The 72,089-nt window shown below is 39.0% G+C and overlaps 1 protein-coding gene across 4 annotated transcripts; it reads left to right on the forward strand.

The window, feature by feature from the left end:
* The first annotated feature begins 3,749 nt into the window (after nt 1-3,749).
* On the forward strand, nt 3,750-11,028 carry CUNH11orf87 (chromosome unknown C11orf87 homolog). Of its 4 annotated transcripts, XM_063255717.1 has the most exons (3): nt 4,062-4,080; nt 4,308-4,448; nt 5,479-11,028. In XM_063255717.1, the coding sequence occupies exon 3, from the start codon at nt 5,711-5,713 to the stop codon at nt 6,305-6,307; it is 597 nt and encodes a 198-aa protein (XP_063111787.1). In that variant the 5' UTR covers nt 4,062-4,080; nt 4,308-4,448; nt 5,479-5,710; the 3' UTR covers nt 6,308-11,028. The 4 variants fall into 4 exon arrangements, with proteins under 4 accessions (XP_063111790.1, XP_063111787.1, XP_005008762.2 ...); XM_063255720.1 differs by lacking the exon at nt 4,308-4,448 and having other exon boundaries at nt 3,750-4,080; XM_005008705.4 differs by lacking the exon at nt 4,062-4,080 and having other exon boundaries at nt 4,273-4,448.
* The last annotated feature ends 61,061 nt before the right edge of the window (nt 11,029-72,089 follow it).

Here is a 72,089-nt window from a genome sequence, read left to right on the forward strand (position 1 = left end):
TCTTTGGTAAAAGAGGAGGAATAAAAGGAAAGGTGGTAAAGGATATATTCTAACATCAGACACACACATTTTGGGAAAAAGTATATATAAAGACAGGGAAATGGGAAAATAGTTCTCTCAAAACTACATTTTCAATACATATTCCCACACTCCTCCCTGGGAATGTTTAAAATATATTCTCAAGGATATGATTTCTCCAGTTTGAGAATGTTGGTATAGATGGTGACCTCATACATGGTTAGAAAGGTCTGTTTCACTATGCTTTAATTCTTTCTTGAGTGCTTAAAGTTGAATAAATTAATCTTCTGTTGATGGTGCCGTAAGCATTGGAAGATGCTGTAAGGTACTGCCAAATTCTATCTCTAGGGTTAATATTATCACTCTATAATTTATCATTATCCATACTTTTTAAAATATTTCCTCACCCTTCTAGTCATGTTCATATAAAGAACATGAAAACTTAGCAAATTTTCCTTAACATTGATGCCCAAAACAATACAATGTTTATATTGCCAAGGATAAAACATAAATCTTAGTAATTTCCCTTACAATATAAAAGCTGCTGCTCCTTATTCAATGTTTGTTATACATTCCATACTTACACCACCACTCCAAAGAAGATATTGTTACCATCATTACTGTCATTCCAATGTTAGAAACAAGGACATTGAACTGGAAAAGAATTAAATACTAAGCAAAGTCACTTCATTCAAAGTCCTGTTTAGTGGCTGGCAGGCAGGCACAGTGGTTGATTTTACAGTAACATGACAATGTGTTGGCATTGTTGTAGGTGGGTAGGGACCAACAGTAGAGGAGATAATAAAATTAGGAAAAATATTAGAACAGCTGCTTATTCTCTGGAAAAGTCCCTCTACCTCTCAGAGGGGCCTGATATAGATCAGGCTGCATTGTGATCCATAACGTGCTGCCCAAATGACTCGGTACAGTGGTTTCCAAACTAGCATTTTCTCAGTCCAAAACAGAGTGGAAGTTCTATTGGCTGTTGTAGGGAAGAGATGAGGAAACCCTTTTCTGCTTCAGACACCTCTGACTTTCTTTACTTATCCTTTAATACTGCAATCAAAAGAAGATACAATTATTGATAAAAATGGAAATAGAGTTAACACATACATACAGACAGAAAGACACAGAGGCAGACACTACTAGTCACAAAAAGAATACTAACACTGGAATTAATTTGCCTGGATTTGTGCCTAGTAATGCAGTTAGTAATATTCTATTATTGGGTGACTTGGGCATGAGTTTTTAAGAATTCTGAGCTTTAGTTTTCTTACGTACAGCAGGCACTCAAAGCCTTTCTTTGAACAAATAAGTGAATGAATAAGTTGATGAATGAATTATTGTGTATTTTGGCCACAATAACATTGTGGGGTTTTAGTGAGAATCAATGCTAATATAAAGAATTCGATAAAGCCTGGCAGTTAGTGGGTGTTTTATAATAATGGTAAGAGCTAGCATTGTTACTAGTACTGTTGATTCAGTAATTTTTTGGTGGGAGAATCGATACACATGTGCCTATCTGGCACTTCTTTCTAAGGTAGACAGAGATCCTTCACAAAGCTTGCAAACAAGTATTGTCCTTGGTTGAATACTGGGAACATGCCTGATTCCAAAAAGGCTTTTCTATCACAAGAAAAGTCTCAGAAGCTTCTTCATTTTCTACTCTTAAATAGTGTGGCCTGAAAATTTTGATGGCTGAAATAGTGGCCACCTATTGTATAGAAGAAATCTTGCCATTATGCCAATGTGCCCAAAGTGTATAACAACTCAGTGGGACCAAGATCCTGCAGCCACTGTGTGCACAGTCTTCCCTGTTGCTTAGCTTGGAATCATGCTGCTCAGTGACATCCAAGTCTGTGTATTCACCATACTTGTCTTCTGTATAAGCACAAATTACAGATCTATAGCTTCTTCTTTACGAAAAGGAAAGGAGGTATATTGGGCTTTGAATCTGAAACTCTATGTCTTCAATATATCTAAATAATTTTCGGTTAAATACCATTATCTTCTGAATCACATACAACTGCTGTGGGTTTTAAATTCTCGGGTGTAAGACCTTGTCTTTTCATAGGTTGTATAAAATGGCACAGACATTTTTAGCATCCCTGATATAACAGATGGTTCTCGTTTGTCACAAAAGAATAAGAACAGTGGCAGCCTCCTGACATGTCCTAAAAGCATGGTATGTAAGAAGTATCTCATTATATACATACAATACTATTACAATATATTTTAAAGCAATATTTTCCTCTAGAAAATATGTTAATGCCACTGAATCTGAAACACAGACCACTGAGAGTTAACTCTAATTATGTAAAGATTCTTTGTTTTACAAAATAGCTTTCTTTTTTTCTGCTAAAGCATCTCTTTAAATAGCTAGATCTCTTTCTGGGATATTTAAAATTGGGTTTGCTTTACAAAATGTTGATTAGACTCAACTTTTCAAGAGCAAACTCTATGTGCAAAAACGATGCATTCCCTGTCAGGTGTCACTAGAGAAGTCTCAGTGTCCACAGCAAAACGAACAGAAAGGCTCCTGGCTCCCTTAACCCACCAAAGTCAGAATATGCAAATGTGGAAGTAGACTTTTACCAGGATCAGGTGACCTCATGATAGGCAAGAAGGCTACCCTAGCATAGGGGTCACTGACCATCACTAATTGTGATTTGGGCAGGCAAGGGCATCAATTTGTGCTCTGGAGCAATTATGCATTATTCGTATTCAGTTATTTCGCTTAAATAGTGATATTTTTTATTGACTTGGTTTAAAGACAAAGCTGGTGACTTTGGGGTGGTAGTGGTGGTGCTGGGAACCGGGGGCCTTGCACATGCTAGGACACTGACCTCTACTCCCAGTTCAGATGACTTGTATTCAAATAAATGAAAACAGAATTTTGGGGAGATATGGTATATATTTCCTTCCATATGCAAGACATGAGCAAAAAGAAAAAAAAAAGGAAGAAGGGAAAAATTTGAAGTAGAACTAGATAGAAACACAAGCAAGGTCAGAAAGAGGGCTTATTGCCCCATATTACAGATAACCTTTTTCTCTGCATATCAGACAGTTTTTCTCACAGATACAGCAAATAGGAGCAGATAAGTGGGCATCACTCATTCTTTTCATTTCTAATGAGTTACAGGAAAAGGCAGCAATGTATACTGCATTGTTTAATTTACCAACAGGTATTGTACAGGCTCCTGTGCTAGACTCAAAGACAGAAAGAATAGAAGACAGAAAGAGGCAAAAATGCACATTTAATGACATCTAAGTGCCTCTCAGCACTTTATAATGCCTTTTATGTAGTGTTCCAAGCTGCCTTTTCCAACTAAAAAAAATGCTACTATAATCAAATGCAGTACACCTACTTTTTTGGTGGGTCTTAAACCAATAGCTTATTACTTCAAAACAAGATTTGGGCAGGCTTCTGAGAGTCCTCTAGAAATTCTGTCCATTTTTGCCGAAATATTGCTTTAGTATTGTAATATTACAATACTACAAACAAGGCAGAAGCACTAAACACTTTAACAAAAATTAGGGTCAATGAGGGAGTACTTTGTAGAGATCCAGTCAGAATTTTCGTGGGCCACTCATTTCTGCATTCTAAGAAATTCTGGTGCGTACTGCGTATGCTCACGAGCGTCAGCCTAGAAGGGTGTTTAACGCCTTGCAGGGTCTCGGCCTGTAAGGAGTGTGAGCGACAGAAGGGTCCTGAGGCAGGCAGCATGACAGATAAAAACTTGTGCGATAAAAATGTTTCATTTAGCTCCCTTGGTTCGTACTGAGGTTTGTGTTTCAGGTTTTGCCACATTCCTGTTGACAAATGCCCCTGCTATAATGCAGGCAGTTTATGTTGAGAACAAGGGGCAGCACAAACAAGATTTGGGGGTCCAGGAAGCCTCCTTAGCCATCTGGGAGAAAGTCTGATCAGTCCACCTCAGAAGGAGCTTGTCTAGGGTGCAAAAATGCGTTCCGGGACCACCTGAGAAAGGGCTGCCTTTGAGAACTGAGACCTGAGGCGGAGCGGAGGCTGCAGCCTTTCCTAGCAAAGCAGCCCGGAAGGTGGGTCGCTGGGCGCGTGGGGTGGGCGCGGGTGGGGTGGGGGTGGCGGTAGGAGTTGTTCCTTGTCGCCTCCGGGCTGGAGACAGAAGAGCAGGCGCCCGGGAACATGCGAAGCCGAGGGCATTGTGCCAGGATAAGGTGTCGGGTGCGAGGGTGGGTGGGGGCCCGCGGGGTGGCTCGGAGCCCTGGCGGTGGCTGCCTGACGTCATCGGCCTCTCTGGCAATAGGCTGGCAGCTGAGCTCCCGGAGCAGCGGCGAAGCGGCGGCGCGAGCGCGGCTGGTCTCCGGCCCTTCGCACGGCGCCTTCTGCAGCCGCCTCTGCAGCCGCGCGGCGGGGCTCGGTCCCTGCAGCCCGCTGGCGGCTCCAGGTAAGAGGCGCCGAGCGGCGGACGGTCGGCGGGCTGGGCGGCGGGGGCAGTCGGGAGCCGGAGGCCAGCTCGCAGGCCTGCGCGGGCGGGCACCCTGCCCCGGGCTCGGGCCCCGGCCGCTGCGCGCCGCCCCGCAGCTCCGCAGTGCAACAGTTTGCAGCCGCCTCCTGGGAGCGGCGAGGAGGCTGTGTGCGTGCGGCGCTCCGCCGGCTCCGTCCCCAGAAACAGCCTCGGGCCCCTCTGGCCGAGGCTGGAAGGCCGGAGAGAGGGTTTGTCCCCAAACTTTGCAGGCGGGGACCCTCCCCTGCCAGTTCTAGGCCCTTTGCAAAGAAGCAGGTTACCTTCAGCTGGAGGAGGGGTGCAGGCGACCCGGGGGAGAAGGGGGCGTTTGCAGGAATGCGCTTCAGCGGGAAAAGGTGGTTCAGCTGCTGGGTTTTTCGGTTGGGGGAGGTGCCGGGAAGCTGAAGAAAGGCCGGGCACGATCCTGCGCGTCAGCTTCGGCGGCGGGGAGGGCTGTGGAGCCAGGAGGGACCTCCTGGGAACGGGACCTGAGCGGCCTGACGCGTCTGGGGAGGAAGAGTCTGCAGGGAAGGGGAGGAAAGGAGACCTGCGGACCCGGAGTCGGATCGGAGGCTGGGAATGGGCGCTGGAGAGGGTAGGCGGAGGCTGGGGGACAGGAGACTCGGTACTCGGGGATGCAGGGATCGTCAGCGAGGCAGCTCCGTGTCAGTAGCAATTAGAAAGTTGCTAAGGGCGCCGGGAGGCTCCCTATCTGCTGAGTAATCTGCACCTCCGCGGTGCTGGCGGTGCTGGCGTGGACCCCTCTGCAGAGCGCGGCGGGAGCCGGCAGTCGCCGCCCTGGCGCGCCGGAGGACGGTGGGGCTGGGGTCCGCGGACTGCGCAGGAGACCGACAGCGCCCAGCTGAGGCGGCGCGCCCAGGGCCGCGCTGCGGTGGTGGCCGACTCTCCCTGTCCTCCGCGCTCGCCTTGGCAGCGACCGGGACCCTAATCAAACCTGTTCTCTTTGCAGCCCTGTGCGCAGGAAAGGGGCTCCTGGAGACTGACTCGAGGCGAGAAAGAAGCTCCCCCAGCGGCACGCGCTCCCGGGCAGTGGCTTCCTCGGTCCCCGGCTCGCGTGCGCACTCCCTCCCGTGCGGGGAGTAGTTTTGGGTGGCGTGGGCTCTGTCCTCTCCTCGGCTGGTGGGAACGGTGTGGCAGACAGCGGAAGCCTGGTGGGCCCGGCCCCTCCCAGCCCAGCGCCCATGAGTGCCCGGGCACCGAAGGAGCTGAGGCTGGCGCTGCCGCCGTGTCTCCTCAACCGGACCTTTGCTTCCCCCAACGACAGCGGCAGCGGCCACGCGGGCGCCCGCAGCCCCGGCGCAGGCGGAGGCGGCGGCGGCACCTGCATCACGCAGGTGGGACAGCAGCTCTTCCAGTCCTTCTCCTCCACGCTGGTGCTGATCGTCCTCGTCACTCTGATCTTCTGCCTCATCGTGCTGTCTCTGTCCACCTTCCACATCCACAAGCGGCGGATGAAGAAGAGGAAGATGCAGAGGGCGCAGGAGGAATACGAGAGGGATCATTGCAGCGGCAGCCGCGGCGGAGGGGGGATGCCCCGGGCTGGTGGTCAGGTCCCAACTCCAGGAAAAGAGACCCGGCTGGAGAGGCAGCCCAGGGACTCGGCCTTCAGCGCGCCCTCCAACGCCACTTTCTCCTGCTCTTCATCCCCTGGGCTTCCTCGCCAGGGTCCCTGCGCGCCTCCGCCTCCACCGCCAGCCCCCAGTCCACGCGGGGCGCAGGCGACCTCCTCCTCGGACACAGCTGGCGAGGGCCTTTTGCAAGCGGTGGTACTTTCCTGATGGTGTAGCCCTCTCCTCACCCGTCTCATTTCCAGCATCCTGGCTTTCTTCCTCCTTCCTTCCTTTTCCATTTTCCTCTGACCCTCTTTTTCCTCCTCCTCCTCCTTCCCCATCTCCCCACGCCCCTCCTGTTTCTCCTCCACCGAGGCACTGTGCGGTATTGTAAATATTGGGCAAGGAAAGTCTCGGAAGAAGAAATAGTGCTGATAATACTTTATTAATATTTATAGTAATTATTATGATACTAATAACACAATCCAAGCGCATGACAAATCACATACTTTCTCATTGTCAGTGAAGGATGCATCTTCCCTCGTCACCATGTATCCCCCTCAGTACGGAGGAGAAACTGCACAAGCTACCAAACCCACAAAAGGCACCGACACTGGGGCAAAGGGAGGGAGGGGCCCAGTAGTGTTGTACATAGCTGTCAGGTCAAGGTAACTTCCCTCCCCTCCGCCAGCGTTCACTTTTCCTTTAGCTTCCCTCTCCGCCCCTTTTTCACTCTCAGCTGGGCTCAGGCGTATTATGTTGTGAAGAAAACTCTGCGTTAAGCATCAGGACTACAAGAGGCCACAGAGCAAGTCCCAGAAAAATGTTTAGGAGAGGAACAGGTACTCCCCTCGGTCAGCCATCTTCTCACTCCTTGGTTAACCATTACTTTTTCCAGGACTGAGCATTTTAGCTAATACATGTCTCTCGCTGGCCGAGCACAATAAATACATTCAGATCTATAAATGAGTGAAAACAAAAACAAAAGCAACCCTTACCGCTTTCTGCTCCCAGCACTCGGAGGAACGCCTTTGACTGGGCGTTTTCAGCACGAGGGCCGGGGAGCTGTCCAGCACGGCCCGGTGCTGAAATCGCCTCACAGTAATGGTTACTTTCTGGATTGTGATGGCGGAGGAGGGGCTGTTCTGGAAAGTGACTACGCTAGCTTTTGGTTGGTCTTTTCTTCTTTTTCTACAGTCAGGTTCGCGTGTACTATTGGTTTTCTTATTCTAAATGTTGCATAAGTTACCTTTTTTTGTAAAAAAAAAAAAGTTACCGTGCAGTACTGAAAGTGCAGTATCTAACCTACCAGAATGTTTGTTTTATTTTTAGAATGAATGCACCTTTGTTATACACTTATTATATTGGTACCAAATACAGAAGAAAACTATAGTTCTGTACGAAGTCCTCCAAACTGTATATTCTTGTTCTTACTTTCCAGCTGTTGATATAATGGTTACCACTGGACGAGGAGCTCAGTGGGGCAGGCCTGGCTTCTGCTGTTTCCAGAAGTGTTCTTTTGTACCTTACTCTGTAGTAGACTGTTATAAAAGATGACACACATGTTTCCTTCTTCTTTTGTGAATAACAGAACCACCACCACAACAGAAGACAAACTAATAATGGATGTGCTGGAATGCCGTCTATTAAGATGTGATTACTCTTTAACCAGTGCCTGTAGTTCTCCTGCATGAAGTTAAGTTCCAGCTGGAGGTAGTGGTGTGCGGACTTGCTTGTAGTGTATGTGTTTGGGGCAAAACTGGTGGGGTGTTGGGCAATTTGGATGACAGGACATGCAAATTTCAAGAGACCAAAATCAGCAGAAACTTTTAGGATAAAATTGTTTACATCTTGTTTAGTTAAAAATATGTGCTTGTGTCAGAGGCACAGCACAGGTGGGCTCTCCTTTATTAGTGGGACTTGGCTAATTTTACTGAATATATAAAAACTTAATGAGGAGAAAAATATCTTATTCTGTCTTCTGATGCCAGATGAGCCCATCTCTTTTAGAAATGGAATTTGCCTATGACTATTTACCACTTTGTTTTCCTTGGACTGATGATAGAGGAGGCCAGAAACATTAAAATCTCAAATATATGCAGTGGCATCCCTTCTTGGGAAATCTTTGACAGCTATTGAAATATTTGTAAAATGTATGAATGAGAATGATTTACATAAAGCTTAAAGAGGATTTACCATGTTGCTGAGTGCAATTCAAGAGTATCCCTAAAGTGCATCCCTCTCCCAAGTAACTAGTTGTTCTAGACTCTCTGTCTTGGTTCCAGGCATATATGTTCTTATCCAGAGACAATATTAACTGTGCTATTTTTGGTCATCTATTAAATTTCCCAGATCAGAATAGTGTAATAAGTTTAATTTTACACTGATTAGTTACTAATGCACTTTCCTGAAGCAAAGATCATCATTTAAACACCCCAGGTTGTAATATCAAGAAGGTGTAGTCTTTGGATACAAAGTATTAAGCAATGAACCAGATTCTCTCCGGTGCCTTCATCACTTCCTAATAAGTAAAAGAGTCATTAACTTCCTCAAGTTGCTAGGGAATCCATTTGTGCATTAGAGCTCTACACTCTACATCAAGAATGACGAAGGCACTGTGAAGAGGAAAGTTCATTAATTTTTCTCGTTTACCCACAAACAGCTGTAGCCCTTTAATTTGGACTTGGATGTAGAATAGAATCAAGAATCCAAAGGGAGCATCCTTATTTCTAATGAGCTCTACTAAAATTCATAGATATTCCCCCCAATTTGGTAAACTTTTTACAGTGAATAATTTCCCATTTTATTAAAGCAATAACATTCAGTTGTGAACAGTATTAGATGATGATTCCATTCTCTTGGTGCTGAAGCTACTCATATGTTCCTGCCTTATGAATTATAGTGTATTTAAGGCATGCAATAATAATTCCCTTCCAAGGAACAGCCTGTAAACCCTGGGGGGTAATGTCCTATGTAGTTTTTTCCAAATGAATAGAAGAAGTGAGAGAATTAAAAGAATAGTGTATATTGTTTAAAAATCTTGATACCTCTAAACGTGAACATATATGTGTACTAAACTGATTTATTGTGCACCTTTAAATGCGTATGCCTTTCTCCGTTAATTTACTATGGTTTAATACTTTACTACTGTCCTCTGAGAAGATGATACAGTTTTTAAATCCAATTTCATATTAAGTTTAATATACTCAGAACCATAGGTTTCTGGTCATGTGACATGCAATTTTGAGATCGAGACTTACATGAGATTCTAGTAAGACAGTCCCCACACCAAATTACTGCAATAAGCACATATACAAGCAGTTTGTATAAACTCTGTATAAAACACTGCTTCTTATAGAGCTCAGTTGTCAGTTCCAGGAGTTTGGGATGCTACTAACAGGAAATTTTGGTCTTCTTTATATGAAAAGGCACTCTGGAAATAGCTAAATTTAAGGATTTTTTTTCACTGATGTCCCGTCAAACTAGTTGCTTCAAACCCTATAGCTGTAGCTCAACTTCTGCTCTTGCTATTCAGTATTAATAAGATGGCATGCTTGATTCTTATTGTTTTTAAAAATGAGAGAATTGGAGAGAGAATGCCATTATGTCAACTGTATGGGACTCTGAATCTTCAAGATGTAGATGAATATTATCTTTAGAATTTATATACCCATAGATATGTATTTCTATATGCATACATTTTGTACAAATTTACAATGGACTTTTTGTATTCTCTTTTCTGTCATTACAAGAATGAGATGGAAACCAAATAGCTGTTCCATTCTCTTATCCAGAGAGGATACTGAGAAGTCAGGTATATGCATGCAATTATTTCTCTGAGGTCAAATCTGAATGACTTTTTCCTTGTTTAATGAAAGGGGAGAGAGTCCTGGTTGGCTTTGGAAATTGGTAATTAGATAAGCTTTGTTTCCTATGCTAGTGACTCAAATGTAGCAATGATAATAAAGTTATGACCATATCAATGTAGTCTAACTATCTAGATGGGACACAAAAATATTCAGAAGAGTGTTAGGATCATCTAGACCACAAATGTGGACTGAAGTTCAATTTTTCATTTTAAATCTATATGTTGTGTAAGTACAACTTATATCTGTATAGCTAAAGGTAAAGTGAAAATATAATCATTGGGGTTTTTTTTTAAGTCTGATAAGTAATTTTTTTGAAATATGGACAAATCAGTTTTTTAAAAATACTTCTTTGGCTTCTGACATTTCCATTTCTATTTGTATCAATTAATTAATTGGTAATGGTTAAAAGTTTATTTTTCCAATATGCACACATATCCTTTAAATGTTTGGATGTGGATGACAGCTAAGCAGTTACTAGCTGATATTACCTGAAAGTTATGGGCTCAATTAGAATCAGAACTTTCATATAATCTGGCCAGGCTCCTCAAAGCTAATCACTTGTGAACCTGGGATTTGAATTTTAATTGGAAACTACTTGTTCATTTTTGAACTAGTGACTGTGGTCACAGATGCTTTAGTTCATATAAGAATGAATTGCCCTATCTGTACTAGGATATTTAATCACTGGGCTAAACAAATCTGATTCTGATCATTTTTTCCATTTATTTGATAATCTTTGAAAAATAGCTTATATGGCTTGACGTCAATACTTATTACTGTCACCAACCTAATAATACAATTGGTGCCAGGCAAAAATGCTTAAGTGATAATATGAATTTAATTAGCTTTAATTGAGTACAATGATATACAAAGTGGGCTTACTTGTTTGAGGCAGGGATTTTCCCTGAAACTTGTGATTGTACTGGGTTGTTTCTGTAGAAAGATTATCAATAACGACACTGACAACAACAGACTGATTTTTGAACTTGAGTATATTCAACAGGTAGAATAAAATAGATATTAGAATTCATGAAAATTTTGTTTTGCTTTTCTATCAATAAAAGAGTTTTGTTAATTGGGTTTTGGATACTTTCCTTATTAATTTAATTTATAAATTATTACTCTCAGATTAATATTTCTTAAAGAAATTGTCACTTTTATTCCTCATCTGCTCTTCCTTACAAACCAACTGCACCTAGGAAATAGACTGCATAAGAATTGTAACCCAGTAAACTGGGTCCAGTGTGATAATTTAGTACACCTGTGGCCAACTGCTCACGCTCTTAAATTCATATGCTTAGGTTCTCAGAATTCTTTTTGTACCTACATTTCCATAATATAATCAGATGTGTCAAATAGAGGTGTGTGTGATAAGATTTTGTGTCATAGAAAAAAGGAAAATCTCATATTCACCTAAATTCTGATGGTTTCTAGCTGAAGCCTGCTGAAAACCAGCTGGTCACGGATGACCTCCAGCCTGAGGTATCTTGTCCTGTCTAGCTTTTGTGCTGACATTCACCACTGAAAATTTTAATCCTGGACCCATTCCCCCAGTCTCAGTCATTATCCACCAGAATCTATACATCTGGACCCTGCCATCTCTAGGTTGAACAATCCTCTTAATTAAATGTTGTTCCTGTCTTGGACGTACAGGAATTTCCAGGTGCTTTGTGTTTTATGCAGCTGTAATTGAGAGGCGTGGATTCCACCTACTATCAAGAATTGGTTCAACACCTCACTTCTGCTATTTTTTCTTCATAGCACATGGTACCATGCATGACTTTTTATTTTTGAAGTGGTAGTCCCACACTGATGTATGGGGGTAGGAGGCTTTCGCTTATTTCCAAAGCTATTTAAATGTTGGGGTACATCACCCTCTTATTTCTGGCCCCTAACCATACGAAGAAAAGGAGCGTGAAAACCTGGTTTACTTTTTCCCCCTGTATTATCTTTTTAAAATACTGTCCCAAACTCTAAGAAATATTAATTTTGTCTACCTAAGTCTCCTCCTGCTATGATTAGCTTTCCAATTCTGCATGGACTTAGTCTCCTTCTTATACCTTTATTTTTAACTCTTAATGGCAGTTAAACAGTGTTCAGGAATTTAATGACAAACTTACCAATAAGAGACCTTAAACTGGAACATATTTAAAATATATTATGCAACCATAATAAACATTTCTATTTCTGGAAAGCACATGTCTTCATAATTAGAATCTTAACTATCCTTTTTCCCAAGTGCTTGATAGTTATCTTGCTTTTATTTCCCTATTAATACACACCCAGTTGCTCCAAATTTGGCCAGGAAACCTGTTGCTGATTGTATCTGTGGGCTCTATGGACGGACAGCCCTTTGCCAGTACTGACTTATTTATTCTCTCTACTTTTCAACCAGTAGGGTCTGCAGATTTTGTGGAGGAAATGCTTTCTTTGAGCTGAGAACTCCTATTATGTTTTGAATATGAAAGTGAGGATAAATAACTCTCCTTACCTAAAGGAGCCTTCTAGTATAGATGGATTATACAGTTCAATCTGTATAGACCCCTTTACTCCCAGAAAGTATACGTTCTTTAACTTCAGCTTTTTAGCTGAAGGATGTATATTGGCTTGCTCTCACGAGACTGGCATGGATCTGGACTCTTGGATCTTCCTAAGTGGACTAAATTTATAATATATTACCTATGTATTGTCTTTCTGATAATTATTTAACTCCAATGTCTTCTTTCAAATATATCATTTCTAAATACATAGGTGCCAGGTTTGAATTGATGCTAATGGTGTTAATTCACCTTCTCTGAAATGATGGCTCAACTTTTTAAAAATTTACAGACAAAGAAGAGGCAAAATAATAATCTTTCTTAACCTCCTTCTTTTCTTATTTTTACTGATTATCTTCTATCTGCATTTGCAAATTCTTTTTCCTGGATCATAACTTTGACTCAGAATTTTTAATTTTGGCACAGGGGTTTACACCCACTCTACATTGTGCAGATTTTCTGTATACAGAATCTCAAAAGTCCTTGGTTAGCTCTCAAAAGTCTCACAGTACTTAGGTATCAAAGATGAACTGAAATAACAAAAATATTCACTCTTTACATACTATGCAAAGCAAAGATAACTATGTGTCTATACTTTATCTTATCCTCACAGAGACCTATTTTCTGGGTAGCCCTTATACAGAAATCCTCAAATGTGTACTGTTTTTCAAACTAGTGTCAGGGCAGGATTTATATAATTTCATATGGTGGGAGAGGAAAGGGAGGCCTCCTCAGGCTTATGTAGTATTAAAGAAATTTCTGCTGGGTGGGGATGGAGAGTGGCCAATTGGATTTGCCTCCTAAACTAGTGACTGCTATGATAAAAGCAAGTCTTCTAGAATCCACCAATACAGCCCAGGGTCATAGATTTTTGAAGTCTGAATCTACTGTGGCTGCTCTGTTCTAACAGCAGGGCTTTGCTCTTTTACATGTTCCAAGCGTCTCTGGATTCCCTAAACTGGTATGAAAGGAGTTTGTGGGTCCCATAATATATGCTGTTCAGATATTAGGAGAGTAAAAACCACATAGCTGTCTGTTGCCACCACCATCACGCCACTGACACAAGAAAAGTACATGAGCTTTTCCTAGTAAAGGTTTCTCCTGGTGGAATTAGGGAGGTTTGCTAAAGCACTTAATAACCTCAGGGCCCTCAGGATCCCTGATCCTATTAGAATGCTTATTACTGGACCACCTTTCTAGCACAACTTTCTCCTGAATCAAGGGGTTTTGGGATCAATATTCATCTTCTTCAATCAATATCTGACATCCCCACCCCGAGTCCCACAGAACTGTGCAGGGTGGAAAGGGTAGACTTCCCTATACGATTCCTTAAGTATTTCACTTGGTACAGAGAGGAACGTATAGATTTTGGAGCTCTCTGATTTCTAAACTTCCTACACTCTGACCTCACTTTATTGCTAGGACTTAACATGGAGGATGTGGCGTGGAGGAAACTGACCGACAGATAAATGAACCAACAGTAAGAGGTGCTTCAGAGATACTTTTCAATTGCCATTGTTTGCACATAGATTATGATTTCTAGCTGCATGTATTTCAGTGACAACAGAAAGACATCATCTCTTCCCTGTATTTACCAGTGTGTGATGTACCAGGTGAACTGTTTAGTAAGTTTTATAAGCAGTGAACAGTTTTTTAGTTCCAGTGGTGTACATGGTAGGTCCTTGTCAAGTGTCTTGAGGATTTTCTGGGGGTGTGAGGAAAGGTGCAGGTCACTAAGTTCCAAAGGAAAGAATATCCCCAGGGAGAAACACAATAAAGGAGAAGCCAGGGAACTTAACTAGCTTTGGCTTGTGGACTAGACCTCTTTTCCTGCAGCGTGTTTTCTAGGAACAGATGGTGATTGTGCCCCGCACGTGGGAATGTGACTGTGCTGTGGCAGGATTATTGGCAAGGCTCACTTGAGTTAGTCCAGGCCTTAGACTCACAGGCAACTGCATCCCTTTATTCTGGTGGTGCTCCCTGGTTCCAGACAGCTGGGATTAGCTTGCAGCTCCTTCTATTTGGCCACATTATAAAAATCTAGGCATCACTCTAAGTGTTATCAATTATTTTTTTAACTATTTGATGAAATGATTCCTTAAAGCCTTTCGGCTTTAATATTTGGGAGCTCATTCAGTCATCAGGTACTCATTGAAAGCCAACTACATGCTAGACATCCTTTTTGGTGCCAAACACGTAGCAGTAAATAATATAACCGAAGTGGCCTGCCTGCTGGCTATTTAATTCTAGTGGAGGGAGACAGCAAACAAAACACCTAAGTAAATTATGGAGTATGTTAATGGGAGCAAAGTGTTACAGAGAAGATAAATCAGAAAAGGAGTGTTCCAGGAAAGAGTATTAGATTTTTAAATAGTGTGCTCAGGAAAAAAAAAACTCATTGAAAAAATGACATTGAGTGAAGACTCAGGGAAGCGATACAAATATTTGGGTTAATTGACTGAAGATTTTTTAATAGAAGGCTTTAAAGAACAATATTTGCCAAGACCACCGATTTTATAAACGAGGAAATGGTGACTTTGATAGAAGAAGGTAAGAAAAAAATTATGTTTTCTGACATTGTGTCAGGTACTGACATTTTCCAAGTGGTGAGGAGTGGTAATCTTGAGCCTTGAGGAGTTGGTATCCTAGTTAAACCACAATTTTAATTCAAGTTTGACTAAGAGTCTGTGAGATAATCAGGAAGCCCCTCAGAAAGAAAGTAGTATTTTAATTAAGTTTTGAAGAATGAGGAAGGGTTCAGTAAAAGAAGGAAAGGCATTTTAGTTTTTTTCTTTTTTAAAATTTTATTTAAAGAAAGACTAAGCAAAACAGAAAGTGAGTAGAAATAATACATACTTTCAAAGAAAAAAATAAACAGTAAGAAATCACTAGCTGATGATTACAGATTGTCCTCTTACAAATAGTTATTCAAGATACTAAAGTGGAACATATAAAGTGGGGATTCAAACAGTGAGATTGCACCCAGTTCTGTTCAACTACCCAACAAAAAATTAGAAATATGGTTACACTTAAACATACATGCAGTTATCCATATCTTCATTTATGTTGAGATTGAACAAACCCAAGCAGGTAATATCACTCTGAACAAAGAATAATACTATTGCTGAATGTCACATTATGACACTCCAGGATCAGCACTGGGTATATTAGTGTCTCTTTTTCATCAAAATATCTGTTTATTTCATTATGTGTCATAAGATCAGTTCTCATAAACTGTTTATAGGTTCTACACATGCATGAGTCTTAACATGTATTTTTATCCTTTCTATATTAGAGGGAGAAAAAAACAAAGCAAGACAAAACAAAGCATATTCCTATAAACACATGAAACGAAAAAGACATATAAGACTGTTGTGCAAGGATTTCTACCATAGTTCCTGTGTTGTCTCTTGTTATCTTCAATAGAATTGGCTATATAATCAGATATAGTATAATTGAATACATCAATACATAGCAGTATTAATAAAAACACAATTTGTACATAGTATAAAACTTCAAAAGCAGGCAGTTATCAAAACAGAATGTGTGTTGTAGAGTCTTGTCATCTTCAGTGTAGCTGCCTATACTCTCAGACTTGATACTATCAATCATATCAGTTTTGAACAAAATCTGTTGATACCAAATAGCAATCAAACAAAGCAGATTTAACTAAGATCAGTCATGATAAAACAGTATAAGTCATACAGGGCTCCAGATTAAGTTAATAGGAAATTAAAGATGATTACTGTGCTATATCCTGATGTTTTTGGGATAGCTGTCTGTGCCCTCAAAGCTAATGCAAGTAGACAAACTGGGACAGAATAAAATCTATCTAAGCAGAGTGGTGCGAGTAATGTGGGTTTTAAATCCTGATACACTATTAACAATATCTTCTGCCCTCTTTTTTAAGACTCTCCCTCCCCTTTCACTTCCCCAGGGTACACTGTGCATTTTTGGGTCTCACCAAGACCCTTGGTTTTAAACTGGGTGGGGGGGGGTGGGGCCTGCTATTTACCTAAGTGGTTCTGAACCTAATCTTTCCTGGACTTGATCTCTAATTGTATTCCGTTACCTATTAGAGCCTGTCTTTCCAACCTATCCACAAATACTGGTCTAGCTGCCCCTGTTACTCTCTGGTTCTCTGTCACATAGAGCATTGTTTTTTCACATTTGATTTTCAGTCCATGTACTCTTTTTCATGTTAATTATATTTCCTGTAAATAGCATCTCAGTGGACCCTGTCTCCTGATCTACTCCACGTGTGGTTCTTTTTTTTTAATTTAGTGTATCAAGGCCATCTATATTAGAGATTATAACCAACCTTCTCTGCCTCATTTCTGTTATGCTCTTTTTTTCCCATCAGTTGTCTGCTTCTCTACTTCATTCTTTTTTCTCCATTCATTGAGGCCTCTCTGCCACTGTTCCTGGAATCCTGGTACTTTTCTCTCTCTCTAGAATGCCCTGCAGTATTCTCTGCAGAGTTGGATTGGTGGCTGCAAATTTCCTCTTTGTCTTGGAAGCATCTTGTTTCTCCATTAATTTCTAGAGACAGTTTAGCAGGGTATATCAATATGGTTTGGAGGTTATTTTCTTTCGGGACGTGGAATATTTTGCTCCAGACTCTTCTTGCCTTGATGATTTGTGTCGAGAAGTCTGCTGTTATTCTGATAGGCCTTCCTTTATAAGTTATCTGTTTCTTGTCTCTAACAGCTTTTAATGTTCTGTTCTTATATTGAATTTCTGGGATCTTGATTATTATATGCCTGGGTGTAGCTCTGTTTTAGTTGTGGGTGGCTGGAGTTCTGTATGTTTCATAGATCAGAATATTATTTCCTTTTCCTATGTTTGGGAAGTTTTCCTTAATTATTTCTGTGAATAGCCTTTGTAGTTCTTTTGTTTGTACCCCTGTTTCTTCATTCACATTCTTTATTCTCAAGTTGTAGATTCTCTTGTCGTCCTCTAGCCTTTGTATTGTTACTGCTTGTTTCTTTGTTATTTTTAAAAAGTTTTTCCTTTCATACTCCTGCATTACAAAACTGTCCTCCACTTTGGATAATCTGTCCTTAGTTTCTTTCAAGCAGATTTGCCATCTTTCCATAGAGTTTTTAATTTCTTGGTAATTTCTTTGAATCTGCTTCAGGTATTCTATATTTTGTTTATATTCTTCATCAAATGGTTCTCTCCTTTGTTTGAGTTCCTCCCTTCTTCCATCTGTGTCTGCTTGAGGGGTGCTTAGCATCTCAGGAAAGGCATTTTAGATGGAAGGATACCATTCACAAAAGCGTAGAGGCACAGAGTTGTACATATCTGAGTCATGTTACAAAGTTGTTACTGGAATAACATGAGGTAACTCTGCAAAAGAGAAGTAAGGCAGATCAGAGTCCCTGCAACAGGTAATATTAGAAGATGCAAGTTCTGATCATTTAAATTTTAGATGTGAATGTTTAAATTAAAAAAACCAGTATGGTGAAAATCACATTGCCATTAATCCTCCTCCAAATACTCTGCTTGGTTCAAACACATTTATCTCATTCTTCTAACCACTTCCCGAATTGGCTGGGAAGACCTCTTTTGTATCCTTAGTTGTACTATCTTGGCTGCCTCAGTGTCTTGAAATGATTCAAAATATTTTTACTTTGGGGAAGAGTCAGAAGTCATACAGTGCCGCCACAGGATAATGGGGTAGGTGAGGGCAAACTGTAATGGTTTTACAAGCTGCCTTTTATAGGATAGCATTCAATAGCAGCCTTCATCATATTTTTGATCACACATTGTAAAGACACTGACAAAAGAGGATGCCAGAACTTCTTCAGAAAGTGGCAAGAGAGCTGGGATGTGAGGGGGGAGCAGTCAGCGGGATAACAGCAACTTGCTTTTACTGTAATACATTTTTAAAGCTTTAATGATAAACTATATATTTTGTGTATTTTGATCTCACATTTTCTGTTGTGAGTGGGGAGTCATTATAGATTTGAGTGTAGTAAAGATTACCCTACGAAGATCAGTTTATAGGGCAGATACAATGGTGACTGAGATACCAGACAACTTCAATAAACAAATAGGGACAGAGATGAAGAATAAACAACATTCAACAACGTGTTAGTTGTAGCACTGATGGAGATGTGAGTAACAAATGCATACTGTGAGATGCAAAGAACAAGGTGGAGAATTATGCTTCCTATTTTGTGGATCAGAGAAAAATGACTGGGTGCTGCTTAGTTGTCATGAATTGGAAACAAAATTATTCATGAATGAAAGTGAATTCCATTGGAGGTTCCTGACTCTGAGGGCACAGCCTATGAGTGATTCATCCCCATGCTATACTTAAAAATGTAGGGGAAACTAGGTCTATGGGGCAGCCTGCAGTTTGCTATGTAAGCTTCAAGAAATAGCAGCATTGCCATTTTGTAATTTTTGGCTGATACTCATTGTCTGTGAAGGCTGGAAGTGTATGTGTTCTGACATTAGCTTCCAGGGCATTTGTTGGAATTCTAAGCTGTAGGTGCAGAGAATGGTTCTAATCTTAGATCTGATAGTCTAACCAGGAAACCTTGGGGAAGCTCTTCAATTTCTCCATGCTTCAGGTTTATGAAGGGCTGTTGAGTGAATTAAATGAAGAAATGTAGGCAAAGGTCTAACAAAAGTGGGCAATAATATATGACAGTTATTTTTCTTAGTTCCTCTATGGTATTGTATGGGGAAAGGAGGGAGGCATCTTCTGGTAGATGATTAGTAGCAAAGTCATGATTTTGTGCTCTAAAGTTGCACAGCAGTCCCTTGCAAAGTGGTTGGTGCACAGTAGTTATCTCATAAGAATATTATTAAATAATCAAGAGAATGGATAAGTGGAATTCTGTGGATACATACCTGGTGAAGTACTTTGGGTCAGCTGTAGGAGAGTCTGACCAGAATCATGTTAGCAACAGAAAAGCAAAAACAACAGGACATTGTAGCAGACATCAGTTTCACTTATCCTCTGCCAAACTGGAAGAGTAGCACCCTGGGAATCTTTTGGTATTTTTTAACGATTTGTATTTCCAAAGATACATTTTTCAGGTATTGTGTTCTTCTCTCATATCTCAGCCCTACCCCCAACTGAACATGGGTGTCTCAACAAAGCCTGCTGTTAGAACAAAAACCTTAATCCTTCTCCTGACGCGAGTGGTGGGTGAATCATGGAACTGAAGCCAAGTCAGCATTTGTTCATAGAGGAGGGTCAGGTGAGACATCAGGCATGCGGCGTTGTCTCACAGTCTGTCGAGTCTTGTGCACGGAGGAAGATACTGCAGGAGCCGGGCCCTTTCTACCGAAGAGCTTGGACTTGCTTAAGGAGACTTTCAGAATGAAATGAAAAGAGCGAAACCAAGTTAAAAGTAAAAATAAGCCCCAAGCCGAGTGAACACAAAGTGAGAATTGGTAGTGTGAATTTATTTTACAGATGGAACGGAGGTATGATTTCTCTGTGCAGTAATATATGACAGTGGAATTGAATGGAATGGTCCAGCTTTCTCATCTCTGTTCTTTTTTGTTGTCTGAAGGAAACAAAAAATCTCATGGCTTCAGACCCTGCTATAAGAGTCAATAGATTTGGCAATGTGTCTCCTTCCAAAGACAAGTAAAGAAAATTATGTAGATTGTATTGGCAAAGTAATGGTCACTGAAGCAAACCCAAAAGCTGTAGCTACCCATCAAATTGCAAAAAATGGATCTGTATCCCAGAGACAATATGTTACAATTCCAGAAACAGTTAAATAAAATGTTACTGATACAGCTGTTGGTAATCATCATAACTGGTAAGATAATCAGTTATACTTCAGGACTAAGAGGATGACGTGCTGCATCCTAAGTACCGTCAACGTTGTTCTTTCTTAAGGAACCAGGTCCAAAGCAAAAGGAAAAAAAGTGAAATAAGGCATGAAGAGGTGAAGTCACAGCTGTCACGTTTGAAATGAAGATTTCAAATTACTGTAAATTTTCATTGTTGTTTATTTTATAATATATGCTTTCTAAATGATGCTGCGACCGATACATCATCTTTTCTGTATTCACACAATTTCAAGGAATGGGGATTGTCCTCATCTATGTATTGCTGATGAGCAAACCACATTTAGAGAAGGTACACTGCATGCCAGTAGCTGCTTGGGGATGGCAGGCTCATGGAGCCCCCGAGCCTGGCACTGAGGCTCCCTGTGTCACTCTGTTGAGATACATCCAGCATATTTCTGCATTATCTCTGTTCTTCTATCTTATTTCCTTTCCAACACCAGGGCTATGCCTGGTCCAAATGCAAATTATTTTTCAGTGGTTGATCACCACCATGAATGCTAATGGTACCCAATCTCTCTTGCCACTCTTCCAAAAGCAGCTAAGAGTAAACAATTTTTCCCAATTTGTTTACTCTACTTGTCTTTTCTGGTGGAGAAAGAACTCACCAGGTGCCAATGGCCTAATTTTAAGTTACAACAGGGTTTGGTTTAAGTAAAAGGTCTAGATTTAGACCCCTTGAATTTAAACCCTTTTCCCATGACTTATTGTGTGAAAGTAATTTGGGACAAATTCTTAGTCTCTCTGCTCTTACCTCCTGACTTGTAGACAGATACCAAGATTAAAGTGTAACGAGTTCACACATGCTTAGAACTCTGACTAGCACAAAGCAATACTCAATAGATGTTGTCATAGCTATTGTTAAAGATTAGTAAGTAGAAACTTGGAGGTCTGCTAAATGCTAATATATAATATTACCCAAACAATACACACCAAATGAAAGCAATAGTAATCTTCAGCAACAGAACAGCAGATATCCAGTAGCTAAAAGTGAGGGCTCTGAGGGGAGGTCACCTACTTTCAGACCTCAGTTTGTCTCTCACAGCTATGTGACTTGCTGAACTATTCAGTGCCTAAATTTTTCAATCTGAAAAATAGTGATAGTAAGGTGCTTATCTAGTAGGAAAAGTGAGAATATGAAAAGCAAATTAAAATTTCTCAGTGCTGAGGAAGACTGTTAAACAGTTACAGCAGCCTGAGTCTTGGTTAACAAGAAGCAGCTAAAACGAACCTACAACAGCACCGGTGGGCCCCGTCTTGAGACGGCGGATTTTCTGTCTTTTTCACAGGAGTGGCCATTGCAGCTTTACTAATTGTTACAAAGCCAGACTTGACAATTTCTGGTAACGTGTTAACTTCAGTTTTTACAAACACTGCATTTTAGTGCTCTTTGGAATAAAGATCTCATTGGTTTACTAGGCCGTACATAAAGATAAAAAGCAATATATCCCAAGAAGTGAAAAAGAGACTTACATTTTTGAGTGAGTTTTCTGACTATGAAACAAGAAAAGCCTTGTATCCCACCATAAGCCAAACATACTTCGATAGATTCGGGCCTGTTTCACTTCCTCTGCAGTGTTAAAACTCCCCTTGCCCTCCCCTGAGAAGCATGCAGGGAGGACGGTGGCACTGCCCTGCCCTGATGGACAACCCTACCCTATAGGGTCCTATGGTGACCCCAGAGACAGCATCCCTAGGTAATATGTAAAACCAGTTAACTGCCCGTGGACTGGGGGTTTGTATAAGCACCTCTCCAAGACAGGGATAGGAGCATTTTATGGTGCAAAGGCCTGGACTTTGGAGTTAGTCAAGGCTGCCAAAAATTCTGCTCCATCAATCAACAGTCATAGGAAGTAGAACAATGTACTTAGACTTGCTGAGACTCTATTTGCTAACTTTAAAATGAGAATAATAACCTCTACTTACAATCACTTTGATTTTTTTGTATAAGAATTCCTGGAGTACAGCTGACAGCCACTGAAGCATAGATTGTGCTTCTCTTAATGACAGCAGCTGCTACTTATTGTGGACTTGTTACTCATAAATCTTTTCTTTTCTCTCCATGAGGTCATAGAAAATAAGTGTGATTAACTTCTTTGTTTTTTTTTTTTGTGTGTGTGTAAATGAGGGAACTTAAGCTTGGTAAGATTAAATAACTTGCATAAAGTTACAGGACTAGGAACTTTTAGAGGTATGGTTTGCTCCTGGCTTTCTTCATGCTCAAGACTTTCATGAAATTTAAGATGTCTAGTGGTAAACAGATTAGAGTCAGGCCTGATTGATACAGTTTGATGCAATTGAGCTTCCAAATCATGATGCACTTGGAGCCTGACTTTCAGTTCTTCTTACCTTGTGGTTTTGAAATTACCCACTGCAGAAAAGGCAGGCTGAGTTTTACTGTCTACAACTGATATGGAGGGAACCACATTGCCTTAAACTGAGAACTCTGATTAAAACTCTAAAAGGTCATCAGTCATGTTTTCACTCATATTTTCCTTGAATAGACTCTGAACAAGGCCTAGTAGCCTCACTGAGCATACTAGTCCCGTATTATCACCTTCTGTTAGTAAATGTGGGCTAGGCTAATGTTCCTCCATGTTTAGAGCCAAATATTCCTGAGCACTCACTAGAGCTTTACAAGAGTGTCTCCCTCATGTAGGGATCCTCCAAAGTGGTTGACTTCACCTACCCTACTTCAAGAGTGAGATAAGTGGATTACAATGCAGATTAGTCCCATATCATGGGAAATGTTCCCTAATTGGCTTAAGAATCCCAGACATTTTCCTACTAGAATTAAAATGTCACCATGGAACACACACTTGCACATGTGTGATTCTGAGAATTTTTAATTTCTGCTTTTAGGAACACTTTTGTGAAGAAATGAGACAGTTTCCTCCTAAAAGATTGAGGATGTTTATCCTCTCACTTTGGAGGTAGATAGATTTTGTTGCCATTTTATATAGACAGTGTTAGGAATGGTGTGTTGCTGAATATGAATCACCACCTGCTATTCTAATAGTCTACCACCTGTGTCTTCATTAAATAAATTGAGTACACAATACAAACTGAGTGTGTATTTCCCAGCAGCTTCGAGCCGGTGCCCATTTTCTTGCTTAGCCCTTTGTCCTTTCTTATGTTTACAGCATGCGGTATGTTGTCTGTGTAAATCGCTTTTGCTCTGCTTTGAACCTTTGGAACTATGACATGGTTTTAGTATTTTTTAAAGCTTTGGTAGATACCTCCCTATAGCACATCTTCTTGACATTTGCTCGTCACTCATATTTGGACGGCTTCTTGCAGAAAACACCGATATTCTCTGCCCATGTACTTCTGCAGGCTGCAGCAGCACACTGAGCTTTTCAGACGTCCCTGATAGGCATCAGTGGTGGGCAGAAGTTCCAGGAAGTAAACACTCCCATGAGGAAAGTCACCAGCCTGAGGTGGGAGTTAGAGGGTAGATCCCCCATCTACCTCGCCTCCAGAATGAAGGGATCCTCAGTCTCCTGAAGCCAATTTCCCCTCTCCTCCTGGTACTCCCTGGAATCACCCCCCAAATTAATCCTACTTAAGTTCAGCCTTATGTGTTCTGCTTTTCAGGGCACCCTATTTACCTACAATTGTAGTTTTACACGAGCCTCGCCCAGTACTGGCTATCTGGCTTCTTAGACCTAGAGCAAGATACTCAGCCATTAAGTCCTGCTGTAGTTTCCTGAGAAATGCCCCAGTCAGATCTGACTTTCATTCATATTCCTGTAGTGGAAGGGGCTTCAGACACTGCAGTTAAACTAATGTGTCCTTTCATGGTTTATGCAAGTGAATACATTAAGTAGACTGTGGAGAACTTTCCCAAAATTCTTGGTTCAGCCAACTTTTGTTTCCAAGCATAAACCTGGCTTGGTACACAGAGGCAAGACTACATAATGGTTAAAAGCCTGGGCCTTATGATAGCATTGAACTTATGATAGCATAGGTTCAAGTTCTGGTTCTGACTTTGGCATCTGTATACTTTGGAGCACGATATGCACTTTCCAAGTCTCATTTCTTTGTCCATAAAGTGAGAATAATAAATACAGAATTTCCCTCAGATAGTTACTGTGAAAACTTTGTTTTTCTTGAATCAGGATTAGACTCTGGGCCTTTTTTCCATGCTACGTCTGTAGACCTTTTTAAATTTTTTACTTTGAGAAAGGGTAAACTGCCAAATTGCTCAAGCTGGGCTCAAACTTTTAATCTTCCTGTCTCAGCATCCCAGAATGCTGGCATTTCAGGTTTTCACCATTGTACCAGCTAGAAACATCAGTGCTATAATACTAAGACCTTTATCGTAGCTTGTAGCACATTGTTCGTATTCAATAACCATGGCAGTAATTATACTCTAATAATATGGTGCATGATATGCCCAAAGCCTTACATATAGCATTTGTTCCTGTTTTAAGAAAGACAAAAGACTATTAGCATAAGTGAACAAAATTGAAGATTCCCTCCTACTTAATAAATAGAGATTATGGGGCAAAATGTGATCCTTCTGGATCACCAGCAGAGCCTGACACTGGCATTATTATACAAGTGGTCCACTGAAGGAAGGTTCTCACGTGAAACCTTCAAGGCATTGACAGAAGCAGAAGTCAGAGGAAACAGCTAAGCAGAGAGAGCTTCAGCAGAACCCAGAACTCAGCCTCATCACCCTTCCTATGCGGATGGCTCTGTGGAATTAGTCCGCCTGGTGATGAAAGCTTTGCCTTTGTGTCCTGGGTGGTCCCTGTGTGCCATCCATCTCTGGGGGAGGCACAACTTCCCGCGGGTTTTCAAGGGAAATCCTGACTCATTTGCTGAGCACAAGTCTCAGCACAAAGGCGCAGGTATGGACTGTTCACACCCAATACCCTCAGCAGCTGGCAGCTGGGGATATGCGTACTGCCAGGTAAAGAGGATCTTAGCGAGGCTTCAAACTACTACTGTGCCCTTCATTTCCATAATATACATAGCATTTGAGAACATCAGAATTCTACACTCATTTCTGCTATTATAACTAAGAAAAGAATCCATCAGTGTTTTGTATGCTTCTTGATCAGTTGGTAATATAACATTTATCAGCATTCTGCTTCCTCCTGCAGGAGATTATAAGGGTGTGGCTTTGTGTTGACGTAGTGATCATAGCTGTTGTCAAGGAAAGTTTGTATGAGCATCTCTCCCTCTAGTATCTTCTGTAATTCACTGCTAATCTTGAGAATTTGCTGTTAGATCTTATTTGATCAGTATGTGGGCGCTAAGAAGTCTTGGATTGTATAGGCAATTCCACAGCCTGATGAGTGTATGTAAATCTCCACAGATTTCTTTAGATTGCTTATACTTATATATCAACATATTTTGGGTCCAGGAATATTGAGTCTAATTATCAGGTCTTATTTATTCCTTTTTTGAAAAGTCATTTTCTGGTAATCTTCTCTTCTGGCCCTGTACCTTCTCTGTTTACTAATAGCTAAAGATTTAGTGAGCAGAATGGAGTAGAGGAAGCATTCTGAATTAAGAATTAGGAGGCCTGAGTGTAAATTCTGATTCTCACTGTCTATTTGTGTAACCCCTAGCAAGTCACTTTTTTGTTGGACTTCTGCTTCTAATTTTTATGCAACTTGTTAAAAATATCTTCCCTGGCTCTCTCACAGGGCCATAGTAGAGTGAGGTGTGAAAACATCCTGAAGGGCTTCGGGAAACACTGCCTGATGGGAAGTCATCCCAGTCATCTACAATCTTCCTTTCCTGGTTAATTTACCAAAATTTATCCAAGATTAACTTCCTAGAGAAACAGGACCATACTGCTGTGCCAGTGAAGATCATTTCATATTCACTAAAGTCAATGATTTTATTGAAATATTTATTTGGTTTGTTGATTTTAATGCAAGAGTTTATTGTCCTTTGAGAATTTTTCTAGAATCTTTGAGTCCTGTCATATCAAGACACTTATGTCATGTTGTATCACAAGCATTCTTGCACTCACAGATAGAAGCTATGGAAGCTGTGGAAATGTACTGTGGGAAGAGGCTGTGGAAGGTTCCTTAATGTGTGATGTATGGGCCATTCCCAGAATTATTGAAGCCATTCAGTGCACTTTTATTTGAGTGTATACTATCATGGCTGCTGTGTTGCTGTATAACTCGAACATTTATTGTCCACATTTTGTATAGGGAAGGCCTTGACTTAGGTAAAACAGTGTAATCCCTATGAATAAGAAACAGTCTGGGAAGTGGGGCTGGAGTAGTAAGGACACATCAGCTTCCTAGGCGAGGCCGCTGCACATGGTGGGTCTCAGGAATCGTCGAAGATGCAGTCTACTGTGTGGTTTTGGAGGCAAGCACATTCATAAAGGGGTTTATTTCCATTATGAAGGTCGTATAGAATCTTTGCACCTCAAGTGTGTTGTGGGCCAGCTGCACTGACATTGTTCGTGTTAATCATGTAGAATTTTAGTCCCCTCCCCAGAGTTGCTAAATTAGAACTCTGTTTTGAAGTGATCCCTTGGCAGTTTCATATTCTGGTTGGTAAGCATTGCTGTAAAGAAAAGCAAAAGCATAAATGAGGATGTCTTCTTTAAAGACAGGAAGCCTCAGAACTATTGGCAACGTGGTGTTTAGGTGAAGCAGTTCTGTAGCAATGGAAGGAGCCAGGCTCTGCCTTGAGCATCTCTGCCCCTAAAACTGAGGATCCTTGATGTCTTTCTAAAGTTTTTCCTGTCCAAGGTTCTGTATTCCAATTCTCACCGCAGACAGAAGCACTCATCAACTTTCTGTAATTCAGCGTCAGAGCACGCCTGCCCTAATCTGCTCCCATTTCTGTGGCTGGTTAGGCCTCTGCCTGGTTTCTCTGTATTTATATCTTAGTCTTAATAAACAGACTTACTTTACGAGGGCTGCCATCACCAGTTTCTCCGCTAAAAGTCTGAAGTTTGTCTGATTCCACAGTCCTTGAAAGATCAAGTCATCTTTTCTGTTTAGAAAGATTCCAGACACTTCCTGGAATTTTAAGGGTCATCCGCTTAGAGATTCCCCACTGCTCTCCTTTCTAACCCTCTCGTCATCTTTCCTAGACACCCAGTACCAACTAAACCTTGCTTCTATTATGACCTATTATGCCCTCACATTGCATCCCTATGTCTTATTCTTAAGCCCGTAGCACAATTTGCTGTTAAAAACTGATAGAAGAAGAGGGTGTTTTTGTTTGTTTGGCATGGCTGAGTAACCTCCTATTAGACTTGCGTTTAGTTTGCAACTATGAGCTCTGGGTAAAAGACAAAAGCTACTACATGAAGGCTCTGGAAAGTGAACAAAACAAGCCAATTTTAGACTAGGACAAAAGAAAGTGTCACAGATAAGATATTTTATTTTGACAGCTTTAGCTTGAGGGAAGGCTATCCCCAGCATGGCAGGAGTGACAAACATTGTTAGAAAAGTTGGAATTTTCCTGACCGGAGCAACAAAAAGGCAGAGTTCAGGATAATCATTACTGCTGAAAAGGTACAGAAGGGTCCTGGAAAAGAGAATGTGGGTGACATGGAGCCTTGAATTATTTGTGTAAACTATTTTAGGTTTAAGACTACCACCTACACTACTCACACACAGAGCAAACTCACAGCACGTAAGCGATGATACAGAAACCTAGCTGACATTTAAACTGCCACCTCAAGGGACAGAGCTTTCCACTTCACCTTGATCATCACCCAAAACAAAGGAGCAACGATTCTGAGAGAATGTAGTAGAATTCAGCGTCTTTACAGCATAGCATTCACAATGAGCAGGACACAAGTCAAAATTACCTCCCGTTTGATGGACTAGGAAAGTTAGCTTATTTCTCTCATAGGAAATAAAGCCAACAAAGATGGACCCAAGGCAATGAAAATGTTGGAAATAGCAAATAGGAACTTTAAAACAACTATTATAACCGTCCTCAGTGAGGCAAAGAAAGACATACTCAACATTATATGGAAACTGTAAGAGTGCCCTACAGAGACTCTTGAACTGAAATGAAAATATGTAAAATAAAAAATTTACTAGATAGACTTAACATCAGAATAGAGATGATAGAGGAAAGAGTTAACTTGTAAACATATCAGTAAAAATTATTCTACCTGAAGAACAGACAAAAATGTTTCAAGAACATAACAACAGATAAAGAAAATGTGATATATATATATATATGTAATAAATATATGCAGTGGAGTACTATGCAGCCATAAAAGGCTAAATTTATATCATCTCTTGAAAGATAGCTGCAGCTTGAGTCCATATTGCTAAGTGAAATAAATCATACACAGAAGATTAAACATTGTATAATTTCTTTTATAGGAGAAGCCCTAGTATAAACGAAGAGCAAGATGAAAGACGGGTGGTGGGAAACAGAGATAGATTTTGTGGAGGCGGGAAGAGGGACTGAGGACAGGAGCACGTGAGACGCAGGCCAGGAGAGGCGAAGTGAGCAGTTCAAGAGGCCCGCGTGCCTGCACCGTGCCCCACAGTCACTGCCTGGATCGTGGATCACGCACACGTACTAGTGGATTGTTTACAGAACTAAAGAGAACAACTGTCAGCAACACTTCAGCCAAGGAACCCATTTAATCATGTGGAAAAGACAAATATATTTTTAAGTAGGGCCTTGGAAGGTCAAGAGATAATAAAGCAGAAAAATATTTGAGTAATAATGGCTAAAAAAAGCTCATTTGCTAAGATTTAAATTTACATATGGAAAAAGCTGAGCTAACCTTAAGCAAGAAAAATAGTCTAGTCTGTCAGACTCCTCTCTTTAATTATGATGCTTGTTTCATTAATATTTAATGTAACTTTTTATAATTGGGAATGCAAAGGGAACTTAATTGTCTAATTTCTCCTTATGCAAGTTTTTAGCCATTTTTAAGTCGTGCTCAGCCCTGGATGTCTGTACTTCAAACAACCCTTGTTTCGGTTTAGAGGTGTTTCTGGTGTTCCTTAGTGGAAATTCACTTGCATTGTTATCAGACTTTCTTTCTAAAGGGACCTAAGCTTTGGCTTCTTCGGTTTTGTAAATTAGTTTCCGTTATTCTATCTGCTTTCTTTCTTCTAAATAAGTATTGATGTCTTCAATAAATATTTATTATATCCATTTTCGACATGAGGTACCATTTCAGATGATACTAGTATACCAAAGACAAAGATTCTACCTGGAGCTTAAATTGTAGAGGGAGACAGATAACAAAACTGTAAAAATGAAGAATGTACAGAGAAAAATAACCAGGATAATCAAGCTAGAGAATGGGAATTCCGGCTGCTCTTGTTATAGGCTGGACAGGAAGGTATCTCCAATGACACAGCTTTTCATTTGCCTTGTTTTCTATTTGCTTTAACATTTTGGGTTTTAACTGATAAAAAAATATTTCTTTATAGTCATTTTAGTGATATTTTTAGAAGGGCAAAGGTAAGAACATATTTAGTCTACTAATATTAAGTATTTCCTAACATAATCTCCTTGTTCTTTTTTAGGTCCATTTAACTAAACAGATTTACAAAATGTGTAGGTAGTCTCAGGTTCAAATGAGGTCCTACACTAAAAGCTTTTCTAATCCCTGCCAGGAACATTCAAATTCTACTACTGGATATTAATCTGAAAGTCCACATGCTTCCAGTACAATTTAATTAACATTTTTAGGCCAGTTTTGACCAGTTCTTTATATTTTATTGATCTTGCAAATAACTCTATAGAAAATTGGCACTCAGTCTTCCTTGACACTGTTGTCTAGCTATATAAATGCAGAGAAATCAAGCTTTGGAGCTTAATTTATTTTCTCCAAGTATTTAGCATTTAAATTTCTAGGATGACTGATTTATTCCCATTACCCTTGCACTTCAGGACTCTTTTAGAAAAGGATTTTGTTTAACAAATATTCATTATTTTTAGCTGTTTCTTGAGGGTCATTAACTTAACATGGAAAAGGCACATTAAAATGAGATATAAATCAATGGCGGACTTATTAATCTCACAATAATAGAATATCAATCTGCAATAGGCAGAAGATCACTTACTATGAAAGTTAACAGCAGGGAGCCATGAATCTTAGGTATCCTTATTCTGGGAGGAAAGGACAAATAAAAGCTATTGTATTACTATTTCAAAGAATTTGGCTTTGTTTTTTCTGTGTGATAAAACATCTCCTTAAAAATCCTCTGTAAACTGGGTGTGGTGGTACATATCTATAATCCTAGCACTCAAGAGGCTGAGGCTGTAGGATCACCATGAGTGAGGTCAAGGCCAACCAGGCCAACTTGCGACTACATAAGGAGACCCTGTCTCAAAAAACAAAACAAAACCAAACAAACAAACAAAAAAATGAAAATCATCTTAAAGTAAAAGGACACTACATCCTAGACTTTGGCTATTGATAGTGAACTATATTTCTTTTAGTTCAGAAAATGCCTTGCTTAATACCAGTATATGATTTGGTTGTTTATTAAAAGATACAGTATTTAGTGTCAACTTTTACAAGCACCATTGGAACATTAGTAGATAAAAATGAAAGTCAGTTGCTCCTTTTGCAGTCCAGAGTCAAGTGGGGTGAAGAATAAGTTGATTTTTCAATATGCAACAGATGTCATCTTGGTTGGGACAGCATAGCTATTCCATCCTAGGGGGATCTACTCTTTCTTTAGGGGTCAGACAAGGGTATGAGGGAAGAAGACAGTTTTGAATTTCCTAAGAGTTGGGAGAAATGATGATTGCTGAGTGGCATTCTAAGAACACCAAAAATTCGCTATGACAGAGTCTGTCTGTTCATGATTCTGTCTATGGTTCATGATTCTGTCACCATGACTTAACAAAACACCTGTATATGTAGGCATTCATAATTTGTGTTGATAGATGGAAGAACATGGAACAGAACAAGTTGTGATAGTGTCAACTGAATTTGTGTGTGTGTGTGTGTGTGTGTGTGTGTGTGTGATGGGCCTGAGCTGCTGACACATTTCTGCCCTTCTCAGCCTTCACACAGTCATTTCCTTAGTGGTAGTAACTGCCTGATATTGACGATCCATACACAGCTGCTTGTCTAAACGATGGGTCCAGAGTGATTGCTGACTATTGTACAGGACTGTAGAACAGGTGATAATTTTTATTATTTATCTGACAAGGCAAAGCTTTCACTTTTAATTCCATATTGGATATTGTTCAATAACAACAATCTTTTTGAAGAATAAAGTAAGATTTAGATAAGGTATAGGTTAGGTTATATAAGTACATATTGAGTGTGCCTTGGTAGGCTGTAAAAAGGCCCAAGACAGGACTGTGAAAGACGTAGCATCTATCTTCAGATCTATAGGACACTCACGTGTGTCCTGTAGGTCTTATTCTTGCAGTGTATGCTAGATACTGTGGGCCACAAAGGAAGTAAAACTAACTATTAAAGTATGAGATGAAGATAGAATTGGTTATCAAGGGAGATAGGGAAAATAGTGCTTTCACTGAATATTATAATATAAGTAAGAGTTACGTGTAATGGAGAAGAAAGATGTTTCTGACAAATCTTGGGAGACGAGAGTGGCAGGTTCTTCAAATGTAAGTTAACTAATGTAGCACAAAAAGTTTAAGAGAAGACGGGAGATTAAAAGAAGACAGAAAATGGGTCTAGGGAGACAAGTGAAGTCAAATCATAAAGAACTCTGTGTGCTACACAAGAGTTAAGATTTCAAAATGGGCAAACCTCAAAGGTTTTGAGAAGGGGATGTGGTCAGATTTAGCTTTTAGTGATTTAGGTCTAGCTACATAGGAAATCACACCTAAATGCAGGCAAAGGACTCAGGAGGCTGTGACGGCACTCCTGTGATGTGTGCTGAGCATTTGAAAGCAGTGTATAGGCAGAGTAAAGAAACACAATGTTTATAACAGGAAGATTGGGGGAGCTTACAGGAGAGGGAGATCTCAAGGAGCCACAAGGAAATCAAATCAAAGCTCAGGAATTAGACTTGCATAGATTTTAGTACCTCAAAGGAATCAGACCTTCAGAGATGGAGGGTCTTATTTCTTATGGAGCTGAGTCACATCTGCTGCCTCTCTGAGAATGAGAATACTGAGGTATGAAGCTCCTCACTACACACTTTTAGGCACAGGAGATACACACTGACCGCTCCACCGCCACTCTAACTAAACTGTGATGTTCTTGTAGACAAGACCTGTGTCTTACACTTCTACATCCTCACCTATGGATAGTAAATGAACCATAGTGGTTAATTCATAATTGTGCCTTTGTTTTCTTGCAACTCAGTATGGGGTCAACATCTTATGAGGATTCAGTGTATGAGACATTGTTGTAATGAATGATTTTTGTAGCTGATGAGATCAGTTACAGTCGTAGCATTTATTGAGGAACAACTGCATGTAAGTACCACAAGAAAGGAAATGTCTTTTTATGTTCTTTGATGTAGCTTTACTACTTTATAAAACCTGGGAGAGATGGTAAGTACGAGGGTGTCTTCTTTGTTACACTGCAGTTCATCCTGACAAACTCAGGAATATTTACAACATTAATATGAGAATTTTTCTGTGAAAGTGCGTGTATTATGTCTCCAGTAGTTCTTAGAATGTCTGGAGGGCAAGGGATACTCTGTAGGCACGGATATTTCAATAGACACATTTGTGCTCTTAGAAAGGACTCTTTAGAAAATCAAATTCAAAGGACTGTTGACAGCGTTTCTGATTTCTAAGAACCATCGGGAAAAACAGATCTTAAATGCAAGGCTTTTCATAGGATGCAATCTGCAAATCTGAAAAACTCTGCACTCACGCCTGTGCACATATGTGTGTGCATGTGTGTGTAAAATAAAGTGTAAAACAGAGCACCTGTACTATGTGCAATCGACTGCATCCGGGGTTAATGTAATTTTTTTGTATTTTTTAAAGGTACCACATTCAGGGTAATGAATTATAAGATAAGGCAATTTACTGGCAAATAAAAGGAATAAATTCAGACCTCTCTTCAAATCATAGACAGAAACACAAAGCTTGGAACAGCAACGTCATTTTTAATGTTGACTCACTGTTTGCTCAGACACAGCGCTATAGTGCACAAGCTTCAGAGCCTTGCCTAGGAGCTCTGACGGTCTTGGAACTGCAGAAAACAGAAAGGAAGAGGTCTGTCCTTGATCTGTAGCGTCTCCCAGGCTCACCTGGGAAATGCACACAGTGAAACATCTAAGTGCCTCTAACACGGGTATGGATCCCAGTGAGGCCCACACACAGCTCTACAGATACTCTTAAAATAATAGGGACTCAAACGCTTATCTATTCCCACAGAAGCATGATATTGTGAAGAGGTGGCCGTGGGGTTTCTACAGCACAGCTACGAAGAGGGAAAGCTGACAATGGAAGAGAAACACCACTGAAAACAGGAGAATTCCCACAGTGGGCAGACACTCAGTAATTTAACTAGTGAGTTTCATAGCCCTAGAGGTACAGAGCTCAAATACGTATCTTTAGGGAGAAACGGGTTAGGGGAATAATGGGAGAGGCAAGAGAAATCCATTACTCATTCAAGATCTTTATTAAATCAAAGAAGCTGTATTCTAAAGACTGAGTCAGAATAGTAGAGATGTAAAAATGGGAGTAATTTTCAAGTTACAGGAAGTGGATGGTGGCAAGAGGAACTAGAATTCCCCGATTATTTTATCTGCTATAACGCAGAGACATAGAGATTTCTTACGGAGAACAAAACTAGTGAATGCTGGGAGCTCTAGATTACATCCTAAATCTTACACAAAAGAGCGAGCCGATTTAACCACAGAAATGTTTTAGCCAACGGAGAACCATACCAACTCAGCAACTATTCTAGAAGCCTGACACAAAAGGACAGACTGTTTTGCTGAGGAAGACTACTGTTTACTTAGTCTCTACTGTTTTGTTAAATGTACAATATTTGCCATAAAATAAATACTTACAATACACACGAAGATGTGGATGAGAGAAAACAGTTGGTAGAAGCTAGTCTGGAGCTGATGCAGAAGTTTATATTATTAGATAAAACTTAAAATAACTAGGATTTTTTAAGAAAGTACTAAAATGTCATGAAAATTGTGGGCAAAATGCTAACTGAAAAACAATTTCAGCAGAGTCATGAAAACTGAAAAAATCAAATTAAAATACTAGAAATGAGCATAAATGAAAAGGTAATAAATGGGTCTAAGAGCAAATGTCTACACGCAATGATGCAAAATACTCAGTGAACTTTAAGCAGATCAAAAGAAAATACACCAAATGAAACATAAATAGAAAATAAAAGAAAAAATAGAAGTGAACCTGTCTTGGTTACTTTTCTCTCATCGCTGAGACAAAATACCTGATGCCCAAAATTAGGGAAGGAAAAGCTTATTTAGCTTTTGGAAGTTTCAGTCCACACTCAGCTGGCTCCAAGGCAGAGTGTGTGGCGCAGGGGCGGCCGTTCATGGCAGCCGCAAGTGACAAGGTCAAAAAGGGAAAAAACACTTGCCACACCTTCCCTTACACCATATGCTGGCTCCCACCCCTGGGCAGGTGCAGGACTCACACCACCAGTCCTGGAGCTCGATAAGGAACCAGACACAAACGCTGGACTCAGCCACCTCCCATGACTGTATGAGTCTTTGGGGCAACATTTAAACAAACCACTGTAGAACCAAATGCACAATTTTGAGGGTAACATAAAAAGCCAAGTGCACTAACTGACTCATTTCTCAAAAAGTTTTACAGAAAATCACCTGGTGGAAAAGACAGGCGGGTAGAAATCAAATGATAACAAATGCTGGTGGGGCTGTCTGGAAAAAGGAACCCTGCTCCTCTGTTGGTGGGAGTATGGACTGGTACAATCACTTTGGAAACCAATGTGGAAATTCCTTTAAAAACTAAGGTTAGAGAGTCCAACTGTATAAAGCCTTCCTTTATCCTGGGTCCTCACCAGCATTTGTTGTTACCTTAAATTCTTGATGATAGTCGTTCTTTCTGGAGTAAGATGGGATCTTGTTCATGGAACTTTACCTACACCTGTGGCTTCAAGAGTTCTTAATCTCTCTTCTTATTTAGTGTTTCTGTTTGGATTTTTGATTCATTTGAATTTTAGTTTAGTGCATAGTGAGAGACATGGGTATAGTTTTAGTCTTTGTTGTGAAGAAAGCCAGTTTTTCTGCACCATTTATTAAAGAGGTTCAGCCCCTTTTCAAAGATAAAGTGGCTGAGTGTGTTTGGAGTTGTTTCTCCACCTTCTAATCTGTTCCATTGATCCCCAGGTTTGTTTTGTTGCCAGTGTTTATATAGTTTTTTGTTTTATTTTGTTTGCCACTGATCTCCATTTTCAATGTGCTGTGGTCAGATAATAGGGATGGGATACATTTAATTCCTCTGCATTTGCTTATGCACGTTTCATGCGCTTGTATGTGGTCTATTTTAGAGAATATTCCACATACAGTTGAGAAGAATATGTATTCTGATGTGGGGTGGATCATTCTGTAAGCATCTATAAAGTCCATTTGTTGACAGGTTTGGTTTAGTTCTGACATTTCTTTGTTGGTATTTTGCCTAGTTGATCTATATATTTATCACAGTGGGGTATTAAGTTCTCCCATTAACACAATTTTGTGACTGCTACTCTGATTTTTCTTGTCCAATATTTATTTTATGTAATTGTACACCAATATTTGGTGCATATATATTTATGATTATAATCTCTTCTTGGAGTTTTCTGTTAACAAGTACGTAGTGACCTTATTTGTCTTTTTTGATCAGTCCTAACTTGAAGTTCACATGTATGCAAAAAGAATAGCTTCCCCTGCTTTTCTCTGATTTCCTGTCATATGGAGTATTGTTTTGCATCCTTTGATTTTTAGTCTATGTGTTTCTTTTTGAACTAAATATGTGTCTTATTTGCTGCAGATTGTCAGAACCATCTGTTTCCTTGATTGGTGATTTGAGACCATTTACATTGATGGTTATAATTGGTATGCATTGGCTTATTCTTATATTATTTTCTTGTTATTGGTTCCCTTTTTTTCTCTCTCTTTAATTACTTTGCCTTCTCTTTGCTACTTTCTATTGAAAAGACAGAAATGGAATTTTGGTCCTCATTATTTCTTTCTGAAACGTCCTTCAGAGCCTGTTGGAGAGCTGGTTTAGTGGTCATGAAATTGTTCTTTGTCATAGAACTATCTTATTTCTCCATTGATTTTGATAGTTTTGAAGGGTACATTAGTCTGGATCAGGGGTTTTTTCTCTTTACTGTCTTTAAATTCCTCACTTTTAGCTCTTTTCGATTTGAGGGTTTATATTGAGCAGTCTGCTGTGATTCTGATTGGCTGTCTTTTATAGGTGATTTGTTTCTTTAACTGTTTTTAATATTCTGTTCTTATGTTGAATTTCTGTTGTCTTACTACATGCTTTGTGGATTTATTTTGTTCATGGCTATTTCTAGTTCTATATGTTTCATTTATTTTTATGTGCATTTCTTTATCCATATTTGGGAAGTTTTTTGCCATTACTTCTGAGGTGTTTCTTTAGGGTTTCAGCTTTCTCAATAACTCCAGTTAATCTTATATCATCTTTCTTTGCTTTATCTTGCAGCTGTTGGATTGATTTTTCAGGATTCCTTGCTATTTTAAAGATTCTTTCTTTTCACGGTCACTAGCCACAACACTGTCTTTCTAGGTCTAATATTCTATTCCACTTTCAGTGGAATTTTTAATCTCTTGGATTTCTGTTTGTGTCTGTTTCATGCATTCCACCTCATTCTGATGTTGGCCATCCGTGGTTTTCACTGTTTTCCTAAGCACCTTTATTTCTTTACCTGAACTACTCTAATGTCTTCATTTTGATCATCATTTCTTTTTTTGACTGAGACATTCTTTTTTTCACAGCCTCATCCATTTTTTCACTTCTGCTGCTATCATTTCAGAAAGTTCCAGTGGCTGGCTTCCAATTTCCTCTATCTCGCTGTGCTCTGGATTTGATGTAGCCTGGCTGGGTATGTTTGGTTTCATTTTTCTTTTGTGCCTTCTGAGTTTTCTCTTTTTTAAAATTTCATTTTCCTTGTTTAATCATGTAGGTCTCTTATGGTAGATAGCTTTATTACTAGCATTGAGGCCTCTCTAGGAAATGTCTGTTCTCAGAGATGTCTTCTAGTTATAAGTAGTTTTTGGTCTTTGATTCTATCCCAAGAACCTACATTCTCAATTTATTAAGGATCAGATGTTGTAAAATTTGCTCAGTACCCAACTTTGCTACTGAGCTATGGTGATGCTTATGACCCCAGGCTATCACAGTGTTTTCATACAAGGAAGAAAAGCTAATTACAGCAGGTATGACACCCTGAAACAAGGTGAGGGCAAAGGATGATTACCTAAGGTTTGGGAAACTAGAGAAGAACACAGGAAAAGAAAGAAATGAAAGAGAAAGCAAAAGAATATCAAAGCCACCAGAAAGAGAAGAGACAGTGTTCAATCACATGAAAATATTATAAAATGAAGAGAAGTATTTGAGGAAAGAGAGAAAAAACCGATAGAAGAAAACAAAAAGAAAGTTGAGAAAACTTTAAGTATTGAAAAGGAGGGAAAAGAATAAAAAACCTAATCAGACAGAAAAGGAAAATAAATCAAAGAAAAATAATAAATTTCTTCTGGTGTCCATAGTTCTGGGAAAGTAGCCAAGTCAGAACCCAGAAATGTGCTGTGTAGTTCTTCCAAGTTTGCAGTAGCATTTGTGGTGGGATGGGGGCTGACGCTGGCATCTGGATATGGGGGCTGGGATTAGTCTGAAGCTGACAAAGTTCTTGGTGTCTGTTTCTTCTTACTGTGATTGTCTCTGTGTTACGTTTCCACTTGCTATATTGTCCTCAGGTAGGGAAAGCCCAGGGTGCTCCCAGGCCTGTGCACATTTGGCTCCTTCTGGACCTTTCACAACCTCCTCTGTTGCATACCTCTGCCTCCTCTTGCATCCTGGTCATTGGGAAGAAGCAGGGCACCCTTGTTCTGCCTCATGCCAAGGCTGCTTGCCTGTTTATGCCACTGTGCCAAGGTCCTCTGCTGGTCACAGAACAGGGGTAGGCAGCCATTCCTTTGAATTTAGGGCTAAGACTAGCTTTTGGTGCCCACTAGAGTGGAATCTAGGAGGTTCCAGCTCCTAGATCTCAGCAGAATTCCTCCTAGTCTGCTTTCCACCTACTGGCAGGTGGACTAGACTGGATGGCTGTTCCCTTATTCCACTCCAGGACTTTGGCAGTTAAGCGAGCCAGGAATGCTCTGCTGGAGTTCCTCCTGAACCCTTTGAAATGAAGTGGTGGTGGAGGCTGCCTGGTTTTGTTCCACTTGTCTGGGTGCCAGAGCACAGTACTGATTTACCTCACTCATCAGCTGTTGTCTCTGTGTGGGCTCTCGGGAAACAGAGTCTCCTATTCTCATTGCTGCTTCAGAATTTCCCCGGTGGTCAGGTTGCTGATCCTGCCAGTATGGCTGAGCTCTTGTTGAGGATTTTTGTATCTATATGACTTAAATAAATTGGTGCATTGTTCCCTTTTTTGACTGGTGTCTTGGTTACTTTTCTCTTGTTACAGGGACAAAATACCCAATACCCAAAGTGAGGGAAGGAAGGTTTGTTTAGCTCACTGTTTGTGGAGGTTTCAGTCTGTAATCAGCGGTCTCCAAGCCAGGGTGGCATGGAACAGGGCAACACTCCAAAGAGCTGCCAGCAAAAGCAGCCAGAGCACACAGCGGGGAGGACAAGCCTCATTTCCTCCCTTGTGGTGTACCCAGGGCACCTGCTGCCTTCCAGGGTGGGTGTAGCACTCACAGAATCTCTGTGTCCTCCTCTTGAACAGGATGAGGATGTTTACAAGGTAAGCATCCTGACTGCCTGCTGAGCCTCTCAGTTAAACGTCTAAGTTTCTCAAGTTGACACAGTGCGTCAACGATAACAGTTGGATTTTTATCTGGTTTTGGAATCAGGATAATGCTGGTTTCCCTGATCCCATTCCCAAAGTAATGACTTTAAGAGAATTCCTTCCTTTCAACTTCATTAAAGAGTTTGAACAGTGCTCGTATTAGCTCTTCTTAGATGGCCTTGTAGAATTTGGCAGTGACTTCATCGGGACCTGGGCATTCCTTAGTTGACAGGATTATATCACTGCTTTAAATTTATTGTTTGTTACTGGATTATTCATTTGGTTTTTTAATTAAAAAACAAAAAAGGATAAAAGCGATACAGAATTTCAGAAAAATAGGAAATTAACACTAGTCAATACATTGCATATTTTGATCTTGAAAGCAGTTGTTCAGATTATAAGATTTAGGCATGAAAAAACTATCAAATAATCAGATAATAAAAACACAAACTTTTTGATGAACAGAGATTAGTGCTATAGTTATCTATAGTGTATATATTTATACACACACACACACACATACACATATATATATATATATATATATATATATATATAAATAAATATAATCTTTTCCCTTCTTTCATTTCTCCCCTATTTCAGTTTTTCTTTCCTTTTGAGCACTTTCTTGCCCTTTTGTTGTCACAGTATCTATTGTACGTTTTGGAACTTATTTATTATTTACACTTGGGAGACAATATGACCTTCAAGTTGTTTTTTGTGTCTTCTTGGTTCAGTTTTATTAATTCATGTGTACCTAGGAGTCTGACAGTTTCTCCTGAAATTTCTAATTTATTGGCATACAGGTTTGCAAAGTATTTGCTAAAAATCGTGTGCAGTTTAGCAATGTTCTTTGTGATTTCATCTTGTAAAATTATTAATTGCATTTCATTTTCTTTTTATGGTAACGTTGGGTAAGGCTTTGTCTGTTTTGGTTATTCTTTTGAGGAACCAGCTGTTTGATCCATTGATTCCATGTAATGTTTTTGAGTCTCCACTTCATTGATTTCTACTCTGATCTTTATATTCCTTTCTTTCTCAAGTTTTGATTTGGATGGTTCCTGTTTCTGTTGGACTTTGATGGACATCATCAGGCTATTTATTTGGGCTTAGTCTTTCTCGAATGTGGGCATTTACAGCTATAACCTTCCCTTTTAGAACAGCCTAAAAGCAGATACCATTCTGAAAGAAAGTCACAGTATATGCTGAAAATACATATGGAATCATCTCTAACTCACTAATCTAACTTGTGGGAATGTATGCTGATGATACTTCTCAAATAATACAAACATACATCAGTACAAACTTTTTGATTGTGGCAATATTTGTAAAAGTACAATATTGGACACAATCTGAATGCCCATATATTAGACAGTGGTTGAATAATCAGTGTATTCATGCAAGAAAACACTAAACCATGTCAAGATGGACAACATGAGCCCCAGTGAATATGTCTGGAATGACTTCAAAGATACATAATTCAATGAAAAAGGCAAAGTATGTAAGATCTATAGTGTGCTACCATTCAAAAGAGAAACAAGAGGATACAGGGAAATGCATATGCATTTAGTCATTTTTGTAAATCAAATAGAAGAAGGATATACTTGCTATGAAAGAAATTTTACATGTATGAGAGTGGAAAGAAAAAGAGATGGAAGAGAACTGGAGGTGGAGAAAGGTTAGTAGAGAAGAGGACAAACTCATAATTCTCATGCATAACTTTTTTGCATAATTTTGCCTTTGAGACTTGTACATACTAACATTTGTCCCAGAAAATAAATAAAACCCAAATAAATAAATAAAACCCAAAATGTGTAATTGTTATTGTAAAAAAGAGAGGAAAAGAAAGTGCTCTAAAGGATAACTGCATGTATATTTAAGTGTATAAGATAGATAATCGTATTATTGAGTTTTGCTGGATCATTGAAAAGAACTGTTTGCAGTCTCACTGTCCGAATGTCCACTTTATATGCTTTAATTTTGTAACTTGAACAACTATTTCTAAGATGACAATATGTAATCTATTAACTAGTGATTTCTTACTGTTTATTTTTTTTGAAATTCTGTAATACTTGTACCCTTTTTCTGTTTTTTTGCTTTTTCTCTTTAAATAAAACTAAAGAGTGAAATAAAATAATCAAGCTATATGGGGACCCTCAAATGGAATTAAAGTGATAACCAATTATTTCAAACATATTGCCAATTCAGTATTTTAATACTGTATTACAAATGAATAACACAGCCGCTTTAAAGGAAACAGAGGAAAAAACAAATAGGTAATTTTAGAAAAAATTTTTGACTGTAGGCTAAAAAGAGAACCGAAATACTGTAATCTAGTTAATAAGTTTGTTATATACAGTGATATGTGCTATCAGATTTCTAATTAATTTGTATCTATTTGTGAATAAGTTAATATATTCAGATATGTGAGCAAGATTTCCCACTAATGGAGAAAGATTATGCAAGTAAGGAAGCAGAAAATGCTAGAATAAAACGCATAGTATTGGATTTCAATAAAAATATCAGTAAATACTATTTTCACATATATGTGTGTATATTTATATATATATATATATGCACACACAGATAGGAGGGTACAATGCTGTGTATATGTACATCTATGTGTGTGTGTGTGTACACACGTGCCTCGTGTTCCTTAACTTTGTGTTATGCCTTTTCCTGTTGAGCAGCCTCAGGAACAATGACAACACCTGTAGTCTGGCACTGAGAACCAGCCTTCTCCAGTGAGGAACAAGAGTTGCTTGGGGAAGTGAGTCTAGGATCAGGGAAAATAATAAAAAGATGAGCCTAAAATACATGGTAATGTCAAAACATAAGGAAGTGCTTAAAACAGATGGAGAGAAACCGGATCACTCATACATTGCTGGTAGAAATTCAAATTGTACAGTCACTCTGAAAAAGAGTTTGGCAGTTTTTTTAATATAAAACTAAACACTCAATTATCACAAGACTCAGAAGTTATACTCTGATATTTAGTCAAGAGAAATAAGCTCTTGCATCTTTACAAAACTTGTAAATGAATATTCACAGCAGTTTCAGTGATAATGTCCCCAAAGTAGAAGCCACTCAGATGTTCCTCAGTGGGTGAATGATTAAATCATCTTTTAAAGTTCATAGTAAAATACTACTCAGGATAAATCACTGATACATACAACAAATTAGGTCAACCCCTAGGGAATTATACTGAGTGAGAAAAGATATGTACCCTGAGCACCTGTAAAATAAAATAAAAAAACAACCTATGACAGTGTTTTAGAAATGGATAAAGGAATGGACCCCAAATAGCTGAAATGATCTTAGAACATAAGATCAAAGTTGGAATACTCATGTTATAGATTAAAATCTGGTGGTCAGCTTAATGCCAGAAGAATTAACTGTGGAACTGAGCATGGATGTTCCTCCTGAGGAAAGTTGCCACCATAAACAGATGTGGAAAAGGAGAAGGAGGGCGTTGAGGCGTTGAGGTGTTGTGGGTTCTCCTGCGTGTTGCTTTTTGAGCCGTTGGTTCTCCTAGAAGAATTCTGGTCCTCATACCGAGCACTGCTTCCTGACTCCAGAGGGGAAAATGTGTGCTGCTCGGTGTCCAGATGAACTTGTCACACTGGCTTCCTGATATACACTTGACAGTGCTTATCATCGGAGGAGCTCAGGGCCTCTGTGTCGCTGAGGATGGTGGTGGTGATTTTCAGGCAGCCCTGCTCTTTATTATGAGCATGACTTCTGGGCTCCAGCATAGAACCCTCAACCTACTAGCACAGCTCCTTCACCCTGCTGGCACAGACTTCCTAGCTTCCTCCGTTGACCTTTGGGCCTTTTCAGCATGGATTCATAAAAGAGACTGGTGTGAGTCCTTTTTGTGGGCCCTAGACCTCCAGTTGGACTCATGGGAGGCACTGTCATGGGCTCCAGGTCTTTATCTGAACTCATATAGGGCGTTGCTGTGGGATTCAGGCCCTTAGCTGAATATCCTGTGTCTTTAGTGTTGTAGATAGATTTCCTGCACTTTCTGGTGCTGGGTGACTATCATAAAATGATATTATGAATTCCATGTCCTGATTTGAATTGTTCTCTGTATAACCCCTGACTATAGCAACTCACAGTTTCTGAGCTTTCATAGTAAGCTTTGATTACCACAAGCTTTCAAACCAGTGTGGTACCAGCACACATGTATATTAACCAACTCAAGGTTCTGTATTTCAGAAATATACTTCAAAAGCAACTTTTGGCAAAAGATGCAAAGTCCTTTAAATGGGGAAAGAGTAGTCTCTTTAGCACATGGGGCTGGGACAATAGTTCCCATATGCATAAATGTCTCACAAAACATACAAAAAACTAACTGAAACTTGATTAATTATCTAATTACTAGTTATAACTACCAAATTCTTACAAGAAAACATAAGAGTAAGTCAGTGGTATAAACACCTGCCTGCAAAGCGTGAGGTCATGAGTTCGATCTCTGGTACAAAATAAATAAATTAATTAATTAATTAAAAAAGTAAGTAAGTAAGTCTTCATGACTTTAGATTTGGCGATGACTTTTAGCACAGGATACTGAAACTCAAGCAATACAAAAAAAGACTAATTGAACTGCATTAAAATTTTTAAATATTTTGTGCATTAAAGGGCATCATGTTAATGTATTTCAAGATTACTTTTAGCTATTTAGGGCCAATTTCAATTCCATACATATATGAGAATTGATTTTTTTCCATTTTTGCAATGTGACACTTGGAATTTTGATGAGAATTATGTAGTTTGAGAAAGTAAATAATTAAAATTAATCAGGCTATATTGAGAACCTCTAATGGAATATATGTGATATCTTTTACAGATTTAGGAATCTTAGTAATCTAAAAGACAATTTACAGAATGAAAGGAAATATTTATAGATTGTAAACCATCTGATAAGGGTTTAAAATCCAGAATTCATAAGGAATTCCTGGAACTGAACAACACAGAGACAATCAAGTCACTGAAAAACTTGACAGAGACTTAAAGCAGTATTTCTCTAAAGAAGATACATTACTGAACAATGATTATGAAGAGATAGGAAAGTAAAAACAAAACTGTGAGATACCACTTCACACACCCAATGTCAATATAGTACTAGTTAAAGAGGACTTTTAGTACGGATGTGGAAAAATTGGAATCCTGATACATTGATCCTGTACAGTGGTGCAGGTGATATGTGATTCCACAGCCAACCAACTAACCAAACAAACAGAAAGATACAAAAAAACCCAATATCCCTCCAAAAAACCTCATGAATTACCATATAGGATTATAATTCCTGTATATATACCTAACATAATTCAAAATAGAAACTTCAGCACATACTTATACACACATATTCATTGCAGCATTATTCTCAGTATCCAAAAAGTGAAAACAACTCAAGTGTCCATTAATGAATGGGAAACAAAATTTTACACACACACACACACGCAGTGGAATATGTTCAAGCCATAAAAAAGAATGAAACTGTCACACACGAAATTATGTGGATAATCTTTAAATACATATACTATGTAAAATAAGCCCAACAGAAATGGACAGTTAGAATATGATTCCAATTATACAAAACATCTAGAGCAGGCAAGTTCACAGAAATAGAAGAAATATTACACTCATTTAATAAACAAGTCTAACATTAGAATTTACTAGTAGCTAGAGGAGGGTAAGACAAGGTGTCATGTTCAGTGACTACAGAGTTTCTGTTCAGGCTGATAAATTTTGGAAACAGTGGTGATTATTGTACAACATTGTGAAGGTTACTAATGCTGCTGAATTGTACCTTTAAAACAATTAAAATATCTACTTGTGCATGTATAATATATACATTCATATACACATATATAAGCAATATGCTTTACAATGAGTAAAAATCTGAAAGAAACATTTTACAAAAGGAAGCATAAGAATAATTATTAAACACATAAAAATGCAATGGCACTGAATCATCAGATAAATGCAAATTAAAACTATAATTTGAAAACTTCTTACATTTATTAGTCTAAACGCAAAAGTCTGACAACTCCAAATGTTGACAAGGATGTGGAGCTATTAAAAGTTTGAAGTATTGCTGGTGGAGAAGTGGAAAGCTTCAATAGCCTCCTGGAGTTATTTTCCAGATTCTGATAACGTCAAATGTACACCTCTCCCACAATTTAGCAGTTCTGCGCCTCTAAACATAACAGAGAGAGAAAAGCATATCTCCAGAGTATGGCTTCTACACAAATATTTTTTGGCAGTTTTTCATAATGGTAAAAATCTGGAAAGAACATAAATATGAGTTAAAAAGGAGAGTGAAGAACTGAATGGTGTTATGAACACATTCACCTATGCAACACAGCTGAGCCAAAAAGTCAAATTACTGATACACACAACATATGCATAAATATCATAAATATATTTCTGAGTGAAAGAAGCCATACATACAAGAGCACATTTTGTATTATCCCAATTTTGTGGAGTTCTAAAACTGATATTATTGTGGTCAGTTATAGAGTATTTTCATTTGGGACAGATTTGACTGAAATTGTAGTCAGACTTCCTGGGCCAATGGAAATGTTGTATCTCTTCCTTTTCTTGGTCATTGTATGTGCATACATTTTTTATTGCTTGTACATTATAGACAAGTAAATTTAATTAAAATAGGGAATGTGACTCTAAAATTTTTGAAGTTTCTGAGAAACATGGTTCAACTACTGACACCATCAATTATTATTTGTTTGAAGTAAACTGTCTGTAAATTTTATTTTCATCAACATTATCATAATTTTGAGAGTTTATTTTTAAAAATTAATGCAAAGTCCATGAGGAAGTGTTTCCTTTCACAGAACAACTTCTTGTTCATATCTGCTTAAGAATTAATAGTCATTATTGTAGATGCCTCGGGACTCTTTAGATCATTTCTGTAGACCAGGATGAAAAGGGAAAGATAAAGTATGAATATGACTGCCTTGAAAAACCATTTGAGGTCCTCATTTCTAGGATGAGATGGTTCAGTTGCTATGCTAAAAACACACCTGGGGTTGAGGTGATTGTATTCTGTATTTTTCTAATTTATTGGAAAGTAAGACAGTCGCTTATCTCAGATCATTACCTCCAGCGTGACCGAAGTGAGACTACAAAAGTGTCATCACTCAAACTTATAAAAACTAAAGCACTTATTTTGCAGAAATTCATTTCTGTCACAGGATTAGAGAGTTGATATCTGCAGACAGGTTTTTACATATCTAAATCTTTACTAGATTTTTTAGACTGGTGACAATTCAACTTGAGGCAGATGTGTGAAATTGTGAGGAAAACCAAGTAGTAGAAGATCAAATATGCAAATAATTAAAATGCACAATTGTGTATAATTAAATGAAAAATGAATGTGTTACCTGGATGATCAGGGACTTTGGGGAGTAACAAGGAGGACAGACTCCTGGGAATTAGCATGTTTTCTACTTTTTAACAGTAGTGTATTGCTGTGTATGGTGCTGGCCACAGTGGTGGTGGTAGGGAGTTCTGCAATATTCTTGTACACACCTGGCTCTCTAAATAACTGAATCCCTGATCTGCAATATTTTCATTTATTTTTATTGCTTGCTATTAATAGAAAATGTATTTCTCATTTAATAAGTGGAAAAACAGGTAAAATGGCTTACCTAAGCATACAAAATTTTTAAGATGAAATAGAATTTTAACATAGATCTGTTTGACTGCAACATTATAACCGTTGTGTATGGCTCTTTGAATTCTTCCAGTTTAAGTACCTGGGACCACTGATACTTTGCACTCTCAGTGATAATAAAGAAGACTATCAAGAAAATCCAAGGTACATGTGAATACAGGAGTAACTCAAGGGTGCAAGGCCAGACTCCACTGTTGCTTGCTGCCTACCTGGCGGTTGTGTTGCATTGTGGGTAACTAGGAATAACTATCTCTTCATTCTCCCCCTGTGGTTTCCAAGACAGCATGAAACCACAGGAGATTAATGATGTGAACACTTGATCCACTCCTAGGGTCATACTCCCTGAAGTTAAGACCAGATTTGTAGTTGCCTTAGAAATGACCTTGGAGGAACCAGAAAGAATGAGGTAGAGTATGTGCCAAGCTGTCGAATTGGTTTAAATGGATGAAAACTTACCACGCATCTATTCTGTATCTCCGTCATGCATCAGTGTCTGAGACAGAGTATTAGAGGTATGTTAAAAGTTGGCTTCTAAACCTAGTCTCACTAGTTGTTATATTTTCAGAAATTTTGTGAGCTAGTCACTGTTAAAAATTAAATCATAGATGCTTATAATTCAATAAGCTATATAAAACAAAGGTATATAAAATAGTGATTTCTTAATCACTTTTCTATCTTTTAATTTTATGCATATATATTTTATGCATATATATTTATCTATATTCCTGGACTGTAGTATAAATGCTGTGGTTCTGTACATATTTTGTGAACTTTATATTGATTGTTACTATGTTGGTAGTTTGAAATTACTCATGGTGCGAGTGTTTACACTGTGGAAATTGCCAAACGTTATAAATCAGGTGTGATTTTGTTGTTGGTTGCCTAGATTGCCTAGACAATTTTGTTGTTGATTGCCTAGATTTCAAAAACTGTTAGAAAAATTTTAATTATGGAGGTTAAACTTGAAAATATGTCATCCCTAAAACTGCTAGTAAATAACTCAATAAATAAGCATGAATAGTTAAAAAAAGTTGAGAAAATGCCCTTTCAATATTCAAACTATTATTCAAAGCAGCATTCACTCATAAAATCATTGAAATAGAAGTAAAGTTCTGACATAATTTATTTCATTTTCATATTGCTTATTAGCATTAATAAAAGGTGAACGAAAATCCATGTGAAAAGTACACTTGTTTTGATCCAGAAATCTTACTACTGAGTATAGAGCCAAAAGAAATGAAATAAATCTATTGAAGAGATACTGACACTTTTTTGTTCATTGAAGCAATATTCATAATAACCAGGTTAACAATTAACTTAAGTATCTATCAGTGGAAAAATATAATCTATACACAATGAAATATGAATAGCTAAACTTAGCAAAAAATGGAATCCTGTTATTTTCAACATAGATGAACCTAGGGCACCTTGTCTTATACAAAAAACAGATCATGTGGTAAAGTTATATACCACATGGTTCGAGATATGTGAAATCTAAAACAAGTTTAACTCAGAAGTAGAGAGTATAACAAAGTTTACTAAGGGCTGGAGATTATGTAAAAAGAAATTGGGCCGAGAATCTCTGGGCAGGATGCAGGATCATGGATAGGGTAACCTAAAGCAATATTCCACATCACCCTGTGTAACAGTGTTAGCACATCTGCATGGTAAAATGTATATTACTGTAGCGGGTATCATTACCACTGTGGCCCACAAACTCATACTGCATGTGATTACCACTCATAAAGAGAGTTCTACACAAATTTCCTTCTTTGAAGTCCAGAGTGGGTCTCAGATCAGTGGAGCTGAGTCACAGGCTGTATTTCAGGGTCCAAGTGAACTGGGAGAGCAAAGCAACTTGAATTCAGTAAAAGAAGACAGTGTTTTCCATACAGAGTTTTAGGATAAGACATTCATTCAGCACAGGAGGTATTCAGGAATGCAAGCAAATTAAAGAATCCACTCAGAATTATTTTCAATTTAACTGAATACACTTTTATTGGTCTCTTACTGTTTGCTAGGCACTATGCTGTATATGTACTGGGGATTCCAGTAAATGAGACAGCCCATGAGTTCAAAATGCTTCCTGTAAGAAGATGACTTTTAGAAATGATAGAATACAGCATGATCAGATTTACAGATAGACAGAAAAGACAGGCTGAGCTTTGGAAAGAATAGAGGAAACATACTAGGCGAGCCTCAAAGAAAAAGGAAGTTTGGGTTGTTTTTGTTTTGTTTTTTTGTTTTTTGTTAAAGAAAAGGGCATTCCGGGCACATTCTAGCTATGAGTCAGCTTGACGAAAATATAAGATCATGAGAGATTAGACCACAAATACGAAGCTATAGCAGAAGAACTTAAAGAGGGACATCAGAGAACTGCTGAATGCTTTGGGGGCCAAATGTGACAGGATCAGAAAGCATAACCTGAGCATTAAGAAGGTAATAGGGCAGTCATACGAAGGCAATTGAAAACTAAGAGCAGAGGCAGAACCGTCAGCAAGGAGGCCATTTGCCACATTCCAACCATGTTGCAAACAGTAATGAAGGTCTGATTTGGTTAATACAAGAAAAATGATGATAAAGTAAATGAGCACCAGTGAGTTGACACATACCTACAGTCTCAGCACTTAGGGGACTGAAGCAGGTGGGTTACCGTGAGTTCAAGGCCAGCCTGGGCTACCTACTGAGTTCAAGGCCAGCCTGAATGACAGCAAGATGCCGTCTCAAACAAAACAAAATAAAACACTAATAATTTAAGAAATGTTATAAACTTAAAAGGAATCAGTCACTTACCGACTCATCAGTTGAGAAAAGTTTAACTCTGTTGCTCATGTATTAAATTTGCCAAAAGCCTGATGCCTACATTTTCTCTAGGCATGCCTGTGTCTCTGTATTTGCTCATGGGTTCTCCAGAGCCACTGGTGTTGCATTTATAATGGAGCGCAAATGTTTGCCCCTTGTACAAATGTGGTGGCCCTGTAAGCTTCAAGGTGGTTGCTATCTATTAAGTCACATCATTTCTATGAAGTAGAATAATTGTTTGCTTAGCTGCTGGGCTCACAAAGGGCAGTTCCACTGTGCTTTCTGCAAGGTTTTGTTCATCATATTATGGCCTGACCTGAAGTGTAGGTCCTAGAAAATCCGTACAGCAGAGGCCCACCAGGGTCACAGTTTCTGTGATGAACTTCATTTACATTATATTTGATATTGACAGATCTTTCCTGAAGTCTAAATTATATATCCTGATAAATGGACTGAATTGTTACACAGTTTAATTGAAATTCAGTCTGTAATAAATGACAGGCAATTCTGGAGTTTTAAGCCTTTGTTTTGCAAGCAACATAATAACTCTTTAAATAGCTAAACAGCTACCTTCATGACAGGAGAATGTTGTAGAGACAGTGCTCAGTAGCTTCTTGGCCTTTGGCTAAGAGAAGTGACGAGAGGGTGTTCATTGACCAGAGTTCAGGAGAAAACACAATGAAGAATAAATACATAGCAAATTGTGTTTGCACAACAGGTAGACGTCTGACCTCAAGGATGGCCAAATACTGTGCATTCAAATAAACCTGCATTGTAAACCATCAAAAAATTGTTATGTAGCCCTGTTTTGAATAAAACCTTAACACAGTTATGGTTGAATAGACTTTTGTTTTTCTTCCATAGATGAAAGTCAATTATCGTCTTGTTTTCTGTTGATAGGCCATGAAGCGTAACATAAATACAACCGTTTCACGTCATGTCATCAGTCTTTAAATCAATCTGTACATTTACCTTATGTTTTTCATGCTGTAAATGTTGAAGAATGTAGTGTTCTTACAAAACTGTGTTTTCTTCTGATTGGAAGCCACACGTGACTTAGCCAAGTAATTCTGTTGAAGCCATGAAATTCTCCTTGCCCTGTGGTTAGAGGAGGGCTGTGTCACACAGACTGTGAAACCAGCCACAGGACAAAGTCCCGCAGGGAGCTGAAGAATCGTTGCAACTGTGGTAAAGCTGTTTTCAGTGCCCGGCACTAAAGATGTAATAGGAATTACAGTGAAACCAAGCTCTGGAGCAGAAGGATTTATTTTTGAACATTTTTCTGGAATAAAAAAATACATCAGTGACAACTACAGTGGGTAGCAGTGGTTCAATGATTAGGTGAATGGTTTTATCACTGCATCTGTTGGGCTTACCCTAAGTGTCAGAACTGTGCCTCCAGTTCAGAAGCATGGCCAAAACTGGTAAATTAGCAATGAGAGCATTTGCATCGAGAGAAAACTATGAAACAACATCGAACTTTAGTTCTGAAGTTGCTTTGGGTTTTTATTTAGTTCTGTTACCTCATGGATTTGGTTTCCAGCTGTCAGAGCACATTCATCAAAGGGGCCATTTTGCTTTACTGTTTTCTGCCAGACAGAAAGTCATCTATCAAGTTCTCAGTTATGTGTACAGTGTTTGTCTTCGTTTTTTTCCTTTGTTGAATAAGACTAAACTTTTCTGTTTACTAAAACAGGACCTACGTATGAATCTGTCTAAGCCTGGTGTGGGTTTTGTTGGCAGACTGACAGCCACTCGCTCAGGATCTGTGATAGTTATAGGTTTTCTGACACTCTGATAAATTCTGACACCTTGATAAATTTTGATAAATTTTCCTTGAGTTTTAACTCTATCTCGTTCAGTATGTTTTGAATTCACATTCTCGTCCAGTTCTTTATTTCTGTCTTCAGTTGTTTGTTTCTGAAACTATCCACTGTGTTTTATAATTTAAAAATATTTATTAAATTTTAAGGTATATTTATTGCTTTATTTCATTCTAATATAACCATTTAGTTTTAAATTTCCTTGTAATTATCACTTCAGCTGTTACATGTTCATTTTGTTTTTTAATTTTTTAACTTTTTTATTTTAAAGAGATTAAAAACAATAAAAATGATACGGAATTTCAAAACAAAATGGTAGGAAATTATCAATGGTTACTAGATTGCATATTGTTAAATTCAAAATAGTTCCTCAGAATACCAGATACAGGCATGCAAAACTGACCACAGAATATAAATACTAGCTATTCCTTTCAATGAACTAATAGAATTAGTAGTACAATTATCTTAGCTACCGCATATATACATATATATATATTTTTTCCTTCTTCTGTCTCCTTTTCCTCATCCCAGTGATTCTTTCCTTTCAGCAGTTTGTTCCCCTTTCACAGTGTCTGTTGTGCATTTTTGGATCTTACATATCCTTTCGGTTCCTTACACCAGGGAGATGTAATGGTTGATACACTGCGTCAACGTGAGACATTTAGAGGTTTAATGAAGGGACTCAGCAGGCAGCCAGAGCTCTCCCTTTGTAGACCTCCTCATCCTGCACAAGAGGGAATGGGAGACTGTAAGCGTGCTACACTGCTCTATGGGGTGGTGGCCTGCTTACAATACAAGAGGCAAAGGCTTTCTCCCCCCACACCTTTTTGCTCTTCTGCTGTCTTCTGATGCCTTGAAATGATGCCCCTCTGCCTTGGAGCCAGCTGATGACAGACTGAAACATCCACAAACTGAAGTAAATAAACCTTTGCTTTCTTAATTTTTGGCTGTTGCATATTTTGTCTCAGCAATGAGAGAAATGTAACCTAGAAGAGACAATATAATGTTTATATATACTGGTATATAGTTTTCATTTGTGAGTGTGGACTCTATTTGCATCCATTTATCTATAAAAGCCTCAATTTTATCCTTTTTTGTACTTTAGTAGTATTTCATTGTTTAAAAATATTACTACTTTTTCATGCATTCCTTAGGTTTATTTAGGTTGTTTGCAAGATTTAGCTGTTACAAATTGTGCTGCAATAAACATGGATGCACATGTATTGTTGTGGCATTACATTTTTAGTTCTTCTGGGAAAATATTCAGAAAGGGAATAGGTGGGTCAAATGGGACTTCCAATGTAGATATTGAGGATGATGGTTTTCTAATGGCAGCCATTCTTACTGGTGTGAAATGAAGTGTTAGTGTTGTTTTAACTGGGATTTCTATAATGACCAAAGATGTTGAACAGTTTTTCATGTGTTTATTTCCATTTCTATTCCTTCATCTGAGAAGTATGCAGTCATCTCAGATGCTCATTTTTTATTATGTCTTTGAATTTTGCAGGCCTGGTTTTTAAAGAATTCTTCATATGTTCTAGAAAAAAGTCCCTTGTTTGAGGGATAGTTGGCTAATTTTTTCCCCCAATTTGTGAGATTTCTTTTCACTCTGTCAGTGATTCCTTTTATGTGGAAAAACTTTTTAATAAGGTGATATCCCGGTTATTGATTATTTGAAGTACTGCTCATGCAGTTTGTTTTTTGTTCATGAACTCTCTGCTTATCCCTGTGTCTTTAACATTTCTACCTAATTTGTCTTCCAGGATACTTATTGTTTCTGAATGAACACAAATAAACAACCTGATTCTACACCTCAAACATCTAGAAAAAGAAGAGCAAGTCAAACCCAAAGACAAAATAAGGGGGAAATTATAAAGATCAGAGTGGAAATTAATGCAATTGAGACTAAGAAAACAATACAAAGAATAAATGAATCAAAGAGTTTTATTCTCTGAAAGGATAAATAAAATTGATAATTTCCTAGCCAGCTTTATCAGAAAGAAAGAAAGAAAGAAAGAAAGAAAGAAAAGAAAAAATCACAAATTCATGTCATAAGGAATGAAAATGTTGAAATCATTACAGACCCTGTGGAAATACAGATTATTAATACCTACTTCACAAACTGTTACTCTCATGGGTTCAATAATACAGAAGAAACAAACAGATTCCTAGAAACGTATTAATTACTAAAGCTGAATCAAGAAAATGTAAAATTGTTGAATAACCTAATTTCAGTTAATGAAATTGAAACTATAATTAGAACCATAGCAAAAAAGAAAATCTTAGGTCCTGATGGATTCACTGCTGAATTCTATAAGAAAGTTAGGGAAAACTTAATGCTAACACTCCTCAAACTCTTCAATGTAATTTAAAGCAAAACAATTCTTTTTAACTCATTACTAGTGGTAAATATTACTCTAATACTGTATTTCATAATTCTAGGAGCTCTTTTATATAGCAGATTTTTTATTTGAAGAGAAAAAAACAGAAAAAAGGGTAGAAATAATGCAGAATTTCCAAAAAATAAACAGTAAGAAATCACTAGTTGATAAGTTACATATTGTCATCTTAGAAATAGTTGTTCAAATTTTAAAATTAAAGCATAAAAAAGTGACATTCAAATAATGACACAGCAAAGAGTTCTGCTCAATGGTCCATCAAGAACTTAGTAATATGGTTATCAGTCCTACACACTTGTTTTTTATCTTAAAGAGGGTAAGATTGAACATGACAAAACAGAACAAAACAGTTCATAAGGAAACAATTTAAAGGAACACAGATTTCAAAGCATGTCCACTTGAGATCCTCACTGTCTATCTTGTCTCTAGTTTTCTTCCAAATAGATGTCCCCATCTTCACACACAGTGACTATATACTGAACATTATAGAACTAATCAAATCATTACAGAATGATGAAGACTTTTTAGGTCTTCAAGACCTGATTTTGGGGAAATCAATAATGACTACCATAATGTCTCTCATTCTCTTCATAGTAGTTGTCTGTACCTTACATATGCTGAAATTGAACTTAAGAGGCTAGACTAATATCACTCTGAACAGTGATTGAGAGTATTGCTAGATTTTATATCATAATGCTACAGTATTAGCATTGGGTTTCTTAGTGTCTCTTCTTCAGAGTATGTGTTATTTTGTCATGTATTATATAACCTGTTCCCACAAATAGTTTAGAAATTCTTCTCATGTGTGAATCTCTACATGTATATCTATCCTTTCTGTATTATAGGGAAAAACAGATCAAAACAAGACAACAAAACTAATTCCTAGAAAAACATGAAATGAAAAAGACATATAAGACCACAATATTGGGTGATCTACAGTAGTTACTATGCTTTCTCTTGTTATTTTCAATAGAATTATCCACATCATTAGGCATTATACAGTTAAGCATAGCATTACATAGCTATTTTTATAAAAACACAACTTTGAAGACATTGTAGGACTTGAAAGCAGTTAATAATCAAAACCAGAATGGATACCTTTTACATCTTGTCATCTTCAGAGTAGCTGCTTCTACTCTTAGACTTGATACCAGCAAGCATACCAAATTCGAATAAAATCCATCAAGGCAAAATAGCAGTCTAACAAACCAGCTTCAAATAAGATCAGTCATAGTAAGACAATGTAAGTAATACAGGGTTTCATTGTAAGTTAATAGGAAATTAAGAATAGTTATCATGGTATAACCTGCTATTTTAGGGTTAGCTGTTTGTGCCCTCAAATCTAATATGAGTAGACAGACCAGAATAAAATATAATCAAACTAAACAGAGCAAAAGACTACTGTGACTTTCAAATCCGATACACTATTAACAATGTCCTCTGCCTTCCTTTTTTAGACAATTCCTCCCCTTTCCCTTTCCCAGGGTGCTTTGTATATTTTGGGTCCCACAGGCTCCTTTAGTTTTTAGATTTTGGGGCCAACCTGCTATCTATCTGAGATGCTGAACCTTTTTACCCCTGAACTTGATCTTGAGCTGTATTCCTGTACTTACTGAAGTCACAAGGTTTTCCTTTCTTCTGTCTGTGTAGTTCTACACTGCCCAGAAGTGTCATACTTTCTAATCTGTCTGTGGCTGCTGGATGAGTTGTCCCTATTTCTGTCTGGTTTCCTGTCACATATTGATTTCTCATCTTTGACTCTCAGTTTATTAACCTTCTTTCAGGTTGAATGTATTTGCTATTCAGAGCATCTCTGTGGATCCTGCCTCCTAATGTACTCTGCCTGTGTTTCTTTTTGTTAATGTATCAAGGCTATCTATATTAAAGCTTACCATCTTTGCCTCGTTTCTGCTATTCTATTCTTCTATTATTTGTCCACTTTACTCCTTCATTCCACTGTCTGCCCCATTCATTGAGGCCTCTCTCCCACTGTTGCTGGAATCCTGGTATTTTTTCCTCTCTCTCTTTGGAATGTCCTTCAGTATTTTTTGGTAGGGTTGGGTTGGTGGCCATGAACTCCCACAGTTCCTCCTTGTCTTGGAAATATCTTGTTTCTCCATTAATTTTGAGAGAGAGTTTTTCTGGGTACATCAGTTTTGGCTGGAGATTGTTTTTTTTCAAGGCTTGGACTATTTCCCCCCAGGCTCTTCTCAGTTTGAGAGTTTGTGTTGCTAGGTCTGTCATTATTTTGATAATTTTTCCTTTGTAGGTAATCTGCTTCTTTTCTCTGGCTGCTTTTAATATTCTGTTCTTGTGGTGGATTTCTGGAATGTTTGGTATATGTCTGGGTGTAGATCTGTTTTGGTTATAGGTGGCTGGAGTTCTGTATGTCTCATTTATCTGGATATCATTTATTTTTCCTATGCTTGGGAAGTTTTCCTTAATTATATCTGTGAATAGTCTTTGTAGTTCTTTTGTGGTTACTCCTGCCTCTTTGCTCACATTTTTTATTCTTAAGTTATAGATCCTCTTGTCATCGTCTAGCCTTTGAATTGTTACTTCCTGGTTCCTTGTTATTTTTAAGAGATCTTTTCTTTCACAATCACACATCATAAATCTCTATTCAAGTTTTGAAAGACTAACTTTACTTTCAGTCAAAGCATTTTGCCAGCTTGCAATGGAGTTTTTAGTTTCCTGGTAATCTCTTTGGATCTGTTTCATGTATTCTAGGTTTTGTTTATGTTCATCCAAGGTTTCTCTTCCTTTTCTGAGTTCTTCCATTCTTCCACCTGTGTTCTCTTGGGAGGGGCTTATTATTTCTTTAATTAATATTTTCATATCTTGCCTCACTTGGATCAGAAGTACAGTTTTAAATTTGTCTATGAGTTCACGAAGGTATTTCTTTATGTCTGCTGATGCTGTATCTAGTATTCCATGATTACTGCACTGGTTCTCTTCTGTATTTAGCTCTCCTGGGCTTATTTTCCCAGGTCAGTGGTGGAGGTTTTTTAAATTTCTATCTCTTGTCATGTTCCTGGTTTCTTCCAGACAAGTGTGTCCTGGGGGTCTCTGGCCCTCTCTGTATTTCTTAGGGTCTTCCCAAAGCATGCTGACTGGGGTTTTGCTGCCCTCCTCAATTTGCTGTTATCTGAGGTACATGCAGGGATGCAGGGATGGTGCAGGCTAGCCTTGAGTCTCTGAGCCAGTTGACCTGCAAGCTCTTTCAGCAACTTAGGCTGTATCTGTGGACATCACAGAGTAATGACAGTTTTGTCCCTGGCTAGTGGGTCCCAACTAGAGGTGTAGCTCAGCCCCAGCAGATCCTACCAGTCCTTCTGTGCCAGGGGCAGCCGACTGACACCGATGTGGTGCCGGGCTCTGCCTAACTCCAAGATGTCCTCCAGCCAGCGACAGCAGCTGCGGGACCCAATCCCCGGCAATCACCAGGAATCAATGCAGTTCTCCATCTTGGCTCCACTCTACGCTGTGCCACGTCCTCCCGCCAAGGGCTCGGGACTCAACAGTTCCCGTTATCAACGGCCATGGCTTCAGCTCGACCTCGAATCGCCTAACTCCACAGTGCTCCCAGCACAGTGTGGACTGTTCCCAGTGAGCGTGTAGGGGGCTCTAGCCCTCTACTTGCGTTTTTCCTTCCTGCGTGGAGGTAGATTCTAGCTTGATGTTGTTTTTCCACGTCTAGATCAGCATCCTGCTGAACTCACCAACTGCCGTTATCAGCAGCTGCAGCTTCTGTGCGACTTTGGATCATCTGACTCCAGGGTGCGCCTAGCACAGTGCGGAATGGATCTCAGTGAGCGTGTTGGGCTTCAGCCGTCCTCATGCGCTTTTCCTTCCTTTTCCTAAATTTATTTTTCCCTTCGCTTTCCTCCTGGCTTAATAAGAATCATTCGCCAATCGTCTGGCCCTCTCCATGGTGTCAAATTCTAGCATCTGAGCTATTTTCCCTGCAGAGATTCTCTATCCAGCTTCTAGCAAGTTGCCATTTTTTCTCCTCCTATATAGCAGCTTTAAATAAATTGTTCCTTTTTAGGTTAACTGTAGATCACTTCTGTTTTATTTGCTCCCTAAATACCATGGTTTTCTAAGAGTCAATTCTTCTCTTCTCATAAAGCTCAAATTTCTGATTGTTTGTGGAACAGAATGTAAGAGTAGGGTCTCATAGCCACAGGTCACTGGACCAAGTAAGGAACACAGAGTAGGAAAGGAGTATAGGTCAGAAAGAAGATGGTGGCTTGGGATATACTGGGGTAGGAAGGAGACTTGGGATGGTGGCTGGTGCTCCAAAGATGAGCATCAGTGACAACACAAGGTGTGAAATCTAAAAGACTGTTCAGCACGATGAACTTCAGTGATTCTGGGGTGACACTGTAAGCCTACTTGAAAGAGGAATGGAGAGGGTGGGATTTTCTTTATAAAGATCTACACAATCAAATTAACCTGAAACTCTATGTTTTTTTCTCTGCCATAACATAACTAAACCTATAATCTAATCTTTCAGTTTCTCAGAAATGTATCTATTGATACCATCTAAATAATAGAAATATTTACATAATTACCACTCTAAAAAGGACTGAAGCAAAGGCCTACGTATGTTTATATTAAGTAGGGCAGAGTGCTAATGAATTATCTGAAGAGAGTATTAAAGAGGAAAAAGGAAATGGTAATTGAGCCACAAGGGAATGTAAGTAGGAGCAAGAGACGATAGAGGGAAGGGAATAAATAGATTGGAGCAAGTCATAGCAGAAACGACAAAAAAGTCATGAAAACCTAGAAGCCTCAAATACGATCAGATTTTTTCTGAGAAGACTAATTTATTATGAATCTGGGGATTCTAAACCATTTACCTACGAATGCAAAACTTAAATACACTTTTACGACTATGGTATTTTTCTCAGTGAATAAGTCACACTATTCAGTATTTTTATCTGTGCAAATAAAATATTCTGCAATGTTGACAGAAAAGTTTTCGTTTAACGTAACCCATTATTCATGTCTCAAAGATGTCGAGTGTCTGCACACATCGCTGCCCAGAACATCCCAAGCATCTATTCCCTGCAGCCAATTTGCATAGCTATGCAAATGATAGGGAAGTGAGAAGGAGCTGTTTAACTGGAGCTAAACTATCTCTTCAAGGGCTGCATAGCAATTGAGGACATGCTAAATTGGGGTAAATGTTTTACCATAATTTATTTAATATCTAAAATAATCTTATAAGTTTTCTTACTGGTAGGTTGATTTATTGTTCCAATAAGGTTGATTAATTGTTCCAATTATTATCCCTGAATGAGAACACTCTTGACATCAGGTTGGCCATTTGGTTTTTCCCCTCGCTCGTCTCCCTGTGCTTTGAATAATACGTCCTCACTTACAGGCTGCTCTTTAGCCTTGTCCTTGGAAGTAAAAAACCACATTATGCATAACTGTATATAAAACAGAGCTAATATGGCTCATGAGCAAGAAATAACTCTGCTGTTTGGAGCCACTAAAATTTATAGGTTATTTATTATATAATGCAATCTATTGGGGACAGACAAATCCATCTTATCACACTGTCAGTGTTAAAACTGAATCATAGAAAGTTATAAAAGTTGTATAGCTGTTGAGAACATACTCTAAAGGAGTGGTGGACCTGAGATGCAAGTTAATATAACCCATGTCACACCTAACCTCTCCTAGTTCTTATTATTTGATTTAATATACTTTGTATACATATATGGTTCTGTCTCAGTTACTTTTCTCATTGTTGGAACAACATCTGACACCTACAAGTTAAATTGAGTAATGATTTATTTAGGCTCTCAGTTTATAGAGGTTTCAGTTCTTACTTGGCTGGCTTCAAGGCGGGGTACGTGGCAGAGGAGAAGCAGTCCACGCCAGGTCAGGACGGAAGCAGGGAGCCTGCCTTCTGTCTGTCCCTTTATATTCCATAAGCCAATTGGTTTGTGTCACCCACATCCAAGGGTGGGGCTTCTTATTACTCACACCCAGAACATCGCTAAACCAATCAGAAGACTATTCCAATTATCACACCCTTGATCCACTTTCACACACTTTAGACCTTACGTGTGCCTTTGGCAGGGTGAGAGGCATCCAGACACAGGCCATAACATTTTCCTTATTATTCTGTCCTATGATTATTTAGACCAAGTGCTTTGTAATCCTACATGTTCACTGATGATGACGTGATGAGAAATCATCTCTAGATTCAACTCTGTGGAAAGCTGGATTGATAGAAAATAATTTTTTAATACAGTTAACCTATGCAATCATTGTATTTAATTGAAAGTATCATTGGCTTTATTGAATATTTCACAGAAACAGGCAGATTTTACAGCTCTTCTACATTCTTTTATTAATATAGGAGAAAATACCTTAATTAACTTTACTGTGCCATAGTTTGGGCTCCTGAAGGACAGGCTGAGACAGGTATTTGACTGGTGTAGTTATTTATGAAATAACACAAAAGGTGGGAGTGGAGGGGAAAGACGGAGAGGAGAAAAAGCCAGTGTACATTATTAATGAGCAAATTAACACTGTAGGCAACTAGGCTCAAGTCCTGTCTGCAAATCTGGAAATACTGCATAGAATGCACTTCACAGTGGTATGGAAGCAATAAGCAAATGTTGTGTTTGTCATGGGACTCTCATCTCCCACTGGCTTCGTTGTCCTTAGAGAATCAATTTGCTGGTAGTTTGATTTGTCTCCAAGGACCTACCATAACAGAAAAAAGACTATAATACAAAACATTCAGGTGCATAAGTTAGAAAGGTGCTAACATCCTTAATAATTGGGAATGCCTAGGCAGCATCAGTGGGGTGCTTAACTCCTAAATATGAGCAGTTTAATGACAGCAGCAAAACCTTTTCCTCACTAACACAAGTATATCATGTATTCATTATGTATTCAGTGATATTATTAGTGTATTCAGTGATATTATTGGACTAGCCTGATTCAGGCATTAGTGTATTCAGTGATATTATTGGACTAGCCTGATTGAAAATTGGTAATAATTTTGCATAAGTAAACGTAGCTCTAGAGGACCTGGATACAAATAAAATTCTCCTGCCTAAGAGTAACAGGCATCAGTTATAATACTGCATTGGCTGGATATATTCATTGACCCTTTTAAGAAAACAAGCCAGGAAATTCAATTTTATGTGTGTATGAATGCGATGGAACTGGATATTATGAGTAGTACAACTTAGCAACCCTTCTACTCACCAAATGTGTTAAGTCTCTTTCTTCTGATGCGCACACTCTGCCTAAAGAAGCCCACTCCAAAGATCACTCAGGTTACCCATGATTTGCTTTGTGCTGTGCAAATGGCAGAATGGACATAGGATAGTTGCAATAAATACTCCCTTTTGAGAAATGGAACAATGACAAATACATAAGCATGACAATCTGCAGCAATTCTCTTCTATTATTGGAAAGAAACTTTAAAAGGCCACCTACAAGAAAGGTAATATTCTTTGAAGAAACTCCAGTTTGGCTCCTGAGAAGGGCTGCCTGGTCTGTGTCCTGCATGGAACATGGCTGTATGTTACAGGCCAGTAGTGGTGGGTCTATGACACACCAGGCTGTTTATCATTGAAAGCTCTGGAAGGTTTGCCACCCCTGTAATCGGCTATCACTCACTTTCCCTTATCGTACTGGGTCAGATGTAAAGGAAACATTGATGATAATGTCCTCCTGAAAACTGCATAGATTTCTCAGTCATCTTTAGTCATCTTTCTTGTAGAAAGTTCTGGCCAACTTATTTTAATTCTTCAGCAAGCATCAGCTCCTTTAGTCTAGGATACTGATTCTTTTGGCAAAGAACTCTCCTAAAAACTTAGAAAGTTATATAAATATGTCAGATTCTTTGCTATCCTTTTTGTCAATAATCACATTCAAAATTCTTTTTTATATTAATTGAATTTATTGGCACATTTGATCAAATTCGTCACAGGGAACATTTACCTGTATGTGATACATCTTGATTTTTTCCCGCCCCCTACCTGCCCTTCAAGCCATCTTCCTCATCTTACTTGTTTCCAGGTTTCCTTCTTTTTCATTTTTTCTTTCCCTGCCTTTTCCCTGCACCCCATCCTAGTCCTCCTTCCCATCTGAACATTTTCTTCCTAATTTACAATGTTCTTTCCAGTCCAGGTCTCATGTCTACTATATTTCTGTCTCTTACTGTATGCCTTTGCCTCCCCGTGTAGTTAGAAATGTTTAAATCTGTGAGACTTTGGTGGGAAAGTCACGCTGCTAGTCTTCTTCCCTTTCTGAGTCATTTCATTAGGCTGAGAGAACTCACTGCATCCCGTTTCCGTTCCCAGGTTTTAAAGCAGCCTGTAGCAGTCACAGCTTTAATTAGATTTTCGATGCAAATTTGATATTTCAACGTTTGTCATTCCAAAGACTATTGCTTTTGTCATTCATTATTTGCAGCTCAGAAACAATTGTTCCCACTGTACTTAAACATTTCTAAACCTGTGGACCCTCCTTTTTCTCTTTCATTCTATCTTAAAACCTGCAAAATTATTTATTTGGTTTTTTTTTGGTGCCTTGCTAAATGTAGCTACTATCGACCAGTATACACTAAGTATCCTGCTCTGCTGTATTCCCTATTGCTAAAATTACATTAAATACATGATTCACTTTTATGTTATTGTGAACATCCGTTTCCCCAAATACTTTTTCAATGTTGATGAAATTCAAAGGCTTTTATATCTAGAAGGAGTAGAGAGCTTTATTTATAAAAACAGGGCAATGCCTACCAGAATTAATTTTTTAGGAGTAGAACCTGAACACAAGAGAGTCACGTAATGACCTCTTTCACCTCGTGGCTGACCCAAGGCAGGGAAGCATCTGAGGTCAGCGCTTGAATGCCCAGTCAGGTGCTTCTGCTTGCTTGGAAATGTAGGGCAAAAGACCTTTCAGAGGCACAAAATGTCAGCGGTTGAGAAAGCTTTGACGTCATGGGGTCCAGTTAACCACTGATGATTTACAGCACTAATATAATGACTACTATAGAATATTTATTACATTTTAGGAAAGGTGCTAAGCACATTATATGTGTTTCTGTGCAATTCCCCAAGCAACAAAGAGATATTCTGACTCGTATTAATAATACTTTACGTATTGAAAACCTGAGACCAAAAGAAGCCTGTGATTTGCCTAAGGTGGCCCAGGCAGTAAGTGATAGGTGGCGAATTTAAATCTAAGTTCCCCTGGTCTAGATACTTCTGTGTCTAGTACTCATTAACGAAATTTTCATTCTCAGCACTATTTTAATGCTATATCATCAAAATTCATTTTTCCCGATGTCAAAAGGCAGTATCTCTGAGTTATGTGACATAAATAAATAACTTTGCTAAAGTAATGTCAGTACAGACCAAGTCCCCAAGTCCCAGGATGTTTAATTACTGTGTCCAGATGCTGGGATGACATGTTTTATTTACATGTCCCTAATTTATTTCCATGCTCAGTCTGGTTCTTTGCTCACAACTGTCCTCAGGGACATTTCTGGTTAATGGAATAACAAGATCAATAAGCAGGACAGTTTTATTAGCCTCAACAAATGGCAGAATAACTGTCCTGAAGGCCACATTTTTATAGAGATCAGGACTTTGGTGCTCCGCATTTTATAACAAGCCTTTGACAGGGAAAGCAGATCCACACGTGAAAAGAGAATCCCAGTGAAGCTGTGAAAACCCCAATTTTTATCCAGGCTTGAAATCAGGCAATTCTTTAGCTCTTCCTGGCAAAATCTTTTTTGCTTTCCTTTTTCTCTCAAGGTTATTGAGAACAATTATGTGGAGCAGGACTATATAATGCTATAGATAATTATATCATAGATTCATTTTCTGGTGGTTAAATACTTCTAGTAATGCTTTCCATTCTCTTTTTAAATTACAATTAAATTAATCTCCTTCTTTCTGGAGACAGGGTCTCACTAAGTCACTGGGTTACCCAGGCTAGGCTTAATTTATCACTCTCCTGTGTCACTCCCCCAGGGTGCTGGGATTATAGGTCTTCCCTGCTTTTACTTAAAATGTATATTAAAAAAGAAACACTCCAAAGACACAGATTCTTACTTCTGGCTTGTGATTTGGGTCTTAACGTCCTTGCCAAAGCCGCATGCAGTCACATATGGGGCCTTTTCAGCCGTGACTGAATCTAGCGTGTGGGCTGCTGGAATCAGGGGGTGAGGTCACTGCACAGTCCACTCACTGGTTTGGCATCGCCCTAATCTTGGTACCTTGAGTATAATGTAAGGGACAGAAAGAGAATGGTTTCATCCCTTGTAGCTTTGTTCCTTTCTGCTAGCCATGAACTATTCCTCCCCTGTATGCCCGTCTGCTGCCACCCTGCCTTGGAGCCAGTCACTTACGGACTGAAACCGTAGTTAACTTTGGGTACTGTAGCTCACAGTGTATAGAAAGAGAAAAGAGAAAAGTAACTGAGTCATAGTTCATAAAGCCCGGTGCTTTGGCTTGTGTCTAGATACCTCCTAAAGCCTCCAGTGGCTACGGGTGGGGCTTTTCGGAGGTGACTGGATCCAAGGTGTGTGACCCATGGACTACACGTGGGAAGCTGGGATCACTAAACAAGTCCGCTGATTGGTCTGGCATAGTCCTGAGTGTGAGTAACGGGCAGGCCCACGCTCGGTGTGGGTGGTACCACCCCAAGTACAGGCCCACGGAAAGCGACAACAGGGAGGTGCAGGGTGTTCGTGCTGCTTCGCGGCTTCACAGCTCACCGCTTCTGCCCACCGTGAACTGTTTCTCAGAGGTGATGCCCCTTCACCACTGCCTCTTGCTTTGGACAGCGAACTATGGACTGAAATCTTTACACACAGTGAGCCACGATAAACTTTTCCTTCTTTAACTTCGGGCGTCAGCTATTTTGTGTCAGCAACAAGAAAAGTAGCTAAGCCACCTATGTTGGAGTTTATTTTAATTACATTTCTGCAAAATGATGTTCATTTCAAAACTCATGCACAATCTTGTATTTTGATGTCCGCATTTAAGTTCTTAAAGCAAAGAGCTTGCATTAGTTTTCTAAATTTTATTTAGCAAATTATCACAAATTTAGAGGATTTATGGCCACACAACTTATTTGCTTGAGGTTCTTGAGGTCAAAAGTTAGAAATCAGGATCATGAGGCTAAAGTCCAGGTGTAGGGAAGGCGCGGCACCCCTAGATGGCTCCAGGGCAGAATTCTTTCCCTTGCTTTTCTAGCTCTGGGGCCACAGTCCCCGCACTGCCACAGGTTTACGTCTCCCCCCTCACATTCAAAGCCAGGGCGCAGATGCTCTGGGGCTCTCTCTCCTGCCACATCTCTGCTCCTCTGTGCAGTCTCCATTCCATTCCCTGCCATGTGGCTACTTGTGATTACAATCAGAGCATGCCCGGATAATCCCGTATTGTCCACATCTCAGGATCCTCAGGGTAATGACGTCTTTTGGCATATAATAATATTTACCTTTGGGCCAAATGAGCCAGTAAATAGTTTCCAGAGACTAGAAGTAGTTATCTTTGGATGTTATTATGTAGTTTACTATATAGCCTTCTTGAAAATGTTTCTGTATTTGTTATAAACTCTAAGTTGAAGATAATGTCTCATCATATGTATTCCTGTATACTATCAGAAATGTAGTTTTGAAAAAAATGTATAAAATATACCAAAAAGTTTATGTAAAAGGATTTTTTTCTGCTTAAATAACTAAAATTTTGAAGGGTTTAATGTAGTGTTTATGGATGCAACCTTTGTCCTTGAATGCCAGGAACTCTAAAACCTAATTTGCTTTCTAATAACATATTCACTGTTCCTTCCTCTGTAGTTTTGATTGCAATCTGTAACATTTTATTAAGCATAAATTACATATATATGTGATTATGGATGTTTGTGTATCAATATAAATTGTTTAAAGAAAAGAAGCAGGGTAATAAACAATATTCTAGCAGTACATGTATAGACCAGGAATAAACAGGATAAAATAAAAATGAAGCCTATATTGAATGGAGATGAAATAGTTTCCTATTTCCTATTCAGGATTCCTGGGAGACGGAGAATTTGAATTGGATTTTCCAAGTAATGAAAATGTGAATAAAAGTGAGACACTTGTAAGTTTCACATCAAGGAGAGGACTCGCTTAGTATTTAATGTTTTCTTGAAACTTGCCATATATGACAGGCGCTGTTCCATATACTGAGGAGAGAACAATGAACACAAGCGCCACAGCCCTGTTCTCAAGGTGTTTGTGTTCAGGAGAGGGCCAGACCGTGAACTAATGCATGGAGAGTCAGTGAAATGGGAAAAATATCACAGAGATTGTCACGCTCCGGAAACACAGAGACGGCCCATATCCTTGGAGCAGTCATCCCCAAGCTGGGGCCAGCTTTTTTTCCCAAAGGACATGCACTGGAGCACAAGAGTCTTCACTGCCATATCTTGGAGGTGCTGCTGGTGTCTTACTGCAGATGCCCGGGAGGTGGCCAAATGTAGAATAGTCCATGGGACAGGCTCCCAGACAAAGAGTTTCCGGCTCAATAGATTGGGAGCACTGCAGCTGAGAAACTATGGCTGGAGCTCAGAGTGTCGGGGTGAAATTGGTAGAAACCGAGCCATAGAGGTTAGCAGAGGCCAGCTCCTAAGAGCAGGCCGGCGTTGGCAACGCTTGGCTTTCATTCTGTTTGTGATGAGAAGCCACTGTATGCTTCAACCAGGGCAGCTAAATGATCTGATTTACATTTTAAATAACCACTTTAGCTGTTCAATAGAAAATATAGTTGATTTCACAAGAATAAAAAAGAACAATAAATAAGCTATTAAAATAATTCACAGGAGCTAATCACAATGACCACAAAGCTTTTAAAACATATCCTAAAATTCTTGGATAATCTTCCAAGAGGTGAGATATATTCTCTTGACTGGGGGCCAGATTCAACTACATGGGTGTAAAACAGAAGAGATTGTGTGACTTTTGAGATTAAATAATAAAAAAAGCCATCATATCTCTAACTCAATCTCTGAAAAAAGAAAAAAAAAAAAAAACAACAACCAGCAGACATATAAGGACACCCAAGTCTTCTAAGGAATCCCATATGAAAAACTAAAGTTTCAGTTCAGCAGGAGGGGAGGAGTGAAGGCCTCTGTGCAAATCAGGTTAAGGAGCTGTTTTGAAGACAAGCCTTCAGATTACTGCAATGCTGGCAGGAGTCCTGGCTGCAACTTCATGAAATCCAGATGTGGAATCTCTAAGTTAGGTACCGTCCGATTTCTGAATCACAGAAAATGAGATAAATATTTATTGGAGTGTTGAAATATTTTACTATGCGGCAATAGATATGAATTATAGGCAAGCAAATTGGGTGCACTGAGGTGATATTAGGAGAGACATGGGATGAGAGGAAAAAAAGGCTTGCTGCAAATACCAGCTATATCGACAGGGCCAACACAGAACACAAAACTGTGATAGTTGACTGTTTTCCTTAGTTTAATAGGTTTACATATATATTAAGCAAATATTTTTATTTTCTTCCTTTCTTCCAATCTTCTACCATCTAATATATGTTAATGATAATTAGCTTTATACTTAAGATTTAAATTATAGATATATGAATAGCTAGAAGAGTGATCCAGGAGACTTTGCATCTTTGGGGAGGAAAACAGTGAGCATGTTTTCATTGATGATGGGATAGCGGTCTCATGTGAAGAAGCATGATTTTATTACCATTTCTTTACTTGGAAATTAGTACAGTTACGTTTTCAAGAGCTTTGTCTAAGTGCCGAATTGGTAAGGTGTGTGCTGTCATGTCTTTGTAACGAGTCAAATTGCCTAGGCTGAATTGAGTTTCCCAGAATTCTATCCTCTGTATGTAGGATGAGTCACAGAGACATTTTATTAGTGTGAGATTTGGAAGTGACATCATTGTCAATTTGCTTTTTTATGCTCAGTGGACTGAGACAGGTGACTTTGCAGCTCGCATCTATTGCTTATCTGCTGACTGCTGTGGGGTAGCAATCGGGCCTGCAACCCCTGGACCTCACACTGACTTTTCTTTCAACTCCACGGAACTGTGGCTGAGGCAACAATCTAGATCTCTGACACGGGGCCCTGGCTTCACTTCCAGGGCACCTGAACATGGAGACAGTGGGAACAGACGTGGATTACAGCTCATGTTTGCGAGATTCCCCCATTGTACACCCATTTTCCCTTGTGGCTCGTCCCCTAGACTTTAAGCTCCAAGCTGCTACTGCAGACATCATCTTGGAGAGAGCTTTTAACTAGATCTCGCTCAAATAAAATTCTTACAGCAGAACACACACACACACGCGCGTGTGCACACACATCCATACATCCCAGCTGATTACCTTTGATTGAATTCTGACTGTTGTGTTAGAGGAGAAGTGCTGAAAAGTAGTTGGGTTTGTTGTATAAATTAAAGATAGAGCCAATTGCACATTCTGGGAGTTTTGATCTGACCACTGCAAGAAAGAGAAGAATAAAGGATGACCAAATGACCTCATGAAATTAGAAGTCTTGCAGTGGGTTCAGGAGAGGGAAAGTAAATAGAAAGTTTTGTTTCAAAAACTGTACATTTGAGATGCCTAGACATTCAAGCGAAGGTACCAAGAAAGCAAACTGATATAAAAATGTAGCTCAGAAAAGAAGCCTAAACTAGATGTAGAGAACTAGGAGTCCTGATCGTGTATGTGAAATGTCCCCAGCATCAAGACCATGGATCCTTACAGTATCCTGCTGGGGACCCCGCCACATCGCAGGCTTGAGGAGCTGGCAAAATGGGGAAGATTCGTCTGTGCTCATTCTGCCCTTTATCCACATAACCGCCTGATCCCCTACTCCTGTCAGATCAGCAGGGCGCAGGTTCTCATAAGAGCTTGAATCTTACAGGAACTGCACTTGTGAGGGATCTAAGTTGTGAGTTCTTTATAAAACTCTAATCCTTTATTGTCTGAGGTGGGGCTGAGGTGATGGTGTTAGCACTGGGGAGCAGCTGCAAACACAGGTTAACTATAGTGCAGGAGATTGCACAGAGACTACAGAAATAAATAGCTCGAAGACTTATATGAAAATCTATTAGTGCCTAACAAGGGGCAATTAAGCTGCATCTTGTGGCAGGTTTTATAGTCACAAGTGAGTTGATGTAGTTCAGTTGTACAGATACATATTGTGGCAGGCTTTAAGTCAGAATCTAGCACTTAATTTAGTCTGTGAGTGGCCTAAACATTATTTTATTTACCATTTCCTTCCCTGCCTTGAATAAATTTTGGAAAGCTCACATGCTAATCCTACCCAAAATAAGTTTTAAAAAGACACTGGAGAGCTTCTATGAAACAAAGCTGTGAGACAGCAGAAGATGCTAAGATTGCCTACCCCCCTAAAAGCTACTCTTGAAAACAAAATACCAAAGATTTTCCTGCTTAAATTATGGGTTAATTTCAACAGTAATTCATGTTATCCACACCCACTTCTTGCAATATGGGAAAACTAGCTATGTGAAGCTATGAAATCTTCAAAACTGTTTGGTACATGCAGACCACGAACCCTGCATTAAAAGATAAGTCTTCAGAGTTTTCAACAGAAAATATATGAACATGAAGAATGGAAGCAATTACTAAAAGCCACCACTTCATTAGACGATCTGCACTGAGAGCCTCATTCTTACTGACTAACTGCATTGCCAGTGCTGAAAGGTCCTTCATTCCTGGGGAAAAGTCACTCCTGCCTGTCGCTAAGGACACTGTCAAGAACTTTCAGGACAGGCTGCAGTTCAAATGTGGTATATGTCTCTCTTTTGGCCTGCACTTTAGCTAGACAAATTGATAGAATAACAGAGAACACTGAGAGACAATTATTAGAGAGGATTAATACTTAGCGCTGTGCTATGTGTTCTAAGTTGATGAGTCTCCCAGTGTGGACAATAAGTCAACAGTGCTTGTTTTTGTGCATAATATTTTTATCAGGATGTCTTGCTTACTTTCTCTCATTGCTGGAACAAAATACCCAGCACCCAAAATTAAGGAAGGAAAGGTTTATTTAGCTCACAGTTTGTGGAAGTTTCAGTCCAATAATCAGCTGGCTCCAACACAAGATAGCATGGCACTGGGGCAACATTTCAAGGCAGCAGTAGACAGCAAAAGCAACAAGAGCAAATGTCGGGGGAGGGTTGGGTGAGGATAGCAAGCCTCTTTTCCTCCCTTACATTGTACGTAGGCCACTCTCCCTTCAGAGTGGTATAATACTCACAAATTCCCCTTGCCCTCCTCTTGCATAGGATGAAGATGTTTACAAAGCAAGGACCCTGGCTCCCTGCTGAGGTGCTTAGTTAAATTTCTAAACTCAAGTTGACACATTTATCAGCTATAACAGGATGTGCATTAAGGGTACGTTATATGCGCTTTTGTTACCAACAAACACCACAGCTGCAGAGCTATTCAACTTTGAATGATCAGGTATCAGGAAATTACGCTAGTCAGTTTGTATTGGTATATGGTATATGCACCATATGGTATTGGTATATGGCATGGTATATGGTATATAGTATTGGTATATGGATGGATGGAGTGGCTTCCATGACTGAACATCTTTCTGGTTTTACCATTTGGGTCAAATAGATCACCTCTGAATGGCATCAGATGTGTCTGATGACACCACTGTGTCACCCACAGCCAGCATCCACAATGCTAACTAGCTGACAAATGTTACCTGAAATTAATGTTTTGCAAGGCATGATTAAAATCATCAATAACATTAAAGTGCATGCCCTTAATTCACATCTGTTCATGAAGCTCTGTGAGGAGAGGGGCACAAAGCACAGACACATACACAAGAGTGAGGTAGCTTTTAAAGCTAAATCACTACCCAGAGGTTTTGACTTACAAGAGCCACATCAGAGGATGCATTTATTTTTTTAGTCTTTTATTTAAGATTAAAAAGGCAGAAAAAAAACCCAAAAAAGCAAATCAGACAAACAACAAGAAACCAAATACAATAACAGTATAGGTTTACAAACCAAGATGATAGGAATGTGACAATGATTGTAATATTGCATATCGTTACCTTCAAGAGAGTTACTTAGATTACCAGATATAAATAAGTAAAATTGATCTAACATGTGAGCATTAACTGTTCTTTTCCAATAACTAATGCACTTAGCAGTCACCACTGGCAGCACATTTCAGTGACACAAAATAGGTTGCAAAACTTGCTTATTCATATGATGTAGTCAACTTGATCAATGAACTCAAACTCATCTTAGAGGACAATGAAACTGTGTTTGCGTCAGCAGATAAAGTGGGCACATTCAGAGCCAAACTGGAATTATAAAGGCCGTGGGTAAATGTTGGGATTTTTGTCGCCTTTTAAACATTAGCAGAGATTTTGAAAGAAACAGATCTAGTAGCTATCTCAGCTTTCAAAGGCATTTTGGGCATTACTTCCTGACTACAGAAGATCCTTAAAACGTAAAGGGACTGATAACTCATTTGTAAATAAGCAAAGTAATCAACTTTGTTCTAGAAGAGAATCAACTGCTTGAGATCTCAAATGATGGCAGCTTTAAAAGAATGTTTGCGACAACCTCAACTCTTGACGTGTCCGAATTATAGTCAAGGTGGAATATCCTGAGCTTATTACAAAAGCACTAAGAATCTTGCTTCCTTTTCCAATATATTATCTTGTAAAGCAGGATCTTCTGCAGTCACAGCAATCAAAACACAATTATGAAATAGACTGGACAAAGAAAACATGCCGTGGGTGTCACTGGGGTGTTCCCAGATGGGACTAACTAGTTGTAGGTAATGCCCAGAGTTCCCAAGCACTCTGCATTATGGTGAGTTGCACAATTATTTCATTATATATTATAATGCAGTAATTATAGAAATAAAATGTAAAATAAATGCTTGAATCATTCTGAAACCGTCCCCTTCACTGTGACTCATTGAAAACTGTCTGCCATGAACCTTGTGCCTGATACTAAAAAGTTGGGGTCTGCTTCTGTGCATAATATTTAAAACAATGGAACTTGTTAATTACCTTGGGAAGAGAGATCATGACAGAGCGCTCCAATATTCAGAGGTAAATGAGAAGACATGGCATGGGCAATGCAGACTCCC

The sequence above is a fragment of the Cavia porcellus genome, unplaced genomic scaffold (genome assembly GCF_034190915.1).
Source record: "Cavia porcellus strain 051 isolate PalLab524CR breed Dunkin Hartley unplaced genomic scaffold, mCavPor4.1 scaffold_9, whole genome shotgun sequence".
In the NCBI taxonomy this organism is placed as follows: Eukaryota; Metazoa; Chordata; class Mammalia; order Rodentia; family Caviidae; genus Cavia; species Cavia porcellus.

Excerpts from the sequence above, each read along its gene's own strand:
- CUNH11orf87 (XM_063255720.1), top strand. The coding sequence starts at position 5,711 with ATGAGTGCCCGGGCACCGAAGGAGCTGAGGCTGGCGCTGCCGCCGTGT.